Below are 72,089 nucleotides of genomic sequence, written 5' to 3' on the forward strand. Positions count from 1 at the left end.
ATGGTTTGAATCCTCTGGGGTCTTTCGAGGCACCGAGGAGACCTGAAATGAAACCTGGAATTGTTAAGAATGAAATCCAGAACAGAGCTGAAGCTGCCAAGTACCAATAAGTCATCAACAGCAAAATATCTACCAAACTCCTCACTACTCACACTTGCAATGCTGCTGACCCATTTTATCCCACCTGTGGATGACGTTTTGATAATTGTAGGCCACTGCCTGCCCATTTTGCATGTGCGACGAGCGCAAAATCACACGGGCAGCGTAAATTCGGCCTTTTTAATGGCCTTAACTGGCCTCTTAATTAATTAATTTTAATTAATGGCAGGCAAGGCTCCGGCACCCGTGTGCGCCCGCCAGCCAAAGTATCGCGCGAGTGCAGGATGTCATTGGGATGCTTGCCCGATGTCATCTCGCACAATTTCACTTCTGATTGGGTCAGGGTCACACCTGCCTGATCGGTGTAAAATGCTGCCCCAGGTCAGGAAAGGTGAGCACAGTTGCAGAGTTACCTACAGCATGTAGTGTAATCCCTGTTTTGTCTCTTCAAGTGTACTCCATCATATCAGCCTTCACAGCCACTTCAGTTTCAACAGCACCCAATCTTCACTCTTTATGCACTTACTAACGTAGCCATTTATCCACCCACCACTGTTACGCTTCCCAATCCTTACATATTTGATGCCAAGTCTGTCTGCTAATCCAATTACCAATAAATGTTCTCAAATACATGCCAATGACAATTATGATGCATCTGCCTGATAGTCAACCTCACTACATGGACTTTATCCATCGAGTTAACATATGTCTTACGTACACTCAAAGGTCTGTCATTTTCCCTTGCAGGGGAAGCGAGTATAAATCTCAAGAGAGAAGGAGAGGTCAGAGGTGGCCTGCCACAGATAATGCATCTGACCTCTGAGAGGAATAGGCAATGATGGTCAGTAGGCACATCTGCAGCTCTGGCCAGGAGATGTAGAGACTGGGATTTTAAAGCTGCCTAGTGACAGCATTAAATATCTCCCTCATCTCATAAAACACTTAGTCATGCTGACTTAATTTCAGGATTGAATTAAATATGATCATCTTAATTATATCAGTAACAACAATTTTACATTATGATTAATTCATATCCATCTCTTCTTTCCCTCACAACCAAATCACAATGAACAATAACCCACGGCCTTTCCAGATGACGATTTAATTGAGGAGCTGATTCCTTCTGAGAGGACACTGTCACAGGACATACGCCAACCAGACCCCATCGCAGATAAGTGCATTTCTTTGATGGGGCCCTCACAAGTCCTCTAGACAGCTCACAAGTGAGCTCTAGCAGAGTGGTGGGAGGAATAACTGTAGAAAATCCATGTGACAGTCTATCAAGCTTTGTTCAACTGGACATAGATGTTGAACTACAAAGGCCATGGATGAAAAGGATAATCATGGATTGAGAGAAGCAAATCATCAGATGATGAGTGATGAACATTTTGTTCTTCCTAAGCCTCGCTGTTGTGCTAGGCTGTGCAGAATGCTGGTCAGGATGATCACCCTCGAGACCGTTGCTGGCAAGTGCTGAAGACCTTCAGTTGGATTAGGTTAGGTGGCTGGTTTTGCAGCCAGTGTAGACACGCTGGGCCAAGTGGCCTCTTTAAATGTCGTAAACTTTCTATGAATCTATTCTATCTCTGCACAAGCATATTTGGCTGAAGTGCATTTTGGGAATGCCAATAACTTGCTAGAAGAAACGTGTTGCTGACATATGGCTGTTGTTGTAGAGCTCCTGGGGTTCATTGATGTAGCTCATGTGAGGCATCATTAGTCAGGTTTGAAGTGTCCTGAAGAAAGGTCATCAACCTGAAGCATTAATTCTGCTTCTCTGTCCACAGGTGGGGCCAGGACCATACAGGATCTTCTACATTTTCTACAGTTATTGGAAGGTATTATCTTTTTTTGCCTAGCAGCTACTCTTAAGGCTGTTTCCAGGTATGAAAAGGTCAGGTATGTTGGGCTGCTGCAGTATGAAAGCATCAAGTTCCAGCACAGAATTACATGAACGGACAGAACAAGGACCCTGAAGCATTAACCACCACCTAGAAGAGTTGGCAAAAAGAGAAGCAAGAGGCAGTAAGCACCACCTAGCAGAGCAGGTGAAACAAGGAGCCAAAGGCAGTTAGCAGCACCTATCCAATCCAATCAATCCAATCCATTCCAGCCCAGAGCACAATGGCCATGTTCTGAGATGAATCAAAGTGTGACATCGCAGGAAAACAGGTAAGTAATTGGTTGGTGAATATTTTTGCTCATTTATCTTCAAAACTCATGTAATTTATTCGTAATTGTAAGATTTTATCAGTTGTAGTAAGGTTTACAAGTGGTAGTAAAGGTTATTGAGAGTAGCAGTGTTTATTAATAATAAATTAATTAAGAAAAATCAATTAATTTACATATAATAAAGATGGCAGGGCAGGTGATATGTTGCGACTGCAGAATATAGGTCCTCCTGGATGCCAGGGTGATCCAGGGCAAAGCCATCTGCAGTCAGTGTCTGCGGCTTGAGGAGATTCGGCTCAGAGTCATTGGGCTGGACGAGCTGCTGGCACTGCAATGCATCAGGGAGATACCTTGACACTTTATACCAGGAAGCAGTCACGCACCTTAGGATGGAGTCTTCTAATTTGGTCAGTGGTCAGGGGCAAGCGGGTGTGACTGTGAGTGAGGCAGCTATAGAGACCCAGAAGGTAGAAGCGGAGCAGCCTGAGCCTTTGCAATTGTGCAACAGGTTTGAGGTTCTTGAGGATGAAAGCAGTGGCCGCAGGCTGGATGAGCAAACTGACCATGTTGCAGGAAACCATTCAAGCTGGACATGGGGGGTGGGTGGAGAGGCAGGGGTGTTGGGGCAAATAGGAATATAGCGCTAGTTAAGAGCAGTACAGTCAGGTGGATAGACACAGTTCTCTGCAGCCACAAGCAGGCGTCCACATAGCTGTGTTGCTTGCCTGGTGCCAAGGTTCAGGACATTTGCTTTGGGCTGGAGAGGAACTTGCAGGAGGTGGAGGATCCAGTTGTTGTGGTCCACATAGGTACTGATGCCATAGAAAGATCGAAGAAAATGCTTCTGTTGAGGGAGCAGCTATGAGCTAAATTAAATGGCAGAACCTCAAATGTAATAATCTCTGGATTGTTACCTGAGCCACAAGCAAATTGGCATAGGGTAAAACAGATTAGAGAGTTAAATACAGGGTTCAAAGATATGCATCAGATGAATGGGTTTTGGTTCATGGAGCACTGGCACCAGTACTGGGGAAAGTGGGAGCATTGGGGCAGTCTTCACCTGAACCATGCTGGGACCAGTGCTCTTGTGAATCATACAACCAGGGCAATAGAGAAGGCTTTAAACCACATAGTGGGTTGGGGGAGGGAAGGGAGGGATCAAGTTTGGCAAGATTAAGTAGAGAAGACAAGGCAAGAGAGTAAGGTAGGAATAAGGGAAATTATGATCAGAGCGTAGCAGGAAGGGACAGAGTGTACAAACTGAAGAATGCAACAGCAGATAAGGCTAGAGGTTACAAAAATAGTAAAAAAGCAGAACTAAAATATCTGCATCTGTTAGCATTCTACAGTTGTACAGGGCATTGGTGAGACCACATCTAGAGCACTGTGTACAGTTTTGGTCTGCTTATTTTAAAAAGGATATAAGTGTGTTAGAAGCAGTTCAGAGAAGGTTCACTCGACTGATAACTGAATGGGGGGGTTATCCTATGAGGAAAGGTTGGTCAGGCTAGGCCTGTATCCATTGGAGTTTAGAAGATTAAGAGGTGATCTTACTGAAACATCTAAGATACTGAGGGGACTTGCCAGGGTGGATGCTGAGAGGATGTTTCCCCTTGTGGGAGAGACTAGAAATAGGGAACATAGTTTAGAAATAAGTGATCTCCCATTTAAGATGGAGATAAGAAGAAATGTTTTTTCTCCAAGTGTCACAAATCTTTGGAATTCTCTTCCCCAGGGAGCGGTGGAGGCTGAGTCATTCAATATTTTTAAGGCAGAAGGAGATAGATTCTTGATTAACAAGGGAGTCAAAGGTTACTGAGGGTAGGCAAAATATGGAGTTGAGGCCACAATCAGATCTGCCATGATCTTATTGAAAGGTAAAGCAAGCTTAAGGGGCTGAATTTCTGCTCCTAATTCGTATGCTTGTATTTTCTTGTGGTTGCAATTTGAACGTCCGGTGATGTTCAGATTGCCACTTGCGTCTAACTGATGGAATACTGTACCTGTGGAAGGTCAGCCAGAAAGCCCTATCTGTATGTCCATTAACTCTGGTGATTGCCATTACAGAAAAGTTGACATAAACAACCCATCTGTTACTGCCCTATTCTTTTATGTGCCGTCAAACTGGGAGACTCTCGGTAGGTCAGAAGAAACCTAAAGCAAATAAGTTGAGGATGGTGGTGACTTTCACAGCTAATGGTAATGCTTGGCCACTAATTCCAACAGAAAGCAAGTCTGCTTCCAGCATTCTACGAAAGTCTTCAAATATCTGATATGAAAATCTCAATATTGGTCTTCTGGTTGATCAAAGAAGCTGGGACTCAGTCCATGCAGGTAGATATTGTCACCTGCAAAATTGACCCCTCTTTTGCCTTCCTCCTCTCCTCTCATACTTCCATCTCTGGTGTCCCCCTCTCTGATGTCCCCCTCACTGCTGTCCCTCTCACTGTTGTTCTCCTTCCTGTTGCCCCCCTCTGTCTTGTCCCCTCTTAGTTGTCTTCCCCTTTGTTGTTCTCCGCTCTGATTTCCCTCTTTGTTGTCCCACTGTCTGTCGTTCCATTCTCTGTTGTCCCAGACTCTGTTGCCCTCCTCTCTGTCACCCCATTCTTTGATGTCCCCCTCTTTGTTGTTCCCTTCTCTGCTGTCCACCTGCAGCTCCCTGCACAGCCAGTGCTTGCTGTGGCTGGTGCTGATTTTCCTTCTTCTTGGGCCAATCTAAAGCTTCCATGAAATGACCCATCCTAATGACCTGTGTGCGAAGACCAACTGTACAAATATGTCTCTCACAACAAGTACTCTCAGCAAACCATTTCCCAGAGTGAGTTAAGAAACAGTTGTGAGTTCTGAGCCTTTATTAATCTGAAGACTGACCTTGAACTAGCTCCATGAAGTACTACTCAACCTTCCCTCTGTTTTCATGCTGAGTTTCCTGAACGCACATGCTGAAGGCCCTATGTTCCAATCTTGATGAAAATCTTGTTAAGGCACATTAACTTAAATATCATAAACACTAACGTACTTCTCAAGAGGAGGCCACTCACATGCAGCCAAACTGCCCTGGTTAAATAGGAAGCAGATTCATTCACCCGAGTTGGGATTGGGTTTTAGATCTTTGCTTCCACAGCAGTAATGATGGGCGGGGGTGGGGAAGTTGGGGGGTGATAAATCCCCCATTGAATGGAACTTTTGTCATCTTACTTTTCAAAACATATCGGGGCAATTTGAAAAAAATGGAGCATAAATTAATGAGAATGAATGGTAAGTCAAGATTCAATGAATGCTCACTAGCACAGAGAAAATAGGAGAGAAATCTAATTGAATTGTGAAATGATTTTAGAAACAAAATTGTGAACAATTATTTCCAGTGGTCGAATAATTGTGACAGGGGACAAAATATCAGGATTATATTGTAATAACTTGACAGGTTTCAACAAGTAAATTTTATTACAGAGAGCTTTTCAGGTGCAACATGCTTGATCAGGACTCTCATCAGGAGGCCCAAACCCCGGATTTCCCGTGCTTATGGCTCATGGACTGGAGCCTCCCAGAACATCATATGACGCCGATAGACAGCAGGAGACGCTATACCCTCAGTTACTACATTTCCTCCTCCTTTAGTTTTTTACAATTTCTATTTACAGGAAAACATTTGAATATCCAACATGTATGCAACTTAGGGTAATTAAAGATCAAGTATTTGAGGTGCTCTCTTTATATGGCTAGAGTGGCGTGGCTCTACCACTTGAGGTTCCTCAACAGGATTGACAGGATCTGGAACAGCAACACGAGATGCATCATTAGAAAGTGGTAGTTCAGAGTTTGGTAACACTACAGAGACATCGGGCATGTCTATTCTAGTTCCATCGGTCACCTCAGGAATTATTGGTTGACATTAATCACAAGCAGAATAGCTGGTTGCATATAAGCCATCTATCCTTGGAATTGGGCACTTTTCTAGTTTTGCTGCCTTATTTAGGGTCAATTTATAGCCCCTACAAATGCATATAGTTTGGGTAGGTTTAATCACTGGAACTATGGGTGCTGCCTTTTCTGAGGATTAGACTGATTGGATGACGCCCAGCTTTTCCAATGGCACAATTCTGCATCCACCTTCTCCTTCAATGCATAAGGCACAGACCTAGCCTTAAAGAAACATGGTGTTGCCTGAGGATCCACATATATCTTGGCCTGCATGCCTTTTAACTTCTCTAGTTCATCTCGAAAATCTGTGCTATATTTTGTTAGCAGTTCAGGAACTCCTCCCGATTTCAGGTGAAATACCCCAGACCAGTCAAGCTTGATCTTTAGTAACCAGTCTCAGCCTAAAGGACTGGGTCCTTCTCCTGTCACTATTATCACTGGAAGCTGGGCTGTCTGTTGCCTGTAAGATACTGATACTGTGGCAATGCCCTTTACCTGAATAGATTCCCCTGTGTATGTCTTTAATTTAGCGGTTGTCCGCTCCAGTTTTATTGGCTGTCTACCTTCATTAAGGTATTTGAAAGTGTGCTCTCCCCCACTGTAGTTGAGGCACCCGTATCCACCCCAGTTATTAGTGGCTTCTCATTAACTTGGATTGTAACAGAGATAGGTTTGATTTTTACAGCGGCGGCATTATATGGGGAATAAATATCGATATTGGCAGCTTTATGTTCTGCTGTATTTTGTAATTCATTCATGTTGGTTTGCTGCTTTATGGGCTGTTTCTACTGTGTCCCACATTGCCTTACTACGTGACCTTTCTTACGGCAGTGATGGCAATCTGCCTCCTGGAATTTACAGGTGTCCAGATTGTGGTCATCCCAACATCCTTAACAACTTAATTGTGGAGTTGCTGCTGAAATGTTTCTACTAGGCCTTTCCATGTTTCTAACAGCCAACACTGCCTTTCGCTTCGATGCTGTGGGTCTGGTTTTTGTGCCACGCTTGGCGGTAGATTTCCGTCCCACATGAAGAAGGACGCCATCTTGTATGTGTTGCAAAGCCTGCGAGAGTCTCGCAGCATGGTGAGGGAGATTTATAGGGTGCACTTAAAGTCAATGTTGACCTCGGCGCACTAAATGGTGTCATTCTGAGCTCCACAAACTAACGGGATATCATTTAATGTGTCCCTGAAGTGTTCTGTCAACTGCTTAAGGTTTGCTACATAGGTTGTGATGGGCTCTCCCGGGGCCCTACTCTGGATTTAAATTTAAAATGTTGCATTATTACAGACGGCTTAGGCTGGAAGTGCATTTTCAGAGGTCCAGTAATTCATTAAAGATCTTAAAATTTGGTGTGTTCAGAGCCATCAGGTTGCAAATGAGGTTATATGTCTTACTACTACATACACTCAAAAGGATTGCTTTCTGCTTTTCCTCTGCAGTAATCTCGTTCACTATGAAATAAAAACCAAGGCGCTCTACATACTGGCTCCAGTTTTCCATAGTCGCATCAATTCTGGACCAATTCTGTCGAAGAGTGGCATGACTGGTGAAGATTTAATGTACTCACAGAAACAAGGCGAGGTGCAGAGTCAAAGCTATTTCACCCTTGTCACCAAATGTAATGACCTGACGGACCGGACAGATTTCAACAAGAAACAGATAAACTTTATTACAGGGAGCTTTTTGGGTGCTACATGTTCGACCAGGACTCTCGACAGGAAGCCCCACCCCTCGATTACCCGCATTTAGGGATCATTGGTCGGAGCCTCCCAGAACATCACGTAACCCCTGATAGACAGCAGGAGAGGCTATACCCTCAGTTACTACGTATATGAAAATTAAGAAGCAACAAGTAGATGAAATGTTTTCATGTGGGTCGAGCACAAAAAACAATCTAAAATTGAGCAGCTTTAGATATCAGTACAATATAAACTGAAAGAACTTGGGGATCTGAACAATGGAATTACATAGTTTCAGGAATCACAAAATTGCAGAATTGTTACAGCACATCACAGCATTTGGCCTATCATGTCTGCACAGGCTCTTTGAATGAACAATTCACTTAATGCCATTCTGCCACCTTTTCCCCATAACCCTGCACAATCTTCCTTTTCAGATAACAATCTAATTCCCTTTTGAATGCCACAGTTGAACCTGCCTCCACCACAGTCTCTGGTAGTGCATCTAAACCTTAACTACTCACCGTTTTTCTTCATGTTGCCTTTGCTTCTTTTGCTAACTATTTTAATTCCTTGAAGCATTCTTGTAAACTTCTCTGCACTCTCTCACAAAGCCTTCACACCTTTCCTAAACTGTGATACCCAGAACTGGACACAATACTCCCGTTGAGGCCAAACCAGTGTCTTATAAAAGTTCAACATATCCACTTTGCTGTTGTGCCCCTACTAATAAAGCCTAGGATACTATATGCATTATTAACCACTATCACAACCTGTCCTGCCACCTTCATTGACATATGCCAATATACACCAGAGTTCCTCTGTTCCTGCATCCCCTATAGAGTTGCACCCTATATTTTATATTTTCTCTCCATGTTCTTCCAACCAAAATGAAACACTTCACGTTTCATTGAACTTCATTGGCTACTTGCCCGTCCCTTCCACCAACTTGTCTAAGTCTTTTTGAAGTTCTACACTGTCCTGCTCACAGTTCACAATGCTTCCAAGTTTCATATTATCTGCAAACTTTGAAATAGTGCCCTATACACCAAGGCCTATATATCAGGAAAAGCAAGGATCCCAATGCCAATCCTTTACTTGCATTGGAAGCAGTTTAGAAAAGTTTCACTCAGCTGATTCCTGGGGTGAGGGAGTTGTCTTATGAGGGAAAGCTGAGTGGGTTGAGCTGATAATCATTGGAGTTCAGAAGAATGAGAGATAACCTTATTAAAACATATAAGATCCTGAGGAGACTTGACAGGTTAGATACCGGGGGCATGTTTCCACTCGTGGGGGAGATAGAACGAACGGACACAGCTTAAACATAAGAAGTCTACCTTCTAAAACTGAGGTGAAGAGATTTTATTTTCGCTCAGAGGGTCATTAGTACATGGAATTCTCTTCCCCAGAAAGCAGCGGAGACTGGATCATTGAATTTATTCAAGGCTGAGTTAGACAAATTTATGATAGACAAAGGGGTCAAAAGTTATGAGGAGCAACAGAAAAATGGAGTTGAGACCACAGCCAGATCAGCCATGATATTATTGAATGGTGGAGAAGGCTAGAAGAGTCAAATGGCCTACTCCTGCTCCTATGTTTCTACGAACAGATGGAAGGACCAGCCTTAATGGTGGAATGGAGCAAACAGAGACAAGCAGCAATCCAGAGCAAAGGAGCACCCATATTTCATTTAGCCTCGGGAACACTTTCAGAAGACATATTGAAATACGTTTTTAAACTGAAGTGAATGTTTAAATTAGAAACAATGAGAGCTGACAGGTCTAGAAAGTAATGGTCCACATGCTGTACTAATAATAGTGAGGTTGTCAGCATGAGTAAAATGGACAGCAACTTCTTACCTCCACAAATGCACAGTTAATGCAGAAATTCAAAAGTTGGTGTCAGAGTTGTCCTGCTCCTCCACAGGTATTTTGTTACAGCCTTTGCTAATGGAATCTGCACAGAAATTGACACAATGGCATGAATTTAGCAGATTGCCCACTAGTTCCCCACTAAAAACAGATTCAAAGTTAGAACTTGTGATATCTGGAGGAACTACATTTTTAACGGTGATATATACTTCTGGACAACTTTCTCCGGCCCTGAAAATTTAATTTTACAAGTGTGGAGTATCAATCATTCAGGAGAAAATTAATGTTAATTTTTTTTTTGATAAATTGGGACTTTTTTTCTATTCAAATTTCTGCCTTAATCCCATATACATGTCCCAATGGTGATTTTTCTTTCTGTGCAATACTTTAAATGTAATTGGTATTTCTTGCTATTGACTCCTGCCTTGCCATCTGTGAGATCCCTGGAGTGGGTACAGAATTCAGAAGATTTGAAATCCATGCTGACAAACCCATGCAAAGTTTGAGGGCAGTTCTACACGGGATGAACAGGGAAAGCCATTCCTTCATTGTTCGCAGAAAAATCCAGGCCATTATCTATGTTGGGAAAAACATTGACAAAGCTCCAGAAAACAGTAAAATATTATTGAATGAATCTCAGAAAGACTTACATGCATTTACAGCAGTATTAATAACATTTCAAAAAGAACTGAACAAAGACTGGTTGACTGATTTGAGATCTTTGAATCTTAAATTAAGGAGGCAGCTAGTTTGAGGAATAGAAGATGATAAAAGATATTGCTTTTGTATGCACTGGAGCCGACTGTGCAAGTATGGAAGGAGACACTATTGCATTAAATGGGACATGCAAGGATGGAAACAGAAGAGGACATGCCACTGAATGAAATGGTCAGAGTCAAGAAAAACAACAAAGCTCTACGCAGCCAAGTTCAATCTGAGTGAGCAGCTGGGGAGGGAGATGGACCGGTGCCTTGGGCCTGAAATTACTGGCAAGAGCTTTGAACAGAATGATTTCAGTTTTGAACTTTCATTATTGCTGCTGTAAATTATTGTAACTCTCATTCTGATTTATCTATTTAATAAAATGTTATTGTATTTTGGAATTCTGTCAATTTAGTCATTAATTCCTAGACCTGCTAACCCATCTGCATGGTGTTGAGTAGCAATTTTGATTTGAAGCCTTTGGGAAAGAAAGATAGAAAGAAAGATTGAGGGTAGTTTGAGAGGATAGAGAAGGTGAGTTTTCTTTTTAAGAGGGAAGTATTTTGGGATTGTCCTTGTTCTCCAAGGTAATCCTGGTGTATTAGGGTGCATTGGCTATTGAACAGGAGATGCAATACCCATTTGACTGTCCAGGCAGATTTATAATTAAGCCATTGATAAACTATGCCCATCTGCAATTTAAACCCTCATCCACGTATTTGTTACTTTCAGACTTGGCTGCTCAATGCTCTCTGGTAACACATCTTCCACACACTGTAAAATTCAAACTCAACCAAACTCCAACAAAAACAAAATGCTGGAGAAACTCAGCAGGTCTAGCAGCATCTGTGGAGAGAGATAAAGAGCTAATGTTTCGAGTCTGTATGACCTTTCTTCATATGGACTCGAAACATTAACTCTGTATCTCTCTTTGCAGATGCTGCCAGACCTGCTGATTTTTTTCCAGCATTTTCTGTTTTAGTTTCAGATTTCCAGCATCAGTAGTATTTTGCTTTCATCCAAACTCTGCAGTGCATATCCTAACTTGCTCTTTTTTCACCCATAATCCTGTGCTCGCTGACCTACATTGACTCCCAGTGTAGCAGTGCCTTGCATTTAAAATGATCAATCCCTCTACGGCTTCGCACCAACCTCCTATATCCCTATAATGTCCCGAGAACTCTGCGTTCCTTCCATTGTACGTCCCCAATTTCTATCACCCCAACATCAGCCCCTGTGCCTTCAACTGTTTAGGCTTTGGGCTTTGGAATTAAACCTCTCAACTTCTCTATTCTTTCTCCTCCTCTGAGATGTTCCTTAAAACAGCTGTTTCGGCAAGCTTTTGACCATCTGTCTTAACATTTCCTCATGTAGCTTGGTGTCAAATTCTGTCAGATTCTGCTCTTGTGAAACCCACCCTTTTACTTTAAATAATTTATGAACTGCATTAAATCAACATACAAAGGAATTTTCAGAAAACAAAACATTAACCGATACACTACCTTGGATTTACATGATCAATGTAAATTGATTTGTGATACTAAAGTGAACTCCCCTTCATTGTCACAAGTGAGCATGTTTGCTGACAATGGCACAATGCTCAGCGGCATTCGTAACTCCTCAGATACTGAATCAGTTCATGTCCATAGGCAGCGAGACCTGGCAATTGGACTAGCCATATAAATATTATGGCTACAAGAGCAGGTCAGAGGCTGGGAATCCTGCAGCAAGTAACTCACCCCTCCTGACTCCCCAAAGCCTGTACACTATCTACAAGATATCAGTATGGAGTGTAGTGGAATGCTCTCCACTTGCCTGGATGAATGCATCTCCAAAAATATTCAAGAAGCTCGACATCATCCAGGACAAAACAATCCACTTCATTGGCACCCCATCCACTATCTTCAACCTTCATTCTCTCCACCACTAACACACAGGCAGCAGTGTATACCAGCTGCAAGATGTACTGCAGAAACTTGTTAAGCCTCATTTGACAGCAGGTTTCAAACCTACGACCTCTACCACCTCAAAAGACAAAAGCAGTAGATGCATGGGAACAAAGGGTGCTACAGTAATCATGGTTGACTTTAATCTGCATATAGGCTGAGCAAACCAAATTAGCAATAATACTGTGGCAGATGAATTCCTGGAGTGCGTATGAGTTTTTTTTAGACTAGTGCATCGAGGAACCAACTAGGAACTGGCTATCCTAGATTTGGTATTGTACAATGAGAAGGGGTTAATTAATAATCTTGTTTCTCGTTGTGCAGGGTCCTATAGGGGACAGTGACCACAACATGATAGAATTCTTCTTTAGAATGGAAAGTTAAGTAGTCCACTCTGAAACTAGTGTCCTAAATTTAAACAAAGGAAACTACAAAGATATGAGGTGTAAGCTGGATAAAATAGATTGGGGAACTTCATTAAAAGGCGGAGGATACACAATGGCTAATATTTAAGGAACAAATGTATGCATTGTAACAGTTATACATTCCTTTCTGGTGCAAAACACAAAAGGAAAAGCAGCCCAATCATGGCTAACAAAAAAAAATTATGGATAGTATTAGACCCAAAGAGGAGTCCTATAAAATTGTAGAAATAGTAGCAAGCCTGAGGATTGGGAGCAGTTTAGAATTCAGCAAAGAAGGACAAAGGGATTGATTAAGAGGGGAAAAATAGAGTATGAGAGTAAACTTGCAAAGAACATAAAAGTGGACTGTAAAAGCTTCTTTAAGTATGTAAAAAGAAAAAAGATTAGTGAAGACAAATGTAGGTCCCTTACAGTCCAATTTATAATAGAGAATAAGGAAATGGCAGAGCAATTAAACAACTACTTTTGTTCTGTCTTCACAGTTGTGTATTTGGATTTTAAGAAAACTTTTGATAATTTCCTACAAAAGAGGTTAGTGTGTAAAATTGAAGCTCATGGGATTGGGGGTAATATATTGGCATGGATGGAGAATTGGTTAGCTGACAGGAAACCATGGGCGAAATCTTACTGCAGTGGGATTTTACATTCCTGCCAAAGCCAATGAAGTTTAGAATGTCTCACTGCATTTTACGGCCCCGACCCAACCGAAATGGGGCCGTAAAATTCTGCCCCGAGAGTATGAATAAATGGGTCTTTTTCAGAGTGGCAGGTGGTGACTACTGGGTTACTGCAGGGATCAGTGCTTGGACCCCAACTATTCACAATATATACCAATGATTTGGATGAGGGAACCAAATGTAATATTTCCAAGTTTGCTGATGACCTGAAACTTGGTAGGAATCTAGGTGGTGAGGAGGATGTTAAGAGGCTCCATAGCGATTTAGACAAGTTGAATGAGTGGGCAAATACATGGAAGATGCAGTATAATATGGATAAGTGTGAAGCTATCCACTTCAGTGGGAAAAACAGAATGGCAGAGTATTATTTACATTGTGATAGATTAGGAAATGTTGATGTACAAAGGAACCTAGGTGTCCTTGTATACTAAAAAGGCAAATGGTATGTTGGCCTTTATTGCAAGAGAACTTGAGTGCTGGAGCAAGGATGTCTTACTTTAAAGGGCCTTGGTGGGACCACATTTGGAGCATTGTGTGCAATTTTGGTCTCCTTACCTAAGAAAGGATATACTTGGCATAGAGTGAGTGCAGCGACGGTTCACCAGACTGATTCCTGGGATGGCAGGATTGTCATATGAGGAAAGGTTGGGTCAACTAGACTTGTATTCACTGGAGTTTAGAAGAATGAGAGGGGATCTCATTGAAACACATAAAATTCTGACAGGACTAGACAGGATGCAGGGATGATGTTTCCCCAGGCCAGGGTGTCTAGAACAAGGGGTCACAGTCTCAGGATACAGGGTAGGCCATTTAGGGCTGAGATGAGGAGAAATTTCTTCACTCAGAGGGTGGTGAATGTGTGGTATTTTTTACTACAGAAGGCCAAGGAGGCCAAATTACTGAATATATTTAAGAAGAAAATATATAGGTTTTCAGATTCTGAAAGCATTAAGGGGTATGGGGAGAGAGTGGGGGTGTGGTGTTGAGATAGAAGATCAGCCATCATCATCTTGAAAGGTGGAGCAGGCTCAAAGGGCCAAATGACCTACTCCTGCTCCTATTTTCTATGCTTCTATGTTACCATCACCTGCAAGTTCCCCTCCAAGTCACACAGCAAGATGACTTGGAACTATTATTGCTGTTCCTTCACTGTCACTGGGTCAAAATCCTGGAACTCCTTTCCTAACAGCACTGTGGGTGTACCTACACCACATGGACTGCAGCGATTCAAGAAGACAGTTTACCACCACCTTCTCAAGGGCAATTAGGGCTGGGCAACAAATGCTAGCCTAGCAAGCCATGCCCACACAAATGAAAGAATAAAAAAAGTATCAGAAAACAAAGTGAAAGAAGTAAAAACAAAAACTAAGAAGAAAATACAATGCGCACAGATCAAAAGAATGACATAAGGCTTTATTTTCTGTTGTGAGACGGAAAAAATATTAAAACTAAAGTCTCTATGAGAACAAGAAGACACCAGTGTACACGACTCCAGATGTTGCAGCCAGTTAAGAACTGTAATTGCATTTCCAACCTGTCCTATAATCCATTTTCTTTTTAGTCTGAAAAGCCATTTACTCATGTATAATTGGATGAATGAAGGATCCAGGTTGTGTAATACAGAGTACATATGGTTTGCTTTATAATGTGATATAATATTCAAAATGCACAATATTTGGTAAAATCTAATTGTACTTTCTTGGTTCAGGGCCATAAACCCTTCTCCAGTAGATTTATTTTCAAAGCTAATCTAATTTTCTAACAAATATTGACAACAGTTAGATAGGCCTGCAAACAGAAAACAAAATACTGTAGTGAGGTAGGACTAAAACAATTGAAGCATATTTGTTTCTGCTCCTTTTGAGTCTGGTCTACTGCACACAGCCCTCACATCACTCAGTTTTCAGTGACAGAACATTCAGCCATTTTGCACTTGCACCATGCATCTAAAATCTCCATTTTACATCAATTTCCCTTAAATAAATCTCTCCCCCTTCATAACCTTATTCAAAAACTAAAATAAAAAGCTAGCATTGGTAGACCATTTCTAAAAATGCTAAATTAATTCAATGTATTCAATTTAATTCCAACCTGCTGCCCTGAGGACCAGTATAATGGAGTGCCCCAATTGTAATGATTACATTCCTAAATAATTAACCATTGCACAGTAACTAAACTGGATAACTTAATCTCCTGGAAATTTAGTCAGAGCTTTGCAAACCACTCCAAGAATTGAGGTTCGACTAAGAAAGGCTGTTCCTTCACATAAAGAATGATTGCCATTTGAATCACTTTTCATCCAACATTTGAATATGAAAAAACAGTCCAAGAGATTGAATGAGAGACTTAAACAGTTGAAATTAAAGGATTGATGAATATGATCTATGATTGTGATAAAAGAAATCAAGAATAACAACAACATTTTATGTAGAAAAGTGCCACGCTTGCTTCACAAAGTTGCAAAGAAAAAAATGAATGCCAAGCTATAGAAGAGGAAATATGGAATTGAACTAAAATATTGGTGGATTTTAAAGATGGGCTTAAAATAAGAGAAAAAGATGGATGTACAGAGAGGTTTGGAGACAAAGTTCCATGGATTGTGAGGTAGGCAGCCAAAAACATAGCTGCCAATGATGAGATAAAGGCATAAGCCAAAGTCAAGAGAAATAGTATCCAAATAGTCATTTGGTAGTGCAGAACTTGAGTATTGCTGGAAAGAAGACATTTCGTTAGAGCTTTTCATCTTGCATCCATCAGAACAATTGCAAGAATACAATGTCAGGAGAAGCTTCCCTTGACATTGGTATTCTTGCGAATGTACTGATGATTGCCAGACGAAAAGCTTTTACAAAATATCTTTTTTCAGCAATACTCAAGAAATGATATCCTAGGGTTGGAGAAAGTTAGAGATAGGGAAACAGGATTAAAGCACAATGTCCATTTTAGATTTTCTCACTATGGTAACACAGGTGAACTTTGGTGTACCATATTTTAAAGCTAGGCTTTTGGTTGCACATCTCCGAATTGCTTTGGGATATTTTTCTACTTTCAAAGCACTCGGGTGACATTTTTGTCATTATTGTTCCATTTGTGTCATTGATAACTGGACCAAAATTCTGAGCAGAATTAACATGCCAACTTGCCACTTGCTCTAGTCCTATCCTAATTTTCGGGTGGACCTCAACTTAGATGGAAATAGCCTCATTACTAAATGAAAATAGAGGTCAAATTATAATGCCATCTTTGTTTCTGCCCACATTGTTCCCACAGCTAACACAGCAGGTTCTTGGTGACCTTCATGAAACTGGCCAGATCCGTTATTTAGTCAGCTGTAGGGTGGGGGCGGATAGGGGTGCTGTCAGGAATTTTGGCACTGGAGCTGACAGCCAAGGCTCAGGTGTATTGTGAGGATTAGACATGGGGGAGAGGCATGTGGCAAGGGAGTCCCAATGCTTCCTTGTGATGGTTGGAGGACAGTCCTGTATATCTGTAGCCCCAATGCTGAAAAATCTGGCATTATCAGGCTTTGTACAAAGTTTCTTTCTTATCCTCCCTAATAAAACACTTCTGCATCACTGGGGCCCATGGCTCTTAGGCTCTGCTTCCAATGAAGTAAAAATTGTTGATGTTAAAAATCATTGCATTTTGAAATCGAGTAGTTCTCTCGAAAACACAATTAATAGTTCTGACAAGGAATAATTGTAGCTGGTATGTTAAAGAAGGACCAAAGAAATACAGTTTCTCTGATACCTCAAGGATGTAAGCACAAGGCAGTTAGCCAGAATCAAAATTATTTTCCAAAACTAAACTGACAGGCAACAGCTACAGAATGATCTACCCATCTGATAAATGCTTGTTCATTGTTAATAAATCAGCTCTATCTCACCCACAGTCTATGCCTACAGAATGACATACAACAGTTTCCTCACATTATCCTGTCTAAGCTTATGTTTAATCATTGTTGATCAACTCCCATCAGAGAAAGGAGTCTTCCTTCTAATCAGCAACTGCGCATCTTAGAAATGATGTTATAGCTGCATTCATGAATGAATTATGTCAGCAACTGCTGCAATCAAAAAAGTCTTAACGAAATGTAGAACAAAGATCAAAACAAGGTCCACAGCCTCAGCATGTTTCCCTATCTTCCTGCCCCATTTCAAACAAGCAAAGCTGTGCATGGCTTATAAAACCAGATACAAAGGTGTCTGTGACAGATCCCTTGGAAAGTGACAGAACTTAGATCAGTCTCTAAACTTCTAACTCGCTCAAAGTTTTTCAAGCCATTCTTGATTTGTTTTGCCTTGTCATAGAATAGTTGTCATTTGTAATGATCTCACTTATCACTTCAAAGTTCTGTTTACCTTTGGAGCAGTGCAGCTAAACTGATTAGATATAAACATAAAGTCTACTGTGATGGTTCTACTGTTGGCAAGAAGCAATGTTATCATATCCTTGGTGCCTGAACTTGACAATTGAAAAGCTGGTTTCCCCATTGCATTCCCCATTGAGAAGGGAGAAGATAAATCATTGTAGCACTTTATTGTGAAGTAAAAGGGGTCAGGAGTAGTGACAGTAAAAGAAAACGTAAATTGTTATGTGCTGGTTCTTCTGGATTTGGTAATATCATTGATTGATCTGACTGATGTATCATGCATCCAGCCCATATTTGATGGGCAGAGAAAGGTGGGGCTGTATGCAACTGGTTCATGCCCCAAATGTCAACTTCTTCTGTTCAGATAGCAGAGTTTTTATGAAGAAATGTTTGTCAGTTCAAGTAAACACTAAGCTTGATGCTCTTTGAAATATGGCATGAAAACAACTATTTCTAGAAATGTTCTTGGTAACCTGTCCATGCCACCAGACCAGGGAGTACTCCCTCAACCAACACTGCCAACACATATTAACTGCTTAATCACTTTATTTGTTGCATACGTGACATTCCGTGTACAGGTTGATTGTTTGACCTTCATTACTTTTATTACAATTGCATTGGATATGAAACATTTTGGGGCATCTTGAGGATGTGAGAAAGTGCTTTGTAAATACAAATTCCTTCTTCTTTCTAAAATAAAAACAGTAAATGCTAGAAATGCTCAGCATGTCTGGCAGATTCCTAGTCAGATAAACAGAATTAACATTTTAGATCAGTGAACTTTCAAACTGGCCTTTTTGTTTTTATTCTAGTCTTTATTGTGATATGAGGTACATGTTTCTCTACGTCGATTAGAGAAAAATGTAACATGGTGGCAGCCTGACTTTTGAAGATGTCACATGGAACAGAAGAAAAGACCTGGAGTGAAAGTGAAAATCTATCAAGCCTCATTGTGTGTAAATGATTCTGCAACCCTATAGGGATCCTACACTCTATACTTTCATTCTGGGACATTGTTTCATCTTGCAGCCAGCAGGCATCGTGTCCTGGTAAGATTGTTCAAATTTTGGGAGGGCTTAATCAATATAAGTCTACCTTCTGCCATGTTTACAAAGGAGCAGAAATTAAATAGCTGTCTCTGGAAAGTTTAAGTAAGCAGAATTCATGGAAAGGAGAGACGTCAGTATTGCTGCTGACTGTCCTTTCAGGAGGTCAGGAAGAAGCTAAATACTGCAGATTAGGCTGGAAAAAACAATATCCATCAAGTAACAGCTCCTAACAGCCAGGATCCTGTAAAAAAAAGCTTTTTTCATTGTTTTATTTTACTTTGCAGCTCCTAGTTGCACCTAAAATCATTGTTTTGGGGCAGGATCTTTAGGTCAGCGAGCGGCGGTGGGGCCTGCTCGCTGACGCATAAAATGAGGCGGGAGGACATCAGGTGGAACTCCCGACGTCACCCAGCGTCATTTCAATTTTTAGGCCAGCGGGGGCGCAGCCAAATCAGCTGTGCGCCCGCCGACCTGTCAACAGCCCATTGAGGCCATTGACAAAGTCATTAACCTCATTAATGGACCTGCCTGTCTAACCTTAGGATTGTCAGGCAGGCTGGGAGCCCTGACGGGCTTCAGAAAAAACATGAAACCACATCCATGGGCGGGATGAGGTATGCTAAGGGTTTTTAAAAATGTAATAAATTCATGATTTAAAGTAATGGACTTGTCCCAACTCATGTGACAGTGTTACGTGAGGGGGCATGTCAGGGAAATTTTGTTTCTGCACCTTTACCATTTTTAAATTTGGACGCTGATCTCCCTGTGCAACACTTAGCTTCAGGGAAATGACTGTGCTCTTTTGCATGCATGCACGGAAGAGTGCACTCTCGGCTGAGGGAGACCCCTTCACCCCCACCTACACAGGGAGCGTATTGTGCTTCCTGGCAGATGTCACACTGGGCAGGCCTTAATTGGCTTGCCCCCGTAAAATGGCAGTGCGCCCCTGTTTGGGGGTGCCAATCGGAGACACTCCTGCCCGCGGCCGCTCCTGCTCTTCCCCCCCGACAGGGAGAATTCTTCCCCTAAGACAAATCAGAAAGCGCGCAACAGTACCACCATTGTAGTCAAGCAATGATCTAAGACCAGCTGAGGCAGTGGCCACTGAAGGTACTGCAACTCAGAGCTAAATTAACTTCAGAAGAGCTGGTACAAGTTTCAGATAGCATTAAAAATCCTGCAAAAAAAAAAATACGAATAAAAAATTTCTGGTACTAAATTGGAAGGCAGCAAACCTCCTATCTGAGTTTACCTTGTTCCAACGTTTATGAGAGCTATGTTTTCTAGACCTCAACCTTTCTGAGCCAAAAAAACAAGCTTTGTTATTGGCAATGATGGCCTCCACAGACTGAGCATAACAGATCTGTCCCATGATAATCTTAAAAATCCAGAAAGAATATGGTCAACTTCAGAATACACCATCTGGAATTCATGTCCTTTAGGCAACAACTGACAGGGACCATTGATAAATTCATCAGTAGATGCAGAAACAAGGACATGATTGCGACTTACAGCAGCAGAGCTAGCTGATAGAATAACTGAGCTTATGATAGCATCTACCACAAAAGCAGCATTCAAAAAAAAACTCTTGGACCAACCCAAATGTTACACTGTGGAAGCACTACAACAAAGTGGACTCAAGTACAAAGCTATTCTGCAGGGTAGACAGAGTATATGCAATGCAGAATTCATCCAGCATTATCAGAATGGCCAATGCAGGAAAGCCTAGTAAGCAATGTGCGCAGTGCACCCAGAGGTTGCCCAGCTTTTAACGCTGTAGGCGAGGCATGTGGCATTTGAAGTGCCAATGCAGTAAGCATTGCCAGAGCAAGTGGTTCGACATCATGAGAAGCCACAAGCAAAAGTAAAGTACAGCATTCTAATTGATCAAGAGTGCATATCAAACAGCGTTAAGACAAGAACTACAAAATATCTAGCCAAGTTATATGGTCAGATGATGAGGGTGACCTGAACATCAACACTCAAAAGTGAGCAGACATTCAGCATGGTGAACAACAAAGAACATACTGGCACAGTGGTACCAACAGAAGCCTTTGCCACTGCCCAGATTATATGCCCACAGATGCAGGGTCATCATGACCTATATGCAAAACAGGATACTGGTGCAGGTGCAAATATTCAAGTTCCAAATGGCCTGGCAGTGTGACAAAACAGATGCAAAATCAGAGCAACACCGCAACCCAAAAGGGTGAGCAGTCCTATTGCGAATAGAACATACTCAAAGATGCAACATAAACAAAGTACCCCGAACCAGAATGTTGAAAATGTAAAATAGCCTCCAACAAAGATCATCATAACTAAATGTGGATGGATAAACAAACCGCAAATAAGCTTCAGACTTGTAATTTTATTGCTTTTTATTACTATTCATTCAGACATGATATAATTTTCCTTTGCTGTCACGTAAATAGGTTGATTCTTTAAGGGTAAAGTTAGAAAAGGAGGGGAGTGGAATGAGGTATATTACCATTAAGGTTGGTATCTTAAACGGCTGTCAATCATTACCACCTCAGCAGGGTGTGATGTATTAGTCCCATGTCTTGTATTCAGTCTACAAGCAGCACTGGTTGAGGTCAGATGCATATACTTGGTCCTCCAGTTAACTCTATCTGTATATAGCCCTATCTTTAAGTAAAGAGCTAACATTATTGTTTCATCAATCCTTGTCATGTGATTAGTATGTTTACATTGAATAGAGAAGAAAGTAACAGTCTACCACAATTGGGAGTGTTTCTACTCGTCTTCCCATTTACACATATGAGCATGGTCAGAAATTAATATATTATAATATGCATATAGAATCGGTAGGTCCAGAGCTTTGGTTCGTGAGGTTCGAATAATATGGAACTGATATTGTGAAGAGCTGCATAAAACCAGAATATAAAAGGTTGTTCACTACTCAGAATAGCAAATGCTTGGAATATCTGACCAAACAATATAACAAAGGCAAAAATATTCAAGTTATTAAAAGTACAATTCAACATTAATTTAGGAGAGTTAATAATATTTGTTGGCTATCATTAATGTAACTACACTCTGACTGTTCTTATGTTAATGTCTGAATTCCTGGTCTAGATGCAATGTCAATTCCCCAACTCAAATGGAATTGTCTGTGCTCCATCCAACGTTTGATCTTGGGCTGCCCTACAGTCTTAATCAAAAACAATGGGCACCTTTCCTTCTTCAGTTTAAGAGCAAAGCTTGTGCATATTAATGGAATATTCATAGCCCATCAATATATCCTGACCTTTAAGGTGAATATAAATTGCCAATAATTTAACCTCAGACCATGAATGCAATGGTTTCCTGTATTTTACTTTGTGCAAATCTAGTTATTGCTGTGTCATTGAGATGCACCTTGCATTCTAAAGGTAAAAGATCTGAATATCTGTGGGGTAAATTCATCTGAGTGAAAATGCTGCGATAAAATTAGCTGCTGAGCCAGAGGCAATCTGGGATCAAGGTGAAGTTTCCTATTTTGACTACCCTGTGCCACGAGCGGTGCATCTTGGCTGCCTGTTAGACCCCAGAGGTTGCAAAATGCAAAGATAAGTCTGGGATCAGAGGTATCAGTACTCCCCCCAAACCCTCCCAGAAAATACATAGTTGTGTTGCTTTACTATTCCAAAAAAAAAATCTATGTTTGGACCTGCTCCCTCAGATAAGACTCACTTTTGCCATTTGGCCACCTAGTACAGCTGGTCTTGTGTGATGTGTCAGACCAGACAAGGCATTGCAAGTCCTTTGCAGATTCAGAGATGTTGGAACTTCTGGCATGGGAATCCCTGATGCTGCTCATAATGCCTCCTACGTCACTAACCTTATAGTGGGCAGCTGGAGATCTCACGAAAATCCCAATATTGGCCAAGACTCAGCATTTATAGCTTTTAATCAACTTCTGTCATTTCCCCACATTACAATGTTGCCCAGCTTCTTTTAATATGGGTAATAATGAGTCTTTAATTTAATGTGTGGAATTGTTCCAGGAAAACATTCTGAAGTTTAAATAAAAATCAAACCTTGACTCAGCGGTGGTGCTCTTGGCTCAGAGTCAGAAGCTTGTGGAGAGTCTTGAGCACATAATCTAGAACAACATTTTGGTGCAATTATGAGGCGGTGCTGCATTGCTGGCCTGGATTTTCATCCTCGAGACAGGTAGCAGGAGTCAGGAAAATGCCCAGCTCAGCCCGCCTGCCTTGGGAGAAAGTGCCCGACAAAGTGGTATCTTCATTGCTGGGGGTGGCGGCTGCAGGCTGGAGTCAGGCCTGCTGACACAGGAAGAAGTGCGGAGGCAGCTGCAGGGACTGCTGGAAGCAAAGGTGGGCTATTTAAAAGGCTCACCTATGGCTGTGGGACTTGCTCCCAGTTATAATAAAAACACAAAGCCCTCCAGCCCTCACTCCTCACACCCCATGACTCTCCAAACACTCTCCATGCCCCATCCATGCAACCTCATGCCCCCACCATGCCATGGCCACTCATGCCCCCAATGCCATGCTCTAACCTTCCAACTAACCCCCATGGCACCTCATGTCCCCTATGCCAAGCTCTGCCTTTCCACCTATTCCCTATGACCCATCATGCCCCCTATGCCAAACTATGGCACTTTCATGCCCATTTACCCACTATAGACTGTCTAGAACCAATGAATCCTGTAGTGACATTAGTATGTGTAAATAAATGCTTTAAACAAAAATTATTCATTCATAATTTCTTCCTTTGTTGAAAAAAGTCACTTCACTGCAAACTAATAAATGTTTCAATCATCTAGACTCTTTAAAGTATCAATAACAAAAACTGCAAACACTTGAAACAACTTAAGGTTATATAAACAAACTTTGTGAAATTGAAGCAGAGACCAGAGAGTCTGAGCTGTCAATAAAACATTTTTTTCTATGGGGCTCAGATGTTTTGTCCTCTAATGGCTGACGGCTCTCAACCAAGCATACATAATGGGCAGAATTTTGCCGTTGGCGAGCAGGGGTTGGGGCCTGCTTGTCGGCGCATAAAATGACACGGGACGATGTCAGGTGGAACCTCCGATGTTATCCCGCCCCATTTAAATTTTCAGGAAGGTGGGGGAACAGTAAAATCAGCTGTAGGCCCGCCAACCTGTCAATGGCCAATTGAGGCCATTGACAGGATCAATTATACAATTAAAGGACTTGCCCGTCCAACCTTAAGGTCGGTGGGCAGCCAGGAGCCCCGGCTGCAAATAGAGAAAACATGAAACCTCATTCAGCGGCAGGATGAGGTTTCATGCAGGGTTTTATAAAATTTTAATAAACTTATTGTGTAAATTATGAACATGTCCCATCTCATGTGACATTGTCACATGAGGGCGACATGTTAGGGATTTTTTTTTTCATTTTTAATATTTTTCAAATAAGGAAGTGATCTCCCTGTGGCTGCACTTAGTCTCAGGGAGATGTGCACTTTTTCGTGCGCGAAAGAGCGCACTCTCACTTTTAGAGAATCTTCCCCCACCTATACAGGAAGCGCATAGCACTTCCTGCAGGACATCACGCTGGACGGGCCTTAATTGGCTCACCCACGCAAAATGGAGGTGCGGCCCGCTTCGCTGGCGAGGATTGGCTCCCCGCCCACCAGAGATTGGGTCAGGCCCGCCTGCCCGACAGGCAGAAAATTCTGCCCAATGAGGCTAGGCTGAGAGCCCAGACATCCACTACTCTTGTTGAAACAACTGCACCTCAGTGGGTGGTGGGAGGGCACAAGGAGGACCTCACCCTTCATGCAGGCTAGAGTTCCTGGCTCCTCTGAGGGGTTATGAACCACAACTCTTTAAAAACCTGGCCCAAACAGATGAAAATTGCAGAGTAGGACATGACTATCTCCCCAGTGGAGCTGGCCAGGTCAGGAGTGCAGGATGCGGGCTTTCTATAGGAACTAGTCTACACCCTTAAAAGGCACTCTTGTAAAGCAGACAGCCTGGGAATGGGGTTGGAAATCCTGGAATTGGGATTCACACACCATTTTTAAATGGCTCCCAAGTCTTTACATCTTGGTGAAAATCCAGGTGGCAGTCTTTTGGATGAGAAATTGAACCAAGGTTCTAACTGCCCTCTCAGGTGCTATTATTCAAAGAAGGGGAATTCTCTGGCTGTACTGAACAATGTTTATCCCTCAACCAACTTCATTACAAAAACAGGTCTGCCGTTCATCTTTGTTACTGCTTGTGGGATCATGTTGTGTTCAAATTGGCTGCCATATTTTTTATATTACAACAGTGACGACACTCTAAAATTATTTAATTGGCTGTATAGCACTTTGAGATATCCTGCAGACATAAAGGTGTTATATAAGTGCAAGGTCTTTCTTTGCAATTCACAATAATGCTTTCGACTAGAACTAGTTGCCTTCCGCACACTCTACCCAGGTCCCACGATACAGTAGAGCATTTGAGACAACATTTTGTCCACTTTATACAATAGGTATTAATTTTAAACTTCTGTATTTCTCATCAAACCCTTCAGGGATGTACAGAGGAAAAGGGAAAACGGGAATTATAAAAAGGATAGAGAAAGTAACTTTGTGATTAAATGCAAAAATGAAAATAAAGTAGGAAAAAAACAGGAAAAATATTTAATGGAAGTGCCAAGAAAGCAAAATGAAATCAAACATCTCTCTCTTCACCTGCTGTTACCATAGTTAATGTTGCATTTGAGGCCAGTGACGTGGAGGATCCACATTGGTCTCTTCTTCTTCTGGAATTAACAATTTGGACAGAAAGGAAAGGTGAGGTGAGAGTGACTGCCCTTGACATCAAGGCTGCATTTGACCGAGTATGGCATCAATCAGCCCTAGCAAAACTGGAATCATTGGGAATCATGGGGAAAACACTCCACTGGTTGGAGTCACATTGAGCACAAAGGAAGATATGGAGGCTGTGGGAGGCCAGTCATCTCAGTCCGGGGACATCGCTGCAGGAGTTCCTCAAGGTTGTGTCCTCGGCCTAAGCATCTTCAGCTGCTTTCTCAATGATCTTCCTTCCATCTTAAGATCAGAAGTGGGGATGTTCGCTGATGATTGCACAATGTTCAGCACCATTTGCGACTGGATACTCACTCAGTCCATATCCAAATGCAGCAAGACCTGGACAATATTCAGGCTTAGGTTGACAAGTGGCAAGTAATATTCACACCACACAAGTGCCAGGCATTGACCATCTCCAAAAAGAGAGAACCTAACCATCACCCCTTAACATTCAATGGCATTACCATCACTGAATCCCCCACTATCAACATCTTGGGAGTTATCATTAACCAGAAACTGAACTGGACTAGCCATATAAATACTGTGGCTACAAGAGCAGGTCCAGTGCTGGGAATTTTGTGGAGAATAACTCATCTCCTGACTCTCCAAAACCTGTCCACCATCTGCAAGGCACAAGTCAGAAGTTTAATGGCATACTCACCACTTGCCTGGATGATTGCAGCTCCAACAACACTCAAGAAGAGGGACACCATTCAGGGCAAAGCAGCCTGCTTGACTGGCACCCCCATGTTCAACATTCGCTCCCTCCACCACTTAGGCACAGTGGCAGTGACCTCTAATAACTAGAAGGAGAAGGGCAGCAGATGCATTGGAACACCACCAGCTGGAAGTTCCTGCCCAAGCCACACATCATGCTGACTTGGAAATATATTGCCGTTCCTTCACTGTCACTGGATCAAAATCCTGGAACTCCCTCCCTAACAGCACTGTGGGTGTACCTACACCACATGGACTGCAGCGGTTCAAGAAGGCAGCTCACCACCACCTTCTCAAAGGCAATTGGGGATGGGCAATAAATGCTGGTTTAGCCAGTGATGCCCACATCCCATGAAAGAATTTTTAAAAAATGAGGTAAGGTATGAATATGATTAATCAAAAGCTTAAAAACTGGAAGTCAAGGAACATGGGGGCTGCAGTTCAACTGACAGCAGTTTCAAAAAAAATGGAGCAAATTAAGCAAAAATATTGGTTTGGGGGATCATTTAAAAAGCAATAATTTACATCTTATTAGTATTTATTAGAAGGTATTTTTCACATTCTTTTTCACATATTCCATTTCCTAAACTATTAGATCATGCAGCAGAACAAAAAGATCTGAGTTCAGAAAAAGTACATAGAAATGGCCAGGTGTTTTGCAGCAGTCAAGAAAAAAACTGAACTTTAGTTTTACATTGCAGCAGTTTTCAGAATAGTTTTCCTTCCAGAAAAGTGGAAAATGGGAGTTACATTATAAAAGTTGTCATAATATTTTGGGGTGCCAAGGGAATTAAGAGGTATGAGGATAGTGCAGGAAGGTGGAGTTGAGGTAGGAAGTAATCTTATTGAATGACGGAACAGGCTCAAAGGGCCAAATGGCTTACTCCTGTTCATATTTCTTCTCTTCTCCTGTTCTTAAATAGTGCTCACATAAAGCCCAGGCAAACAGGAGCTGTCTATATTGCAACCTCCATTCATCTTCCTCCACCTTCCAAGTACTCCTCTGCCTCCTCCTCATGCTCCTGCTTCTCAGATGTTTGCCTTATATGGGCTGGCAAGGGCTGTACAATTATGCTGGGAATGTGCAGCATACATCATTCCCACAGTAAGTTTTGATAGCTGCACAGCCAAGTACTACAGTTCTTCTCCATGACAGTCTGGCAGAGGAATCGTCGCTTCAGGATGTCAGTGATCTTTTCTATCATATTTCTTGTAGCAGCATGGCTCTTGTTGTATGCCTGCTGCACACGAGTTTGTGAATTCTGAACTGGAATAATCAGCCATGTTGTCAGCGGATAGCTTTGTCAGTCAGTGTACATTGTTTGGTTTGTGGTGGTGTTTAGAAGGCAGCAGAAACAATGGATTGCTGCACATGAATGCATCATGGCTTTCAGGATGCTGGGCATTGACCTGCATGATATGCAATCTTGCTCACACATCAGCTGCATATTGAGGGAGTGGAATCCCTTTTAGTTCAGGGAAATGGCAGAGTTGACATGAGAAGCATACTAGTCCCAGCCTGATTTAAATGGAACCTGCTCCAGAGGAACACTGTCTTTTTCCCAATAGTGGTAGCAGTGCCCCATGGAGCAAAACCCCTGTCTTCCTGTTGGACAGAGCATTAAACAATAAGTTATTGGAGTGTGTAACAAAAGCAATGGAAAAGTTATGGGGGACTTTAATCTTCATATAGTCTGGGACAATCAAATGTTCAAGGGTGGTCTAGAAGGTGAGTTTGTGGAATGTTTTTGTGACAGTTTCCTGGAAAATTATGTTGTGGAACCAACTAGGAATAACGGTATTTTAGATATAGCTTTGTGTAATGAGACAGGGTTAAATAGTAATTTCATAGTAACAGATCCACTCGAAACTAGTGGTGATAATATAATTGAATTCCATGTTAAGTTTGAAAGCGAGATTCTCCAATCATAAACAAGAACCTTAAACTTAAACAAAGCCAATAGGTATGATGGAAGAACTGGCTATGGTTGATTGGATAAATAGACAAAAAAATATGGCAATCTAATAAACAGTGGGAAATATTTAAAGAAATAATTCAAAATGTCTAACAAAGCCAAATTTTATTGAAGAAGAAAGCCTCAGCATAAAAGATCAATTCATGGCATACTAAGGAAGTTAAGGACAGTATTAGATTAAAAAAGAGACTTATAATGTTGCAAAGAATAGGAATAAGTCTGAATATTGGGAATGTTTCAGAAACCAAAAAAAGGCCAGCAAAAAATGTTATTAAAAAGGGGAAAAAAATTTGAGAGTAAACTGGCCAGGAACATAAAAATAGATTGTAAGAACTTCTACAAGTAAATAAAAATAGAAGAGTAGCTAAAGTAAATGTTGGTGCCCTTAGAAACAGAGAGCAGAATCATCCCAGATTTGCACCAAGTGTAGTAATGGGTGGGTAAAAAACAATGTTTTACCTGCCAGTCGCAATGGTGGGTTTTCACGCCATTTTGTCCAAAATATGCAGCATTACTTATGCATTCCCAGGAAACATGCTGTTTCCATGGCAGGCTGGCTCTCATTCGCCCACCATGCCATCATCTCGCTGCTTCATCACGCCAGGCACCACATTTAAAGTATAGCCACGCTCAGTGCTTCCAGCCCAGGACTGCAGCAAAGAAGATATGGCCCTGAAAGGCAAGAAGACTGCAACTCTTGAGCAACTTTTGGATGCTGTGGAGGACCACTGTGATGTCCTGCATCCCGGTTCTGGCCACAGGAGGGGCAACTACATTACCACTCCAGCTTGGTAAGTGATGGCAGTGGTGATCAGTGTCAATGTTGCATAGAAGAGGTTGGCCATCCAGTGCAAAAAAAGGATGAATGATCACATCCATGCAGCTAGGGTATGGCAATGATCTCATCACTCTAACCGTGCACACTCAAGCCCATCACTCATTCACTGGCATCTCACTCACTGCCAGTTCAAGGACATCACCACTCACTCTCTCACACACATCTTCACATATCCATCTGGCTTCATTTCCTCTGGAGACTGCCTCCGCAGCCCTCACCATCTTGAGGCCACTTGCACAGATCAACATGTGCTCCCTCACACACCCTGGGATACCCTCCTTCCCCAGTACAGCACTTGTCCTGCAGCCTCTTGCTTTGCCTGAGGCAACTTCTCCCCTTCTCCAAGCAAAACATTGCCCTGCAGCCATTGAAAAGCCACCTACATATGGCAAATCTGGTGGGTAGAGACCTACCCATGAGCCCTCCTAAAATTGATGTGGCATTGCTTGTGAAGCTTGGCGCTGATGGCTACGAGTGCTGACCAAAGCAAGGCAGGCAAACAAACCTTGAAATCCTGAGCGAAGTGCAGCCTACCAAATGCACGCCTTATATATGCTGTTGTGAAACACATTGCTGTGTTTTCCCGCCGACGTACATGGCCAATCCAGCCGGTGGGGGGGTGGGGGAGAATGAGTCCAACGGGCTGGCCTTATAATGATATGCTGATGTGTTACAATGAGGTTCCTGATGTCCAATGGCGGGGAACACCGCCCACCATCAGTGGGCGGAGTGGGAAATCGCAAACTGGTTTCACGATGTTGTGAAAACAATTTTTGGCCTTCTCACCATATTGTCCGCTCACGCCACCAAACACGCCCAATGCCAACAGGAAGGGAAAATCCCGGCCAGAGACAGGAGAAATTATCATGGGGAATGTGGAAATGGAAGTGAGATTGAACAGATATTTTGCTCCTGTCCTCACAGTAGAAGACAAAGGGTGGAATCGCCCAATCCCATTGGCAGCGGGCATCTTGGCAGGCGGGTCAGGGACAATTAAGCGTGAGAGGCAGAAATCAGTTTCACATTGGCGGGATCATCCGATGGTGTCTGCCATGGCCGAATGGGAATCCCGCAGGAGGCCGGCGTGAACATGATTTGCATCCCGCTAATGGGATGCAAAACAAGGCCTGACCAGAATCTTCAGCCCATGCCTGATTTACCATTACACCGGCGGGAAAACACGCCAACCCAGAACACATCTGGACAAGCATGGCGTGCAGAAGTCAGCACTTAATGTTAGGGCCTTGCTCAGTTCACAGACATACAAGAAGAAGATAATGCTGGAGCCCTATAGCTACCAGACCCTGGAAGAACATGTACATCACATGGTGGCTGGATTCTCATGGACGTGGCTGCCCTGAAACAGCTCTCATAAGGTGGGAGGTCTCCGTTGATGCTTCGGGTCTGCTTCAGAACAGCATAGTCTTGGCCATGGGCTGCTATAGATGATCGGTAAATTGGGGGAGAGGAAAATCCAGTTGTGAACGGGAGAGGAAGTATAGTTTGGGGGGACAAATGTGTCAGGCAGGTGAGGTTGGGAGAAGGGTCAAAGGTGTCAGGGAGGAGGAGCGAGTGTGGGGGTAGAAGGGTGTAATGGGGAGAATGCTGCAAGTGGGAACGTAGCTGTATGGGGGAGGAAGGTGTAAGGGAGGGAGTTCAGAGAGGGGAAGGTGTCCATGGGGGAGGACGGAGTTTTGAGAAGGAAGGTGCTTGGGGGAGGACGGAGTCCAGGGAGGGGAAGGTGTCCACGGGCAGGCGGGTGTTTGGAGGGGGGAGGGTGTCCAGGGGATGAGGGAGTGTGGAAAGTGGAAGGTGTCCGGGGGGGAGAGGGGAGCTCGGACAGGGGAAGGTGTCCAAGGGGAAGGGGGAATTTGGAGAAGGGAATGCGTTCTGGGGGAGGATGAAGTCCAGAGTGGGGAAGGTGTCCGGGGATAGGAGGGAGTAGGGATAGAGGAGGGAGTAAGGAGGGGGGATGTCCAGGTGAACATGCAGGGAATGGGTCTGTGGAGTCAATGACTGCCTCCTGGGGAGTGAAACGAGAGTGGACATGATCGGAGGAAATGGTGAGTGTGAGAGGGGGCAGAGGGAGCCGGTAGAGTTTGAGGGTGATGGTGCGTCAGTAACAGTAGAAGAGGTGGCAAGGGTGGTTGGTGGGGTCACGGAGACAAACAGGGACCCTGGAGGGTTGGAAGGATAAGGTTGGAGAGGTCAATGTGGATGAGTGTGGGGTTCACCAGAAGGTAGGAATGTGCACCTGGACATCCTGGAATGACAAGGGTTCGGGTGGGGGTGTGGAAGTTGATGCCAGGGGGTCCACAGTGATGGGGAAAAAGACATGGGTGACTAGGGAGGGAGAAAGATGGGAAGAGCTTAGCAATAACTTCAACATAAACATGATGAGCAAAACAAAAGCGGGTGGAGCCTCGTGTTGGGCGGGCACAGGTGCAGCATGGGAGTGTGATCAGTGGGCGGGTGGAGATGCAGCTCAGCTCAGATGGACAGCTGAAAGCGAACCCCAGCAGGCATCATTGAAAATGTTCGGAACAGGAAGGTAAGTGTGGTGAAGAAAGGCTCTGCATGCATGGGAGAGTGCTTGCACAAGACACACACGTCTCCCTCTATAATAACTCGTGGTGTTATTATAGAGTGCAGCTGAACTGCTAGTGGTGGGGGGGTGGGGGGGGGGGGGTGGTTGGTGCAGGGGGAGGACTCGTGAACCCTGTCAATGAAGCTGAAGGACACCATTACACATTGTTCAGTGAAACTGAATATATTTACACATTATAAAGTGGCAAAGTGTGTTCACCCATGCAACCACTTGTAATCAGAATTTCTTAATTTTTACGAAATAGGAGCAGCAATAGGCCATTCGGCCCTCAAGCCTGCTCCACCATTCAATAAGATCATTGCTGATCTGTTCACGTTTTGAATTCCACATTCTTATCTACCCCAGATAACCTTTGATTCCCTTGCCCAATAAGAACCTATCTACCTTTGCCTTAAAAATATCCAATGACCCCACCTCCACTACCTTCTGTGGCAGAGAGTTTCAATGTGGCACAGCCCTCTGAGAGAAATTTTGTTTTCCTCATCTCTGTCCTAAAAGGGTGACCCCTAATTTTAAAACAGTTTCTGCTAGTTCTGGACTCACATACCAGAGGAAACATCCTTTCCACGTACACCTTGTCAATACCATTCAAGATCATTGATACTTCAATTAAGTCACCCCTCACTCTTCCAAACTCCAATAGAAAAAAGTCCAGCCTGTCTAACCTTTCTTCATAAGGCAACTCACTCATGCAAGTTATCAATCTAGTAAACCTCCTCAGAACTGCCTCCAATGTATTTTCATCCTTCCTTAAATGAGACCAAAACTGCATACAATAATCAAGATGTGATCTCACCAATGCCCTGTATAATTGAAACATAACATCCTTACCACCACATCTTCTAGCCTTGACATCCACAGCAGGGGTGGAGACAGCCTGTGCAATGTTTGGCCCTGTTGCTTCTGATGACTTCAATATGTATCCTGTGGAGAGCAGAGGTCTTGGGCGCCCTGGCTTGCTTTGACTGTCCTCCTGTGGGCCAACTGCTCCCTCTTCAGTAAGGTAGGATGATGTTGAGGGGGTCACAGGCAGTGGAGACTTGGAGGGAGAGGACCCAGGGATGTCCTGCTGTTGCTCCTCCTCCCTTTGGGTGCCTGAGGGGCCCGGCCCGACTCCTTGAAGGGAAGGAACACCTGGAGCGATGTTGAGGTGCCGCGTTTCCCACTCACATTGCCACTGCAGGAACTCGCCCATGGCTACTGCGATGGAGTGCAGGCCTGCACGTATCTCTGTGTTCTGCTGGACCATGGTCTCCATGACGTCCTATAGGCTTCCCATGGAGACTTCCATGAGCACATGCGAACACCGCTTTACCCGAGAGCAGGCTCCCCTGACTTACGTGCAACTCTGTTGAGGGCTTTCAACAGCTCTGCGTCATGTTCCCCCTGCCTTCTGCTGACTCTCCACACTAAGTTGGAAGGCCGAATAAAGAGGCTCGTCACCTGACTCGGGCCTCACAGGTGCCTCTTCCCCAGCAGTCCTCCGTGCTAGGCAGCTCAGCTAAATCTGCCCCCTCCTGCTGCGGACATGTATCCGTGCGGTGACCACCAGATTGTAAACCCAAGCCTGTTCTAGACCTAAGTCCCACCGAGATGTGTGTCTCTGCACTGGTGGAGGGTGTGGCTAAGCACTGTGACGGGTCTTCCAGGCTTCTTATTTCCAGCTCTTCAATGGAGGAGGTGTCCTCTTGGCTGAAGATGAGGACCTGGATGGAGCTGATGCATTGGCTGGCTGAGGATGTCAGTTGCTTGGCAGAGCTCCCGGTGGACCAAAGTAAAGATAATTAGTCCATTTTAGCAGAGTCAAAAGCAGGAGAGAGAGCACTCACTGTTGCATTGTGAGAGGGATGGTGTGGTGCAGGATCCTCATGTGGGTGTTCACCGCCAACCTCACGGTTGCTGCAGGCAGGATCCATGTCCTCACCAGTCAGTGCAATGGTACATTCCTCAAAGTGAGTTAGGGGCCTAATGTGGGCCACTCAAACCCTGGTCTGGAATATACAAACATGCATACATATGATAAAGGAGCAGGAATAGGCCAGTCAGCCCCTCGAGCTTGCTCCACCATTTAATAAGATCATGGCTGATCTGATAGTAACCTGAAATCTGCATCCTAACTACCTCTGATAATGTATCACCCCCTTGCTTACCAAGAATCTATCCACCTCTGCCTTAAAAATATTCAAAGGCTCCCCTTCCACCACCTTTTCATGAAGAGAGTTCCAAAGACTCACAACCCTTTGAGCGAAAAAAAATTCATCTCATCTCTGTTTTAAATGGGCGACACCTTATTTTAAAATGGTGACCCCTAGTTCTAGATTCTCCCACAAGAGGAAACGTCCTTTCCATATTCACCCTGTCAAGACCCCTAAGGATCTTATATGTTTCAATCAAGTTGCCTCTTACTCTTCTAAACTCCAGCAGATACAAGTCTAGCCTGTCCGACCTTTCCTCATATGACAACCCACCAATTCCAGTTATTAAACAAAAACAAAAATACCTGGAAAAACTCAGCAGGTCTGACAGCATCTGCGGAGAGGAATACAGTTGACGTTTCAAATCCAAATGACTCTTCATCAGAGTTCTGATGAAGAGTCATATGGACTCAAAACGTCAACTAATACATCCCTTCATCCAAGTCATTTATATAAATTGTAAACAGTTGAGGTCCCAGCACACCACTCATTACATCTTGCCAACTTGAAAAAGACCCATTTATGCCCACGCCCTGCTTCCTGTTAGCCAGCCAATCTTCTATACATGCCAATATGTTACTCCCTATACCAAGAGCTTTTATTTTCCACAATAACCTTTGATGTGGCACTTTATCAAATGCCTTCTGGAAATCTAAGTATAGTACATTCGCCGGTTCTCCTTTATCCATAGCACATGTTACTTCCTCAAAAAAACTCTAATAAGTTGCTTAAACACAATTTCCCTTTCACAAAACCATGTTGCCTCTGCTTGAAGATCTTGAGCTTATCCAAGCGCCCTGCTATAATTTCTTTAATAATAATTTCTAAACTTTTCCCTAAGACAGATGTTAAGCTAACTCACGTGTAGTCCCCTGCTTTCTGTCTTTCTCCATTTTTGAATAATGGAGTTACATTTGCTATCTTCCAATCTAAAGGGACCTTCTTTGAATCTAGGGAGTTTTAGAAAATTAAAACTAATGCATCAACTATCTTATCACATAACACTTTTAAGACTGTAAGATGAAGTCCATCAGGAACCGGACTCTTGTCAACCCACAGCTCCAGTAATTTATTCAGTACCGCTTCACTGTTGACTGCAATTTTTTGACTTCCTCCCCCACTTCCAATTCCTGGTTTATAGCTGCTTCTGGGACATTACTTGTATCCTCTAAAGTGAAAACTGTTGCAAAATACTTGTTCAATTCATCTGCCATCTCCTTGTTTTCCATTATCAATTCTCCAGACTCACTTTCTTTGGGACAAATGCTCACTTTGTTAACTCATTTCTCTTTTAAATATTTATAAGAACTCTTACTGTCTGTTTTTATATTTCTGGCTAGCTTTCTCTCATACACTAATTTTTCCCTCCTTATTAGTCTTTTAGTCATTATTTGCTGTTCCTTATATTCTGTACAATCTTCTGACCTGCCACCTATCTTTGCACAACTATATACTTTTTCTTTAAGTTTTATACTAGCTCTAAACTTTCTAGTTAACCACTGATGTTGTGTCTGTCACTTTGATTTTTTTTTACTAATTTGAACATATATATTCTGTGCATTCTGAAATAACCCACTAAATATTAGCCAGTGCATCTCTATTGACCTATCCCTTAGCCTAATTTGCCAGTTCACTTTATTCATACATTCATGCCCTCATAATTGCCCTTATTTAAGTTTAAAAACATTGTCTTGGACGCACTCCTTTTCCCCTCAAACTGAATGTAAAATTCAATCATATTGTGGTCTCTGATACCTAGAGTTACCTTCACTATGAGATTTCTCCCTGCTGTTGTGAGCCAGCAAAAACCCACCATTGAGGCTGGTGTGTAAAACATCTTTTTTCATGCCCACTACCACACTTAGTGCAAACCTGGGATGATTCCGCCCACAAATTACACACCAGAAATAGAAGGTAAGCTATCTGCTAAAAAGATTGAGGAAAATAAGGTAATTAATATCAGCAGATAAAAAGTACTTAAGAAATTTAAGGGACTAAAATTCCCAGGACCTGATGGCCTACATCCTACGGTTCTCAAAGAGATAGCTGCAGTGAAAGTGGGTGTTCTGGCTATGATTTTCCAAAGTTCCCTAGATTCTAGAACAGTCCCAGTAGATCTGAAGTTAACCTATGTGAGATCACAATTCAAAAAAGAATGCAGAGAGAACACAGGGAATTACAGGCCAATTAGCCTTATATCAGTCATTGGGAAAGGGTTGGAGTCTATTGTTAAGGAAGTCTGAACAATGTACTTAGAAAATCAGAATATGATCATATGAAGTTAACATAGCTTTACAAATATGAAATTGTGCTTGACAAATGTATTAGATTTTTTGAGGATGTAACTAGATAAAGGGGAACCAGTATACCTGTTTTTTTCCAAAAGGCATTCAATAAGGTGCCACACAAAAAGGTTAATAGGCTCATGGAGTGGGGAGTAATGTTTTAGCATGGATTGAGCAGACATAAATGGGGCATTCTCAAGTCAGCAGGCTGTGACTAGTGGTGTCACAAGGATCAATGGTCGGGCCCAGCTATTTACAATCTAGATTATTGACTTATACAAAGAGCAATATATCTAAGTTTGCTGGCAATACAGAGTTAAGTGAAAGTTAAGTTGTGAGGAGGACATAGAAAAGCCACAAAGAAATATGTACGGGTTAAGCAACAAGATGGCAGATGGAGTATAATGTGTGGAAGTGTGAGGTTATTCACTTTGGTCATAAGAATAAAAAAGCAGAATATTTTTTAAAAGGTGTGAAACTTGTAAATGTTGATGTTCAGAGATATTTGGGTGTATACATAGAAGGGAGCCAGAAAGTTAGCATGCAGGTATAGCAAGCAATTAGGAAGGTAGATAACATGTTGGCCTTTATTGAAAGGGGATTGGAGTACAGGAATACAGAAGTTTTGTTACAATTGTATGGAGCGCTCAGACATCAGATGCTGCAATGTGGTTGGTTCCGCAAGTATGTTAATGGAGCTGGCCACCAATTCCACGCTGAAAAGGATTGACGAAGTGTTCTGTACAAAGCCTTGTAACACGTTGGCACTGGGTTCCTTCATGCTCCTTGACACTGACAGCAAACTTTCTGGCAGGCTCCCCAGTATACAAATCAGCCTTGTTCTGTAGCTTTTTTTTTTATTCATTGGATGTGGGCATCGCTGGCTAGGTCAACATTTATTTCCCATCCCCAATTGCCCTTGTTCAGATGGCATTTTTTTTAAGAGTCAACCACATTGCTGTGGGTCTGGAGTCACATGTAGGCCAGACCAGGTAAGGACAGTAGATTTCCTTCCCTAAAGGACATTGGTGAACTGGATGGGTTTTTACAACAATCGGCAATGGTTTAATTAGGCTTCTAATTCCAAATTTTTTATTAAATTCAAATTCCACCATCTGCTGTGATGGGATTCAAGCCCAGGTCCCCAGAGCATTACCCTGGGTCTTTGCATTACTAGTCCAGGGACAATACCACTACATCACCACCTCCATCACCATGGCCTATTAAAATTCCCACTTGAGTCCTCTGCAGCCTAATTGTGTGTGAGTTTGCCCTCTGATGAGCTGACACCTACGCTCATCCTTTGTAGAATGATTCACAGCATCTGCTTCAGCCACAACACACCTCCCTTTAAAAAGTGCAGACTAGCTTTAAATACTGTAAATTACTAATGGCATTGAACCCTCTGCTGATGCACCCAGCCAATGAACAGCACAGGGAGTATTGGCTGCACATAGTAATCATTATAATTAGCAGGCAGCACAAAGTTGGAATGCTGCCTGCTTTTCACTCAATGGGAGCAGGTTAATTGTGCATCAAGATCCCTTGAACATTTTCAGGAGCTAACCAATTTATGGCCCAAACTCCTTCCTTCACAATGATGATGTTTGATAGCCCAAAGTGGACAGAAAGGTATTTATGTTGTTCCTCCTTGTAAGTGATCACAACGGCTTAAATGGTTCCAATTGCTTTCCATTGCCTCATTACTTCCTCAGGAGTGAAAGTAGCCTTCAGTCAAGCAAACAGAGCAATAAGCAAACAATGTGACTGGAAAAGGCGTTATAGCTGAACCCAATCTTGTTGTCATTCACTATTCAGAAACATCCCTTTCCAATGGGGCTTACTAGATAAAAATCAGGTCAGCATTCACAACCAACTATCATCCCATTCTGCCACCTGAGCTAAGGTTGGCTAGTACAAAACAGGCTGGGAGCAATGCAGCCACCTTCTCTGAAGGGTCATTGATCTGAAAAGTCAGACCTGGTCATCTCAACAAGTGCCGTGTGAGTTGCTAAGTATTTCCAGCATTTTCTATTCTTGTTTCAGATTTCCAGCATCTGCAGCGTTTTGCTTTTCCTTCCAGTATATTGTTCAGTTCCTCACTCAATAATCTTACTAAGACATCAATTGATCCATGAAACGTGGGGTTAGGTTTTCAGTCTGGGGTGGGTCTCCAACATCGGGGTAACTTCCAGGTACAGACCTGCACTGCATTTGACAGAGTCAAGGGAAGTAAGTTTCGTCATTGGCCAGAGATTGTGTTTGCCATCCAATTAGGGGAAAGGGGCATGAGGAGGAGATGGTAGTCTTATTGTGCAGGCTGAATGTAAAATGCTGATGGCAGTCATTGCTGTGATCGCTGGCAGAAAGAGGACAGGAGCAAACAGGCTATAGGTCAGCCACCCGTATCAGGCCAGCCCCAATTTTTACTGATGTCTCCCTTGAGGTGCTTTTGGAGGTGGTTGGGGGTCAGAGAAGTGTGCTGTTCTATGAGAGTGGCAAGAATAAGCAGCCAACCAAGCAGGCCTGACTGCAAGTGGCAAACCAAGTCAGCAGCTACAGCATTCTGAGAAGAACATGAGTTCAGTGCCATAAGCCACTCAGTGACCTTCTTTGTTCTGGCATGGTGAGTACAATGTGACATCCTGAAGAGAAGTCTATAGACACCAGCAGACACACAGGCTCAGCAGCCTGAGGGTACATTGTGATCCAGAAACATTACTAACCAATTAGCAAGGCTTGCAACCAAAGTGCTCTTGAGCAGCAGCCAGCACTGAGGAATGCAACAAATGAGCCGTTGGATTTGCTGATGGGCCCAGCACTGCCTTATCTCTCTTGTGTTTGCAGGAGAAAAGGGTGCACAATGCCAGAGTGAGGACTCAGACAGGTGGTGGAGAGCCCCATGCTCATTAACCTGACAAGTACAGAGGATTCGACCCTTGAAATGGCAACACTGACATTCCATGAGGAAGTGGGCAATGGAGAAATCGGAATCCATTAGGACAGGGCAAAAGGATCCAGAAGTCTCCAGACAAAGGGGATTGTGTGCATTCCTCACCAAGTGATAGCATGCCAAACCTTCAGCTGTAATGTTAAGCATCCTGGTTGCATTATGATTTTCTAAATATTCCAGAATAACATCCTTAATAATGGATTCTAGTATTTTCCTTAGGCCGGATGTTAGGCTAATTGGCCAATAGTTTCCTGCTTTCTGTCTCTCTTTCTTGAATAGAGGTGTTACATCTACTGGGACCTTTCCAGTATCTGGGGATTTTTGAAAGATTACAACCAACGCATCCGTTATCTCTACATCCACTTATTTTAAGACCCTAGGATGCAGGTGATCAGGTCCAGGGGACTTGTCAGCCTTTAGCTCTAATAAATTTCCCAGTATCTTTTCTCTCATGATTGGGTTTGTTTTAAGATCCTCTCTCCCTTTTACCTTTTTTTATTTTTAAGTATTCAAGAAGAATAGCTTCTTCTTTGGTTGTACACTCAATGCCAAGGGGATCACCTTCATTGCCTCCCTGTCTCTTATTCCTCTCCTCTGCTCTCATTCCCAGGACTCTGCATCTACTTCTGAGGATTTTGATCCTCATTGTTACTCGTCCCTATCTCTGAGTACCTTAATCCCTTGTCAGACCTTACCTTGCTTGCAGCCAGCTGCAGTAGCAATGCTTCCTGGACCCCTCTCTTATTGCTCTGTGATCACATCACTAGAGCAGGCTCATAGCTCCCCTGCTGTAACTTTCTCAGACAATTCATGGCACGTGATAGCAAATGTCTGCCAATAGTTCAGTGCCTCTCTAGGCCTTCCACCCTTTTATGAGCCATTATAATTGAATGGCGCGGCCATCACTGGCTCCCTGCTGTGTTGCCGACTACCCCTCATAAATGTGCCTGATGTCCAGCGTGGTTCCTGATCTTGCTTCAAAAAGTTGCAAGCTGGCCCTTAATGAGCAGGAAACTAACTGATCAGCCTTCGCATTCCAGTAGTTTTCCAGGTCCTGCATTCCCGGACCTCAGCTCTAAATATTCATAGCATCAGGACCTTGTCTGGAGGCCATCGCCATGCTAGGTGATGCAGAACTACCGCCCTGTCTGCCTCCATTCCCACCCCCATTCCACAATGAAAATCCAGCCCCTGAACTGGAAATGCTCAAAGGACCCAAATTTTGGACTCTCCAACCTAAAAGCTGAATTGATGAAATACTCAGCTTACGTCACATAGTTACTTTAAATACTGTACTAAAGTAAACATTGTGATTAAAATCTGAATTATGAATTTTCAAATGACAAATACATAAATCCACATTAATTAATTCCAAAATTATTTTCAGTTTTTCCTATTCACAAATGACAAATAAACTTTTATTTTTTTCATTATTAAATCAACAAATAATAAATAAATAAATAATCTTAGCTGTTGTCAAAATTGGAGCTTGCAATGGGATTCTGCATGCAGCTAACATAATTCACAATATCCCCATTTGATGTTTCATTTCTTTCTTCTTTTCATGGAAAACCAAATATGGAAAACATGTTAAAGACCATTCATACATTGAAGCATGCAAGGCCATCAAGGACTCTGTGACAAGGCACTTAAGACTTTTTCCCTGATGAGACTAATATGAATGTGTTTTCTTCTCTCAGTGATTCAGCAGGGCATTGCCTGCCAAATGAAATGCATCAAGGTCTGTGTACCCACAGTAAGATGAGATGGTTGGATTGATGAAGTGTCTGAATGAAGCATGGTGGAGAATGCTGCTAAAACAGGGAAAAAAAAGAGAAGCAGCAGATACTAAAATATCCTATTTTTGGTCAAAAATGCAATCTTGAATGCAATTATAAAACCTAAGTATTTACAGGGAAAATTAAACTGCTGCGATATAACTGACAGTTTACAGCAACGACTGAACTGAGTAATGGATTAAAAATAAATGTACTTTTGCCTGTGGGATTCAAGTTAGAGTGCAAACAGAAGGAAAAATTATCTCTCACTGATGCCTGTTAAGGAGTCTAATGAGGTCAGGCAGTCTCGATGCAGTTTCCAGAGGATGTAATCCCATACTACAAAATATGTTAATTTATAATAGTTCAAAAGTCTTGTTTATATCAGGTTATTGTAGCATGAATCCTCTTTAGATGACAATAGAGAGAGATTATAAAGGCAGGAAGAAAGAAAGACTTACGGGGTGCATTTACATGGTACCTTTCAAGACCTCAGCATCATCCCAAAGTGCTTTACAGCCAAAGAAGTACTTTTGATGTGTGTTCAGCTTTAATGTAGAAAACACAGCAGCCAATTAGTGCACAGCAAGCTACCATAAATATAATAATGACCAAATAATCTAGTTTTGTGATGTTGATTGAGGGATAACTATTGGCCAGAACACCAGAGATAACTTTCCTGCTCTTCTTCAAAATCATGCCAATACCTTGAATCTAACCACTGGCATGATGGTTCATTTTGCTGCTGGCTTCATCATGTAAACACATTTGATAATTCAGCCCTGACACCTCTTACCTTGTCTTGCGCTCTTTGAGTTTAACCCCAAATAAAACTAAATATGCTTTTGTCACAAACTGGTGTTCAGCCACCATCTGAAAGACGTGACCTCACAGGAGCAAATCAAAACAATTAGACAAAAAAATCCCCATTCAACTATTTTAATGTATTTGTAACTGGGTTTTGTGTGGTTTATAGTTTAACTCTATTTCACTTGATATAGACATAAACCTAATAGATCCTTTAGATATATGTGTGATGAGCAAACTGTGGTCAGCTAACTTATAACTTTGTGCTGAAAAGTTTGCTTATAAAGCACTTTTTAAAATGACTACTATCACAGCAAAAAAAAACCCTTACAAAGATCTATGTGCTGTGCTTGCTAATGGAACACATTGAACAAATTGGTTATTCAGTTTTACTGAGACAGAAGGACAAATGTGCACTTTCATGTTCCTATAACATGCACTGAATACTAAAGAAGTGTATTGTGAAATCAAAAACCTCATATAATTTTAGCTATCTGCAAACCTTAAAACCTTTCCATGAAATCAATCCAGATGGCACTATAAATTCAAACACATTGATTATCCAGCTGCTGGTACTGAAAAGAGAACTCATGTTGTACACCATCCCACACAAACCACAATATGAAAATGTGCACCTTGTACCATCAGAATGAATCATGGCATTGCCTAGCTCATTTAATGCTAGTTACTACAGGAGTTTAAAAACTGCGGAATCTGGTTTATGTTCCTCCATTATCTCTTTACAAAAATGTCAGTTCTTAAATAATAATGTTTTAAAAAGCATTTTGAAGCCATGTTAAATAACAATTAATGCATTGTCAAACCAGAAAGTTCTTGAAAAATAACTGCAGGTTCATTCAGGTGTAGGCTTTAAAATAAAGTAGACTTAGTAACTTAAAATTTAGCCTGGCTTCCAAAGTCACATCAGATCCTACAGGATCTTATATTAGATTATGGATAAGAATAATGAAAACGCAATACGTAACAACTCCAAAACAGGCAATCAATCCACTGCAGTTTCATTAATTCTGGCAGGCATTACTTGGTACAGAAGGAACAGAACCATCAATGCATAGAACAAAATGCAATGTAATAAAGGAAAAATATAGCTTTGCCACATTACAAAAAGAGACTAACATAGGAACACTTTAATCTTCTAAAATCTGAGAGCCCTAATAGAATTTTAAGTAGAAAGAGAGTCAGTGCAGTCACATAAATGCATTAATGTTAAGTAGGTATCCCAAAGAGTTTGCAAACCAGCTGTCTTAGTATGTTAATGATAGATAAAATATCAGAAAGATTGAATAAAATATCTTTCTTCAGCTTATGAAATAATATTTTGTTACTAAAGAATTCTTGTGGTTGGAATTTTGAACAAATTACTTACTTATAACTGGCATTAGGCAATCATTTTATATAGCAACCCCTCAAGTTTCTGAAAACATGTCTGAGTGCTTTTTCTCTTTCAATTATCATAGCTTCCCACAGAGCTGGAAATTTAAATTTCATGATTGTTCCATGCACTCAGAGCCTGAGCACAGCAACAATGGTCTGGAGAAAGCACAGGGAAACTGAGACCCTGACAGGAGGCGGATGACAAGGAGCCAGAATAAGTGGAGGGGATGACAGAAAGCCTGAGAAATGAAATTTAGATTAGGACACTCAATGTGACAAGCAATGCTAGGAAATCATACTAAACAAACGAGTGGGACTGGACCAGGAACAATTGACTGAATCCTTCACAATGAAGATCAAGGGGTGTCTTCCTGACTTTCCCTTTCTTTCACTCCAAATCAAGGAAATCATTCTAATATGCATAAAATATAATTGTTGATTTTAAATCAACATTTTCAAATAAATATTAGAAAGGGAATAGGTTATATTTTTGATATAAAGAAATGTAGAATTTATAATAGCACTGTTCCTTCTTTAATGAGGGAAGAGTTGAACAAGAGGGATGAAAGAAAAGTGAGGCAGCATCAAAAGGGGATTAGACCACCCCATTATTACCTTCCCCAGAACTGCTATGTAGGCCCTGCAGATTTTTTGAGGGACTAAGTGAGGAGCTCTGCTTTGAATTCACTAAGGAAGCCATGAAGTATGCTGCCTCTCCATGCTGATCTACAGTCCTGATAAGGAAATTAAACGGTTTTCCCATGGCTGCCACAGTTGTAAGCTCTTAAGTCACGGGACCCTACCAAGCTGCAACCAGAGATTTATGTAACACTAGCCAGGCAGCTGAGTCCACATGTGCTAGGTCACCTGTACCATCCTCAACAGAGCTGGAGAATTTAACCATTTTGGATTCATTTCTGGGCAGCACAATGAGAAATCTCTTTAGTCTATGGGATTGCTGGATTCTCCAAGGTTTAGGGAACAATAGATGGTACCCACATTGAACTCCCAAGATCCACTCCATTGTAGAACCCCAAGGCTGGGGATCTAAATTCAGGATTAGCTTTTCTCATGAATGCTTTGGCTTGGTCTACAGAAATCTTGAACTCTAATGTACAGCTATCTGGGCCCTTTGGATTATGGGCCCTTTGGATTCACTGCATCAGATTTTCAAAGTTGGGGCAAGAACCTGACAACTGGTTGAACATTGTGTCCTGATCCTGTGCCTAATAAGCATTTTTCTTGTAATGCAATTTGTAAATCCAAATGACTGGGCCATGTTGGGGTCGGCATCTGCCATTCCACAGAGAGCCCCTCTTTGGAGGTCCAAGAGCATCCATGAGGCTGGAAGGGGCCTTGGAGAAAAAATGAAGGCCCAGTGTTTGCACTGTTTCAAGTAGATCCCGGGAGAAAAAAAAAACAGGTAAAAAGCATCGGTCTGGATCTTTGCTCCTGGGTCAGGAGTCCAGATTCAGGACAATTCCTGGCTCCACCAATCAGACCCAGGAAAAATTGCCCCAGAAGATTGGATTTTCATTCTAAGGAGGTGCAGATAAAAATGGAAGTCATGACCACAGGCCCCAGAGAGAGTTCAGAAGTTGCCAGGTGTGAGGTGGGCTAGGCAATAGGCTGGTCTCAGTTCTCCAACACTTTGTCAAAGCTATGAAAAAAGGAATAAAGCAAAACAGCCCTCTCGCCTCACACCCCACAAACAATCCCATGCCCCATGCATGTCAACCCATGCCACCTCATGCCCTCCACTCAACCCCACGGCCACTCATCTTACATGCCAACCCATGACACTCTATCCAACCCCTATGGCCCCTCATACTTCCATGCCAACCTGTGCCCCCACTCATCCCTTTGGCCCCTTTTAGCCCCTATGCCAACTTAGTGTCAACCTCATGCTAACCCATGCCCCTCCAACCACCACCCTTTTCCTTTATACCTTCTATGCCTCCTCACCCAGTATCCACTATGGGCAGACCTTAGGATCAATGTTGAGATTAAATACAGTTCTTAAGTGTCCATTAATGAATTCTCTAGATCTAAAAAGAACTCATTGATAAAAATGCATGTAACCTCCTATAATCCCTTATAAAAACAAGCATCTGTATTCATAGTCAAACCTCAAAGACTTTATAAGTACTTGGAGCTGTCAATCAAACTATGAGCTGCCAAGTACCACACTGTGGTAAGATCAGGTTATGAAATCAGTCATATAGCAATAAACCTGTAATAGTAACTCTTCGGCTTATGGCAACAAACAGAGTTGCTACGGTAGGAGAAAAGGCAAACTGAACTTCTTTCAAGCAGAAGGTGTTATGAATTATTTTTAAAGTATGCTATGGAATGTTTTCCCAGACCCTCAGTTTGAGTGATCAAATTTACTGATAACTCGGAGCAAACTCATGTTATGATTAACTCACAAGGTTAGTTTATTCACATTAAAACCATGGGGAGGTGTGTTCACATCATCCCACTGCTCTACACACACGTACAGTAAGGAGAAATAGAAAAAAAACGTTTTACCACTGTGGATCGTAACAGTAAAACAAAACACAGAAATGAATATTAGTTCACTTGATTATTAGAGTCCAGAGTTAGAGTCCAATGAGGAGTTCCGTCACGTAAGAGCTCCAGTTCAAGACCAGTGCTGTTGTGTTCTCATTACAGTTGATGCTGATACCACAAGATGAAATTGGTATACAGAGATTAGGTCAGTTCTGCAAGTGATGGTCGGAAATTTTCCAGCAGAGACAGGCTTCAAGAAGCAGTCTGTTGTTCAGCCAGGATTTCTGCTTTTTGGCGTATACAGGTTGAATGTAAAGCCCGCAGGTTTTGTAATTAGAATGTCCTTAAACTGGGTAAGGTTCCACGATAATGGGAGCAGGATTCTTTTGTTCTTATAACTCCTGTTGGAAGCTTCCAGACCAAAAGGCCAATCCTATGGTCATGTGACTTGTAGCAACCATCTTTTTTGGTTTAACAGAAAGTCCATTTTGAAAATAGCAAAAGGAATAAAGTTTTGATGCATACAGTTTTGGGTTTGTTTTCATGTCATATTGACACAACAGAGTGAAAGAACAAGCACTATTTTTTTTTTAACACAGCAGACAGTTTTTTTAAAATAAATATTTAAAAGGTAGAAGATTTAAATTCCTTGAGTGCTTGATAATTCTCTTTGGCAGCTCCATTTGACAGTTCTCTTGGCAGATCTCTTGACAGACCTATCATGTGCTTAAAATACATAAAATAAAGTCCCCAAATCCAGCACAAATCCGGTCCTGAGCTTCCAAGATATGGGATCCGGTACTTGTAATGGATTTTTGGAGTAATCCAGCCATCCATTCTGGAAAATTTATTTTATTTGGCTGCACTCGTCATCCTGCTGTTGTGCTTGTTTAATTTATTGCAATCTCTTCTCAGTAGCTGGTAAGTTTTTGGCAATGAGCGAAGTATATGTTTCCACGTCCTCAACAAAAATTAAATCTTCCAGCTTGACTCCTTGCTGCTTCAGATGTTTGCCTTGCCGATTGTGATCTGTACTCACTGCTGTCTGGACTCTGAGTCTGTGTGTCTACTTGCAACTGCAGCACCCACGATGCTCCATTCTCAGGTGAATTTTTCTTCTTGTCCCTTCTGCAAGGTCTTTTAGGTCTGCAGTCTCCCCTTGGAGTTTTTCTGGATCTTTATGTTCTGTCCGTTGCCACCATGCTTCGGATGGTGCACATTGACAGCTTTCACCTTGTTTTGTCTTGGGTCTGTGGTCTAGATGGGGTTTCTTTAGGGTTTGTCTGTTGCCTTAAGAATGCTCCCATAGACTGTTATTCATAAAAAATCATTCTTATTTACTTACAGATCCATATACATCTCAGTGACTCACACATATCTCTGGTTGTACTGGAGGATTATTCAGCAGCAGGATAGCAGCATGAGTTGGTAGAGATAATGAAGTAGCTTATTAGGAAAATGTCACATTTCAACTTCCCTGCTACCCACTTCTGATCACAGTTGAGTTATCAATCATTAGGAAAATCATTTTGTCATTCGATGTGGTGCCTTCATTTGGGAAAATGAATATCTTTGGTTGCAGAAAGAGAGACTGGGCTACCTCCTTTCCTGCAGTGAAATGCTGACACAGCAGCTGTCTACCTCACTTATTCCTCCCACCGAGACAATTCCTGGAATAGAATACATATACCAAACACATTAACTGAAAAAAAACACGTGGAGACAACACAGTCAATTACAAGGGAACGTGTAGACCTTTGAAGCCCCCACACACATATCATACTTGTATCGTAGATTGTTGTTATACAAACAGTTCCCTTTTTTTATAATGAATGATCATTCTATCTCTAGCAGACAACTCAGATAGAAATTTCTGTCCAATGTCCAAATTTTCAACAATGTACTTCAGCCGCTGTTAAATGTTTTAAAGGAGGATCCCTTACAAAGGAAGTCACTGAGTTAGGGGGTGGGGGTAGGAGGAGGGTTGTAAGAGTTAAGGGATGGTACTTCTTTCTGCAACATCTCCTCTGAGCCAGCTACTGTTTTACTACAACTTGTATCCTGTTTAATGGGAAGGCTCTCGAGATGCACCCTATAGGTGCTGGCATCTACTTTTGGCATAGAGCTCAAAGGACTTCAGCCCGATTCAACCACGTAGGCAGGGTCAGTGCTGGAAGTTCCAGGCAGGTGCATCCTACCACCTGTAGCAGCATTTGCTCCTTCCCTCATAGGTGCTCGTACATGATGACAAAAGGTGAATGGTGAGATTACTGGTGATAAATACATGTACTTTGTTGGCCTTCTTAATATTAGTGAAACTTTTTGTGGCCTCTTTTGCTGCCAACTTGGCCTGCAACACTTGCACTGACTACTAAGTGCATCACCTCCTCCTATGTTCACAGTCAATGGGCCTTCGTGGTTCTGTAACCTGCCAATCTGAAGATAAACTGCTGTGACACAATTCTTCATCCATAAACATTTCTCCAAAAGATTCACTGAAACAGGCTGTTCCCCTCAGAGATTCAGCAATGGTGCTACTAACTCAAAGTTTTCACTTCCCACAGCTGTTGTGGAAGTAATAAATACTTTAATTCCAATTAGGAGAGCTATTAACACAGTTAACAGGTGCTTTATAGCAGTACACCTTGTTGTTTGCTTATCACCAACTTAATGATTTAATAGATCGTGAGTTCTGCTTAGAAAAGAAGGGAATATCATAATCATCATGATAAAATGATTAATAGAAGTTATAGCAATGTTGTTGCTTTTAATATATCACAACAGCAATAGTGCATTTCAAAGAACTTAACAATGCTCTAAGCGCTTCTTCGAATTTATTTTGGACATTACAAACATACAATAATGACTGACAGGAGAGGACGAGCTGTTCCAGTGAGTCTTTACTATACAGTCATGGTGCAGTTGAGCTTCATGATGACCCCTTCATCAACTAGCAACCATTCTCACTAAAGTCAATCAAAATGAGTACATGCCCATGAGGTAATGCCCCACCTATCTTTCGTACACAGCGCTTTCAGACACAACTAGGAACACATGCAGTTCCCTTTTAAAAATTTACAGCGGGTCCATGTTGTAATATGTCATATGTAATATATCATATAATATAATAACATGACAACTGTATGAGCCAGCAGCTTGTTCTAAAAGTTGATGACCCTCTGTAAACAAAACCCTCCTGACATTTAACCTTTTATGTTTATATCCATATTCCCAGGTTCTTCCTCAATTAAATAATTCAAACCATATACCTAAATTTACCTGAAATCTCTCAATTTATTGAGTGTAAACTTGGCTTCAAATTTGGGCAAGATCTTGTGGCCTCTAAAATATAATCGCGGTGCAGAGCCATTCCCAGCTTCGGACCCTGCACTTGCTGTCAGTGTGCCCACCTGCAAAATTTTCCTGGAGGCAGCCAATTAAGAGTTCCCTCTGGGTCCACCAGCCAACTAGAGGTGGGTCCTGCCACGACAGGAGGGTTACTGGGAGGACAACTCCATCTTGAGGCACCTTCTGAAGAGATAATTACTTTTATAAAATAAACTGTGGGCACAGTTTACCATCTTGGATTTACAGGCACAAGTTCAATTTCTAGCCCTAAGTGCTCAGATCCCAGAACTAGAACCATATTAATGTGGGCACAGTTGCCAGATCAACCCCCTGGAGGGGAAACCTGCACAGGATGTTCTGCACAACTGTGGCTGACTGGTGGCTGCGGCACTGATCAGGGCGGCAGGGATGGGGTACTAAACGAAGCCTCATAAGGCCCCTGCCAGCCACCAGTATGCCATCTGCAGGCACCTCCTGAGCCTGGCCCTAAGTTGGGGAGGGGTGGTGGTGGAGGGGAGGGGCCTTTTGCCGCTAGGAAGATCCTGGAGATGTCCTGAATAAGCCCACTAATGGGCAGTTCACGAGGCAGATGGCTAGCCACAGTTGCAGGGCTGGTCAGCCTTTCCATCCAGCTGATTACCCACTTCTGGCAAGATCACCCGGAAACGGGAATGCTCTGGACAGCTGACCCTATGCCAGAATGTCTGAGTTTTCTGACCATTATTTTTAAGATTTCAATTAAATATCTCCCAAATCTATTATTTCTTATGGTTTTCAGGAAGCTTTCTGTAGGTTTAATCATTTCTTTTCATTTTGCTTGAAAGTGCTGCAAACACGCTTTAAGATTGCAAACTAGTATAGATTTTTGCTGAAGCTTTTGTAGATGTGTAATCATGCTGAAAGTGAATAATAATTGGTCAATATAAAATCAGAGGCACATATTGAGATGTGGAGCCTTTGCCTTTCTGAAATGTGCAACTGAAATTACTGTGCTGAGGGCAGTGAGTGGAAGGTCGGACTACAATAAGGAGCCTGATCTTTTCACTTCTGAGGTCTCCAGCTACCAGAATCAGCTCCTTAGCATCAGATTATTTTACAGATTATCCCACAACAATGTATCCCAAATTCCAGTCAGGTCAGGGAACAGAGCCGTACTCAAAATGAAGTCACCCCGATAATAAATGCTTACATCTGTTTTTTGCAAACCAATATTTCACACATAGTGGATGAGCCTCATCACTCACTGAGGTGAATTAGAGGAACATTTCCCTTTGTTCATTAACTTTAATGAAAAGTAGATATGAGCATGGAAGTGGTGTTCTCTACCTTGTGCTCATGTTCACCATCTTGAATTTACAGGCACAAGTTCAATTTCTAGCCCTAAGTGCTCAGATCCCAGAACTAGAACCATATTAATGTCAAAAGACAAAGGGAAACCTTGCCACTTAATTACAGTGGATTTGCTTAAGAACAAACAGCCACAAAACGTGTGGTAATGGGCCAGTTGAGATGAGAAATGTTGGGGGGAAGGGGGAGCTTACTTCCGACCACTTGTAGTGCAATCCATACAAATTGACATGTTATTGGGGCCAATAGCACAAGCGTTATATTTGTATGCCAGAAGTATGCAGAGTAGACTGAACATCAGTCAGTGCTAAAGATAATTTAACGCACAACCTTCCATTCTTGAACTGCCACTCTAGTTAATGCCCTCTCTCTTAAAATGCAAAGCTGAACAGGTATGAGGGGCTGCCACACCCACCCACCGGCCGCACCGGCACTATTTAAAGGATCTATTAACCTTGCAGGTTAGTTGTTCGTTGCAGAAGTTATATGAGTGCTGATTTGTTGGAAAACTTCTGAAAAGTTGGTAAGGTCTGCAGGGAGTAACGCTGGATGTTGGGAAGATGCTGGCTGCTACTGGAAGACCTCTGAGTACACCTACTGGTCCCATCCATGGGGACCATATCTACAATCTCCCTTGGGCTGTAGTATCAAAGGAAGATGGAGCATAGGCAACAAAGGAGACAAGTTGCTTGGAGAGGGAAGATGAGGAGGGCTCACAGCAGAAAATCTCCACCTAGGGTCTTCAGGGAGCACTTCCCCTATCTGCACCTAAGTCACAAGTACTATGTTTGTCTTTTGTGATTCACTAAGGAGGTGGTCACACAACTGTGTCATCTCTTGGAACCAGCCCTTCATCCTCAAAGCAGGGTGTGATTAGTACTGTCAGTAGCCTTAAGGTGACTGTTGCCCTGAATATTTTCGCCAGCGGATCTTTCCAGGGTAGAGCAAGTGACACAATAAACATCTCAAATTGCACCATCCACCATTACATCCAGGATGTCACAAAGGCTCTGCGCCATGAAAAATAATTTCAGATTACTAGGATTGTTGAGGTGCCTCCCTCAATCGTTAAGGGAGTGGCAATAATTCTGTAGCACTCAGACATTTCATGGCTTTGGCTTTTCTACAATGGAAACCAACACATCCACCATCAGACATGGCACCTGGAAGTGTTCGGATGGAGCTGGCCATCACCTCCATGCTGGAAAGGACGGTGTCCATGTCCTGTGCAAAACCTATGCTGATTGGTGCCAGATTCTTCCAGATCCCTTGTTGAGAGTGATGACATGCTTTCAGGCAGGTCTGCCAATGAATCTAGCATTTCTGTGTGCATACCCATCAGCGTTTTTCTGTCCCCGTCAAATTCCTCAACTGAGCCTTCTACAGTTGAATTCATATGAAACTTCACCCTCTGGGGGGCTGTCACAAATGCTATCCATTACCCCTGGCCTAGCTGCAGCTCATTCTTGCTGGGCAACTCACCACAGGCAAATCCCACCACGACACTGCCCTCTAAATTACGCACAGTGCAGGTGTTTAAGCTGGTGCTTGTGAGTGTGAGATGAAGTGACGGTGCTTCTTCCTCCTCAGTCTGTCCTCCCCCTATACCTTCAGCCTCCTGTACCATTGGCTGGTCAGGCAGCTGTTTCTGGTTGCCTGAAAGCATAAATTCACAAGAGCATAACACAAGAGGTGAGGGAAATGGGGGGGGGATAGCAAGATCCAAATGTTTACACAATTTGCAGCTTGTACATCATAATATAGGAACAACGGAACATAGGAAATAGGAGCAGGAATAGGCCATTCAGCCTGTTGGGCCTGCTCTCCCGTTCAAAAAGATCATGGCTGATCATCTACCTTTACGCCATTTTCCCCTGTTATGATCCTAGTTGATGGCACTACTGGACAAACCAGATCCCAGGTGGAACCTGGCTTGATAGATCATAACTCTTTTTTGTTTAGAAACATGGAGAGTGGCTACTGAACAGAGCTATCGGAGTCAACTGATGAACTTCCAACAAAAGAATAAAACATTTATTAAACAAGAAAAGGTGAACTATATTACAATAGCCCTTCACCCACAACGATGGGCAGGATCTTCTGGTCAGCAAGCAGGGGTGGGGCCTGCTTGCCAACGCGTAAAATGACGCGGGATGAAGTTGGGTGGAATTCCCAACGTCACCCACAGCATTTACATTTTCAGGTCAGCGGCGACACAGTCATGTCAGTTGCGCGCCCGCTGACCTATCAACGGTCTATTGAGACACTAATTAAAATCGTTAACAGACCTACCCGTCCAGCCTTAAGGTTGACAGGCAGGCTGGGAGCCCTGGCGGGCTTCAGAAAGAGCATGAAACCTCATCCATGGGCGGGATGAGGTTTCATGGGGGCATTTAAAATTTTAATGAAGGTTTCAGTTAAAGTTATGGACATGTTCCAACTCACGTGACAGTGTCACATGAGGGGACATGTCAGGGAAATTTTCATATCATTTTTATTGCATATTTTAATTTGGTGCTGATCTTCCTGAGGCTAAGTGCTGCCTCAGGGAGATCAGTGCACTCTTTCACACGCACACTCCTGGCTGAATCCCCCATCTCGCCCATACAGGGCGTGCATAGTGCTTCCTTGTGGAGGTCACGCTGGGTGGGCCTTAATTGGCCCGCCTACGTAAAATGGCGGCGCGCCCCCAAATTTTTCCCCATAACTTTACTGATATATATATATATATATATATTAGATTTGTAGTGATAACACAAGTTACAAAAGCTATCTTATACACTAATGTTCACAGTAAGCACATAGTCCATGTAAACCAATAGGTGACCTGTGGTCAGGTACACCACACTTTGAAACCAAATGACAGGATGCCACCCCAAATAGATGCTATTGATCTCTCATCAACTCCCGCCAGATGCTTGTCTCACCATGAGCCAACTGGTCTCATTGAACTCCATATTTTATATGAGAGTTTCTAGTCTCCATTTGCGAAGAAGCTGCTTTGGAATCTTCTCTCAAATTATGCTTTTTCTCAGATGTCTTCCGCAAGAGTCTACCTCCATGATTTTGCGCTTTCCTCGATCACCACGTGCATTCAATCTTCCTTCCATGCCTGCCCTCAGCCGTGCCCATAGTAAAGAGCTATAGACCTTCAGCTGTCTCCTTGGGTCTTCTGGATTCTCGCAATCCTTTTTGCTTTAAGTCTGCTTCTTTCAGATTTCTCCGTTTAATTTGGAGCCTTTCCCTCTGCTTCTCACACTTAACAGGACCTTTTCCAGGTTCCTGGCCTTGTCATATGTCATGACTGTCCTCTTGGCACCTTTCCTGTTCAACTTTCCTGGATTTTGAGACTTTCTTCTTTGGTTTCTGGAACCTACTCTTTGCAGTTCCCTCTCCTGTGTCCTACTTCTCCTGGCAGTTGGCTTCAACTTTAGTTTGGGACTTGTTATCTGGGCCTCTCCTATGCTGCTTCTGCTGGCAACTGCTTCCAACTTTAGAGCACACAAACCAACTGAACTCAAAATGCTTTTGGTTTCTGTGTTTGTGTGTGTGTGTGTGTGTGTGTGGGGTGGGGAGGGGGGAGGGGGAGGGGTGGGGATTGGGGGGGTTGGTGGGGGCGGGTGGGAGGGCCCTTTCTCTCTCTGGGCCCCTATTGCTAAGCAACAGCATAGTTTTTTTTCTACCTTGTTTGTTTCAACTCCCCTTCAAGGGTCATAAAATCTCATTAAAATGCAGGCATCTTTTAAAGTGAAACTAAAACTCTGGTTTCATTCTTTTAATCCGCAAATACAGAAATACAAATTAAACTTAAACTTAGTGCTGAGCTTTACATCCTGCACTTACCCGATCAGGCATAAAATTGCATGAGAAGACTTCTGGCGAGCATCCCAATGTCATCGCGCACTCAAAGGTATTTCGTTCGGCTGGCGATGCAAAAGTTGGAAGCACGCCCGGTGGCAGTTAAGAGGGCAATTAAGCCCATTAATGGCACAATTGTCTCTGATTTTTCATGGCCCATCATGGATAGGCAAATCGGGCCGGTGGATTTTGCATTTTTCATGAAGCCTCCAAGAGTGGGATGAAATTTCCATTATGAAATAAAATAAAAATAAATGTCTCTGGGCAGAATTTCTATCAGCTATATTTTCATGTGATTGGTGCAATACATTTTTTCAGCTTTTGAAACCTTTATCTGGGCCTCAGTTTTGCCTTTGGAGGGCAGGCCCGGGAATGTACGAGAAATAAACTGCCGACTGCGTTTGGCCCCTTATTCTCAGAACAGCTAAATAACAGATTGCTAGTTGAGGGCGAAGTGGGATTTGAGAAGGTGCATTATATAGGAACATATACTGTCATCCTTGATTGCTTGAGTCATCAGTGACAGCCACTCCAATTAACCTCAGCATTGTATACTTCATGAGATTCAGCAATGCAACCTGACCTGCATTCATTGTCAGTTTGCTGTTTCTGTCATCAATTATGGGCCACCCAAAAGAGAGGGAAGTGAGTCAGTAAATTTATTTTAATGTGTGTCTAGCCTCCTCGAAAGAAGAGATCCTCTCTCCTCCTATCCACTTCCTGTCCCGACTCCAGCGCAGCATCCAAAACCTTGGGGAACGGGTACGCTTTCTTGCCGGTTGCACCATTTTGAATTCTTCCTGGCAGTCTTCAAATGTTACCCAAGCAGCTTTAGCTGTCACTGCAGCTGCAATATACCTTGCCTTTAAGAAGTGGCCTGAAGTGGCACAATTTAGCTTTAAGTGACAACAGGCTTTAATACACTTGGGCCCTTGCTGAGGCATTCGGCTGCTCAACAGCGTGTTCAACATTGACCTGTACATTATGGTCATGGAAATCAGCAGATAGCACAAAGTTTATGCGCTGCCTGCATTGGTTTGACTGAGTGTGGGGTGATTTCACATCGTAATCCCTGCGTCAGCTTTCGGAGGCTGTCCAATTTCCCCAGAAAAATATAAAAAATAAAATACATTATGGCATGATAGCTATAAACAGATGACTTCCAGGCTTGATTTGTTTTCACCATTTTAGTTGTGGGTACATCACGTTCATCCCATTCACTTTGACTTGAAATAATCCCAGTAGAAAAAGAACAACAGTGAACGACACCACCTTTACGCCTTGCAGGCTCCACTTATTTTTTGCTTTCGGTTTCTTTTGTTTGTTCAAATAGTTTCTGTCTCTCCTGCTTAGATTATTCTAAAATTTTCTTTGCCACATTATTTTAGTCCTCTATTGGTATTCACATTTAAATAACTGTTTGGTAAGCAAGGTTCAAATACTTTCCATTGAGAGTTGTGAATGAATATTTTGATTGACAAATGGAGGTGTTAAATTATCTGTTAAGGGCTTGTCAAGAGAGTTTGTAGTTACGTATTCTGAATGTTTATTATTCCTTTTCTCATTTTTCTCTCCTTGTTTGCTTTCATTCTGGTGTTAACCTGTCTCTTTACTCCCATTGCTCATAACCTGAATTTCTTTATCAGGAAATGTTCTTGCTGTGGTATATAAGGTCACATATTGTCACATATTTGTTGTTAATGTAGCTTGTTGTTCTTCTCCTATTTGAAGTCAATTGTCACGTCGTTTATCTGTCTTTTCAATTTTCTAGTTCGCAGGCTTTACATATATCGTACTAAACTATTGGTATGATTTTAAAAAGAGCACGGAGAATGGCGGCAACTTCATTTTAAAAAAGAGCATGGAGAGTGAAAAGCCTTCATTTTAAAAAGAGTGCGGAAAGCAGTGGAGAATTCATTTTTAAAAAGTGTGTGGAGAGTGGCGGAGACTTCATTTTAAAAACGAGCATGAAGAGTGAAGAGACTTCATTTTAAAAAATGTGGAGAGAGTGAGGAGACTTCATTTAAAAAAACTGTGGAGAGCAAAGGGCTTTCATTTTAAAAAGCGCGGAGAGCGAGGAGACTTCATTTTAAAAAGAGCGCAGAGAGTGAGGAGCCTTCATTTTAAAAAGTGTGAAGAGAAAGAGCCTTCATTTTAAAAAGAGCATGGAGATCAAGGAGACTTCATTTAAAAAACGAGCACAGAGAGCAGGGAGACATTGTTTTAAAAACAAGCACGAAGAGCGAGGAGGCTTCATTTTAAAAAGAGCACAGAGAGCAAGTAGACTTCATTATAAAAAGAGGGTGTAGAGCAAGGAGACTTAATTTTAAATAGAACGAGACTTTATAAAGAGGCATGCAAGGGAGAGAGCAGTGAGACTTCATAAAGAGAGTGAGAGGGAGAGAAAGAGATGATTGATGAGTGACAGGTGCATATGCACTTTATATAAAGTTATAGGTACGTCAGTGCAGCTCGGCCAAGTGGAATGTGCAGCCTGTGGGATATGGGAAGTCATGCAGGCGCACAGTGCCCTCAATGTCTAAGCTGCACGAAGTGTCACCAGCTGTGGAAACTTGAGCTTTGAGTTGTGGAACTTGAGCGGCAACTGAAGCCACTGTGATGTGTCTGAAAGGCTGAGGATTACATGGATAGCATTTTAGAGAGGTGATCACACTGCTGCTAAAAAGTACACAGGCATAGAGGGAATTGGTGACTGCCAGAGTATCTAAGAAAAACAGGAACTGCAGGAACCTTCTGTGATTATTTCACTCTCTAACCGCTTTTCCATTTTGGATATTGGTGAGCGAGATGGTGCCTCAGAGGACTGTAGCATAAGCCAAATTCATGGCTCAGCTGTACAGGAGGGGAGGTGGAAGAGTGTAAGTGTTATAGTGGTACAGGATTCCATAGTTAGAGGAGCAGGCAAGTATTTCTGTGGCCATAGGCGTGACTCCAGGATGGCATGTTGCCTCCCTGGTGCCAGGGTCAAGGATGCCACAGAGTGACTGCAGGTCATTCTGTTGGGGTAGAATGAGCAGGCAGAGGTTGTGGTCCACATTGGGACCAATGACATGGGCAGGAAAAGGACGAGGTCCTGAAATCAGATTTTACCGAATTAGGAAAAGAAGGACATTAACAGCAGTAATCTCAAGACTACTCCCAGTGCCACATGCTAGTGACCATAAGAATAGGAAGATTTAATAGTTCAATACATGGCTGGAGGAATGGAGTCGGAGGGAGAGCTTTAGGTTTCTGAAGCATTGGGACCGGTTCTGGGGCAGGTGGGACCTGTACAAGAAGGGTGGGTTACACCTTAACAGGAGTGGGTCTAATGTCCTCGTGGGGAGATTTGCACCTATTGCATCATTGTTCAGCTTCTGTTCTTTGCACCATGAGCCACCTTCTGAGGGGATAGCCCTTGTCACCCAGCAGCCACCCATCCAGCCGGGCTGGAGCACTGAAGAGCCCCGGCACCTGGGAGTGTCTGAGGATGTAGGCATCGTGGGAGCTGCCTGGGTGCCATGCACACACTTGTAGAATCAGCATCCTGTGATCACACACTATCTGCACATTCATGGAGTGGAAGCCATTGCTGTTGACGAAGGCACCGGGCTCACCTGCTGGTGCCTTGATGGCCACATTTGTGCAGTCTATAGCACCCTGGACACGGGGGAAGCCAGCAATAGCCGCGAAGCCTCTGGCTCGCTGTGTCTGGTTTGGCTGGTCACAACGGTAGTGGATGAAGGTCAATGCACATTTGAACAGAGTGTCTGTAACCTGCTTGACACAAGTGTGGACAGCTGATTGGGAGACACAGCAAAGATCACCCACCGAGCCCTGGAAGGAGCCAGATGCATAGACGTTGAGGGCAGCTGTGAACTTTAGAGCCACTGGCATGGGGTGCCCACCCACACAGTTAGGGGAGATCTCAGGGCTAATCATCTGACAGATATAGTTGACTGTGTCCCTTGAAAAACTGGGCCTCCTTTGGCACTGCACCTCAGTCATATTGAGGTAGCTGCTTCGCCACCTGTATACCCTGGCAGCAAGATAGTGGTGACATCTGCAGCCCCTCCAGTCATGGACAACCTCTTGGTCCTGCACCCCTTGTGCCTGTGCCTGACCTCCCAAAAGTGGTTTTCCTGGATGCTGAATATGCACACCTGGCCTCCTCTCCCTTCTATCCCTCCCTTCCTCCTCAGAGGAGGTGCCTCTAGTGGACACTTCAGCTCCCATTTTCAGGCTAATGGAAGGCTTCCTGAAACACACAGGCCCAAAAAAGATTCCTCACTGCAGAGTGCTGATCTGAAGGTTGTGTTTCTAGACCACCAGCTGGTATGCGTTTTGAAGTATTGCAGATCACACAGGCAAGTATCAGTAACTTTGAAAAATCAATATTTGACAGAGCACATTCGCGACCCCACTGAGCCTCTTGTCCCACCCGTGGATGAGGCTAATACAAATTTCTCCTACCCACCTGCCCATTGCGTCCATGCGCCGACCCAAAGATTGCTCAGATGCTGAAAAATTGCAGTCGATTGGTGCCTCTAGGGCCTTAAGTGGCCCATTAGTTAATGGCAGGTGCGCATCAGAGGGCATCACGTGCCTGCCCAACAAAATATCATGATGGTGCGCGGCGACATCATGACGCTCGCCCGACGTCACCACACATAATTTTATGCGCGTGTGCGCGAGGCCTGCCCCTGCATGCCAATGTGAAAATTCTGCCCTATAGCTCGGGACAAAATCAGTAGTCACTTGGACAGGTGAAGGATAATTAAGGAAAGCCAACATGGATTCATTGAGAGAAAATCATGTTTAACTAAATTGCTGGAGGTGTTTGAGGAGGTAACAGAGATGGCTGATAAGGACAATGCTGTTGATCTGGTGCATATGGATTTCCAGAAGGTATTTGATACAGTGCCACACAATAGGTTTTTGAGCAAAAGTCTAGCTCATGAAATTGGCTGAGTGACAGGAAACAGAGAGTAGTGATAAATGGTTGTTTATCAGATTAGAGGAATGTCTGTAGTTTTGGGACGCCTGCTCTTCTTGATATATATTAATGACATAGACTGTGGTGTGCAGGGCATGATTTCAAAATTTGCAGATGATCTGAACTTTGGAAGTATTGCCAACTCTGATGAGGATAGTCTTGAAATTCAAAAGGAAGTAGACACATTGGTGGATTGGGTAGAGAAATGGCAGATGACATTCAATGCAGAGAAGTGTGAGGTGATTCGTTTTCACAGTAAGAATGTGGAGAGATAGTATAAAATAAAGGGAGAAACTCTAAAGGAGGTGCAGGAACAAAGAGACCTCAGTGTAAACATAGAAACATATAGAAGCATAGAAAATAGGAACAGGAGTAGGTTATTCAGCCCTTCGAGCCTACTGCGCCATTCAATATGATCATGGCTGATCCTTTAACACGATGCCATACTTCTGCACTCTCCCTATACCCCTTGACACCGACAGAATGTACATAAGCCATTGAAGGTGGCAGGGCATGTCGAGAGAGCAGTTAATAAAGTATATGGTATTCTAGATTTTATTAATAGGGGCATTGCATACTAGAGTAAAGAGGTCATGTTAAACTTATAGAAGGCACTAGTTGGGTCTCATCTGGAGTACTGCGTCCAGTTCTGGTGCCATACTCCATACTTAAGGAAGGATGTGAAGGCATTGGAGAGTACAGAGGAGATTCATAAGAATGATTCCAGGGATGAAGAACTGTAGCCATGAGGATAGATTGGAGAGGTTAGATTTGTTTTCCTTGGAGAAAAGAAGGCTGAGAGGAGACTTGATCAAGGTATTCAAGATCCTGAGGGGTATGGATAGGGTAAATAGTGAGAAACTGTTCCCATTCAAGAGTACATCAAGAACTAGAGGGCACAGATTCAAAATAATGGGCAAAATGTACAGAAATGATGTGAGGAAAAATCTTTTCACCCAGAGGCTGGTTGGAGTCTGGAATGAACTTCCTGAAAGGGTGGTAGAGGTAGGTTTGATCGAGGTATTCAAAAGGAAATTGGATTGCTACATGAAAAGAAAGAATGTGCAAGGTTACGAGGGTAAGGCAATTAAGTAGAATGCTCTTTTGGAGAGCCAATGCAGACTCGATGGGCTGGATGGCGTCCTTCTGCACTGTAAAGATTCTGTGATTCTGTGAAGATTTTATGCTCAGTAATTAAAGAGATTAGGTGGAAATTTTATCTTTTACCAATAGCATAACAGAAGCAATGTAGTTTCAGTCTCCTATTATATGCCAAAACCAATTTTTATTTCCATTGAGATTGAAGGTAAAATACCCAATTTGAGAGAAAAAAAATTCTGGAAGTACACAGCAAATCAATTAGCGTCAATAAAGAGAAAAGGCAGAAGGACCCTATTTTGGATGTGTTCCATTCTTCAGACCAGATGTTAAGAGATAAACAGGCATTTTGTATAGTTTGTAAAGATAGAAACAAAAGAAGGGAGTCGAGGTATGGAAAACCAGCAGATTCAAGAGAGAAGGAGTTAAAGTGTTAAATGACTTGGAAACTGTAAAATAGAAAACAGGTGATAATAAAAGATCCTCAGTGAGATAATGCATAACTGATTGGCACTGCTTCTTGTTTATGATCTGATTGGAAACATTTCATGAACTGTGCTTCCAACTTTCACATGGTCCACCTCTAGCTCTTTCTTTCTCATCATAGACTTCTCCTTCTGTTTCTGAGAATGGGTTTTCCACCAAATTCTATTGCAAGCCCGTTGACTCTTACGAGTTTCCCTGCAGCGGTGGTAGCAGAAATGTTATATTGTAAACTGGACACAACAATGGAACATCTCACATCCAATCTTTCATCACCGAAGTCCAGCCATTCTTCCCTTGTTCCTTTCCGCGAAACTGCAAGAAATGAAGTGTGTCTCAATTTACTTTCATCTACACCACTATCCAGAACGCTGAGCACTCTTGCATGTGGCACAGCAATTCATGTGATTTATAGTCTACATGTATTTTATTGTTTCTAAGGAATATTTTATAGCCAAGGTGAATGAGATAACTTGAAGTACATATAAACAAATGACAATGTACCAATAGGAGCAGAATAAGCACATTAAACTTTATTTAAATCATGGACAGAATAGCACACTGCCCTGGCTGAAGTAAATTTGGAAGTATTTAACTTAAGGTGTAATATCTTATTGGGTTCAAAAACAATGATTTAAACCACTATTTGCCCCAATGTCCAGCATCAGACTCTCAGAGCAAGTTATGAAATTCTTTCTGCACTTCTGAGCAACCACATGATTCAGAATCCAAGCCTTCATGATCTTTCCTATTTCCCCTATATATCCCCCTGCTGTCACAGGCTTGAACTTTTTAAGCAGACTTCCTGCCCTAATGGCTTTCACCTTCTCTCAGTGGTGAAAAATGAACCTAAATAAATAAATATCAGCTCTTTAAACATTGTTTAATAATATTAATCATTCACCTAATGACAAGGGGAGGCAGTGGCATAGTGATATTGTTACTGACTAGTATTCCAGAGAGCCAGGATAATTCTCTGGTGGGACCCAGGTTTGAATCCCAACACAGCAGATGATGAAATTTTAATTCAATAAAAATCTGAAATTCAAAGTCTGATGACAACCATGAAACCATTGCTGATTGTTGTAAAAACCCATCTGGTTCATTAATGTCCTTTAGGGAAGGAAATCTGCTGCCCTTACCTGGCCTAGCCTACAGATGACACCAGGCCCAGAGCAAAGTGGTTGACTCTTAAATGCCCTCTGAACAAGGGTAATTAGTGATGGGCAATAAATGCTGGCCTAGCCAGTGATGCCCACATCCCATGAAAGAATAAAAGGAAGTGTCACAGGCCAAATCCATACATATGTTCTCTTACTTTGTGTAGTCAGTATATTTTGTATGGAAAGAGGTGTGTCTTTTCTTACTCTTGCCGTGTGTATTCCAATTAAATAATTCAGCAGCAAGCCTTTGCAAGTTTATAATAAAAAAGGTTATTTATTCTCACGACACTTATCCAAATTAGTGCAAGGACATACACTCAGTCACAAGCATGCATACACGTACATGCATGCACACACATACACACACAAGGATTGGATACAGATAAAGATAGTGCACTTTTACAGATTACAGTTAATTCAGTCTCTGATTTACAATTTCTGGTCTCCTGTGCGGCAGGCCTGTGATTTCTTGAATGGATTTGATGATTTAAAGTTGAAGTGAGGGTCTTGTAAAGCGAAGAGTTCACATTGGGTTATGAGAGTTCCTGTAGTCAACATCTAGGAGGTTGATTCTCAGATGAACTTTGAAGCTGGAACAGGTTAAGTACTTTGGCTGCTTGATGACTTGCAGCTAGTTTCAGAGGCTGGTTCTCAGACTGACTGATGACTAATGGTTCAGATGGATCTGCTGGGTCCTGAGGTAATAAAGGTACAGTCCCTGAAACCAGTTTCAATTACATGACTGCAGGGTTAACACTTCTGAGGCCCACCCTGTCTGGTTTGGATGGGGGCGGGCATTGTGATGCAATAGGTAGGCATTGAGTTTCAATAAAAAAGATAAAAACAAAAAACTGCGGATGCTGGAAATCCAAAACAAAAACAGAATTACCTGGAAAAACTCAGCAGGTCTGGCAGCATCGGCGGAGAAGAAAAGAGTTGACATTTCGAGTCCTCATGACCCTTCGACAGAACTAGGTGAATCCCAGGAAGGGGTGAAAATATAAGCTGGTTTAAGGTGGTGTGGGGGGGTGGTTGGGTGCAGGGAGAGAAGTGGAGGGGGGTAGTGTGGTTGTAGGCAAAAGCAGTGATAGAAGCAAAACATCAAATATGTCACAGACAGCAGAACAAAAGAAATATTTTTAAATATTTTTAAATCTTTTATGCTCCCCCCACCCCCACTGGAGCTATACCTTGAGTGCCCTACCATCCATTCTTAATTAGCACATTCGTTTAGATAATATCACCAACTTTAACACCTATGTGTTCTTTTGTTCTGCTGTCTGTGACATCTTTTGATGATCTGCTTCTATCACTGCTTTTGCCTACAACCACACCAACCCCCCTCCACTTCTCTCCCCCCACCCAACCCCTCCCCCCCGGCCCCACCACCACCTTAAACCAGCTTATATTTTCACCCCTTCCTGGGATTCACCTAGTTCTGTCGAAGAGTCATGAGGACTCGAAACGTCAACTCTTTTCTTCTCCGCCGATGCTGCCAGACTTGCTGAGTTTTTCCAGGTAATTCTGTTTTTGTATTGAGTTTCAATGTTCTCTTTTGTCCAGTGTGAAACATGGAGACAGGTAGCCTGGAAATCCATAGTCTTTAGCGGTTGACCCATTCTAAGGCAACGAGATGTGTGAATTCCACACATGGCTATGAGGTACCCTCAAGTATGTCCATATTCACCAGATTCTTGGTAATGTTTGTCAGCTAAATGCCAAAAGTCTTTTGACTTGCAGTCCACTTATTAAAAGTATTGACTGAAAGTTCATAATATAATTTGCTTTTACTGGGCATGACGCAAAAAGCCAGCTGAATAATGATTAAGAATAAGCCATAGGTTGCCCAGATATCATGGTAGTAACAAAACCAACTTCAACCAAGCATTACGCCCAATAATGCCAGCAATATCAACTGAATAGAATATCATGGCTTTTGTTCTGATAAATTGTTCTCATTTTTCCAAGACCAGCAAAATGGAAAAGCTCTGACTTGCAGATTTTTGACATAAGGACCTAGAAATTTGAATGTGCTTGAAAATGGGAGTGCTGGAGAATGTTGCCAGACTGATGTTAGGGGAATGCAAGGCTATGTGAGTCCACTTTAAGGCACCTTGTACCCTGGAAACTATGGTAATGCATGCATAACCATGAACTCATTTAGTGGCAAAATAGGCTTGGGAGGTTAAATGCCTTATATCAGTGCCTATAGCCTAAATTTTAACCTGGAGGCAAGTTCTGTGCAGTTACGGGGTTGTTGGGTTTTGGGCATGTGAGAGGGAGGCAGGGGGAATAGTTATTGTGAGGTTAAGAAAGCCAAAAACAGATTTCGCAAATGCCTTACAGAATTTAACTGCAGGGCACATTTTACTTTTCTTTTTTATGGGGCTCCTGCTACAGGCTGGCTGGCTGGAAGCCATTAGGGTGGAAAGCCTGTTTAACAGGCTCCAAGCCTCTGCCAGTGGGGAGCTATATAGTGGAAATAAGAAAAATCACAAAGGCTTGGAGTCTGAATCATGCAAGTTGGTCAGAAGTGCAGAAGAAATTTCATAACTTGCCCTGAAATCTGATGGAGGCCATTGGGGCAAATAGTAGTTGGTAGGTGACACAACAATGGTAGAGGGAGCAGATGGTGGTCAAGAAGGAGCAGATTGTGGAGGGGGCTCTGATGGAGGTCAGTGAGGCACAGATCGTGATGCGGGTCTGGTTGAGGTTGGTTGGAGCAGATCATGGTTGGGAGGATGGGTGGGCCCAATGGGGGTTGTGGGGTTAGCCAGACAGATCACAGTGTCTACTGGATAGATTTCCGGGGCTGGAGGAAACACTCCTACTTCTATTGGTCCACAAGTAGTGCTATTAAGGCATTTCCCTCATAATTCAGCGCTTCATGCCTATTTTCAGCTGCCTAGTTTCCTGAGTTCTGTGAAGTCCAGCTGCCTGTGGTTAAAAATAGGATAACTGTTCAGCTGAAGGGGCACAGCGTCTTTAATATATTTAAATGTCAAACCTATTTCTAATGGACAAATTGGTTGCCTGCCCCTTATCTTGCCTCCACTAAAACCAGAGATGAATAATTTTAAGGCTAGCTTAGTTCCAGTTCCAGATTTTTGAATTTTAACCTCTGACATGTCACCAAACCACCCCGTTATGGAGTTAAAATTCCAATTATGTTCCTATGAAACTAAATTTTTTTATTAACTACTTCATGGGATGTGGACATTTCTGACAATGTAAGTGTTTGTTGACCATCCCTAAATACACTTGAGAAGATGGTGGTGATCTGCCTTCTTGAACTGCTGCCATCATTCTGGTGGAGGCACACCCAATGCTGTTAAGGGGAGGGATTGAGGATTTTGATCCAGAAACAGTGAAGAAACAGCGATATATTTCCAAATTAGGATCGAGTGTAACTCGTAGCTGACTTGCAGGTGATGGTGTTTTTATGCACCTGTTGCCATTGTTAGTCAAGGTGGTAGATACTGCAAACTTGGAAGGAGCCTTTATAAGTTATTGCAGATGGTTGATACTGCTGCCACTGTGTGTCGGTGGTGGAGGGATTGAACGTTTAAGGTGGTGGATGGGCTGCTTTGTCTTGGATGGTGTTGAGCTTCTTGATTGCTATTAGAACTACCCTCATCCAGGCAAGTGGAGATTATTCTATCACATTCCTGACTTCATTGTAAATGATGGATAGGCTTTGGGTAGTCAGGAGGTAGGTTACTCACCCTGGAATACCTAGCCTCTGACCCTCCCAGTATCTAGATGGATGTTCCAGTTCAGTTTCTTATCAATAATAATCCTCAGGATTTTGATAGTGGGGGTTTTAGTGGGCAATGCCATTGAATATGAAGGGGAAATGGTTAGATTCTCGGTTGCCAGGGAATGTCATTGCCTGCCTCTTGTGTTCATGAATGTTAGTTGCCACTTATCAACCCAAGCCTGAATATTGTCCAGATATTGCTGTAAGTGGGCACAAACTGCTTCAATATCTGAGGAGTTGTGAATGGTGCTGAACATTGTGCCATCAACAGTGAACATCCCCATTCCTGACCTTATGATGGAGGGAAGTTCATTGTTGAAGCAGCTCAAGACAGTTGGGCCTAGGACACTACCTTGAGGAATACCTGTAATGAAGTTCTGAGTCTGAGATGAATGACCTCCAACAACCACAACCATCTTCATTTGTGCTAGGTATGAATTCAACCAGTGGAGATTTTTTCCTCTTATTCCCACTGGCTTTAGTTTTGCTAGGGCTCCTGGATGCCACACTCTGTCAAATGCTGCCTTGATATCAAGGGCAGTCACTCTCACTTCACCCCTTGCATTCAGCTATTTTGTTCATGTTTGGTCAGGAGCTGAGTGGCTCTAGTGGAACCCAAACTAATCATCAGTGAGCAGGTTATTACTGAGTAAAGTGTCGCTTGATAGCACTGTTGATGGCACTTTCCATCATTTTGCTGATGTTCAAGAGTTAACTGATGGAGCAGTAATTGGCCTAGTTGTGTTCTCCCCTTGTGCTTCAATTGGTCCATTGGGGAGAAGATTTAGGTATTCCTCCTGGAGTAGATAGCCTTAGTCACCTCCATGATGCAGCAGTGTACAGCGAACTGGGAGGTGTCTTGATCACTTATTGAATTCCATAATGACTCGGTAAATTAAAAGGCAAAGACCATGGGGACAGTAGCCAAAAAAATAGGCATTGCACTTGACCATAAATCTATTAGAACAAACCAGCACTAAACCTGAATGGAGAGGATGAGCCCTCTAAATAGTGCTCCTGCAGGGTCCTTGCTGATGTAGCTCCATAATTTGCTGGTTAAGCTTATCAAGCAGTGAGGCAGAGGGATGTGGGGCACTGATTATTACATAGCAAGGTTTTTGACTATTTCTGGTGCATACTGTGGATGGCTATAATGGCACCTGATCTAATCTTGTGTGTGTTGCATTTTCAGCACGGGACATGTATCTGTATGCCACTTACTGTTTGTAACTCTCAGGTGCCTGCTTCATTCCTGAAAACTGAGAAATCAAATTTCTTGCTCAAAATTTGGCAGTGGAAGATATTATGGGGTGTCAAATCACACTAATGAATAGAGGAAAATAACTGGTTCTGTCTATGGAGAAAATAAAATACTTCTGAGAATCACAATGCAACAGTCAGGGACAGGGTGTGCAACATAGGGATTTGTTTGAAAAAAATCACAGTAGTTGCCAGATATTTGCCAGTGGCACATCTTTACTGCCATCATCAGGTGGAAGATTATGGGACAATGGTACCATCACTTCTAATTATTGTTCAAATCGGTATTGCGATCAGTGCAACATATATTTCGAAATAAACAATAAACTGCTGGCCACACTCAGGAGGGCAGGCAGCATTTGTGAAGAAAGACACCAAGATAATGAGCTGAATTTTAGCTCCCAAAAATTGGTGCATTGATGTTAGAATACAACATTTAGAATCAGGATAACGCTGCCTCGAACTAGCCCACTTCCGGTTTTAATGGAGACGAAGCAAAGGGGCAGGCAACCAATTCACGTACAGCAGCTGGGTTGGTAGGTTAAATGTTTTAATAAGTCACCCTGCCTTCATTTAACAACAACAATTTGTATTTATATAGTGCCTCTAACATAATCTGAAGGTGCTTCACAGGAGCATTATAAAACAAAAAACGTTACCAAGCCATAAAAGAGACACTAGAGCAGATGGCCAAAATCTTCATCAAAGAGGTAGGTATTAAGGAGCATCTTAAAGGAGGAAAGCTAATTAGAGAGGTAGAGAGGTGTAGGGAGACTATTGAAGAGCTTAGGATCCAAACAGCTGAAGGCCAATAGTGAAACAATTAAGATCAGGTCCCTCAAGAGGCCAGAATTAGAGAAGTGCAGGTATCTCGCAGGGTTGTGGGACTAGAGGAGATTACAGTTATTGTATTTTCAACTCATGTAGGCTGGATTTCTCAGGCCTCAGGAAACCCTACAGGTTAAAAGAGCTGAAAAGGGCTGAATCCCTAACGTACATGCCTTTATAGCATGCCTTGTAGGTCAGGAGGAGCAGAAGTGTTTGTCCAGGTCCAATAAGCCACCCAGTAAACACTGCCTCTTCACAATTTGTCTGATCCACCCCCATTCCCACTGATTCCCCACCACCATCTGCTAACCCTTGACCATCATCGGATCAGCCCTCTCTGACCACGAGAGGACCCCATTTGAACACCATCAGGCCATTTCCCAAAACCAGTGAAGCTCCTTAACCACTGTTGGACCCCTGTTTGTCACCATCAAAAACCGGTCACCTTCAGAAACCGCCAAACCACAATTGAGGTTCCCCCTCCATGATTAAAACACCCACAGGCATTCGAGACCTCACATGTAACCAAGATGCCAAGATGCCCTCTAAGTGATCGGGAATACCCCTGCGATCAGGACCACACCCCCGCAATGGATGTCTTCCCCCAGTTGGGATCTGCTCCCCACCTGCTCTCCTCACATGCAGTCTTGAGTTGCGGGCTGACCCTGGGTGGGCAACTAATAGAAACCATTTTAAGGAACATTTAAGAAATCAGATCTCAAAATAGCCCCCTACATGGAACTTGCTTACAGGTTAAAACCCTTACCAAAGTTTCAGGCTGTGTCCTTTCATCACAACTGAAAAAGTTAAAGCTGTAACAATTTTTAAATAATTGCAAGTTCAGGGAAAGCAGGGAGTGGAGGAAAGAACTAAAGGTAAGGCCCGTAATGGAGTAGAAGACAGGAGAAATTAAATGGCAAAAGGGATAATGATGCAAGGCAAAAGGAGAAGGTAATGAGACAAGTAACAAAATAAAAGATGATTCTGGGAGAGCTGTAATTTAGAATTGCAGAATCATCACTAACAGCTGCTGTCTGAAAAATGGAGGCAATGGTTATGAGCTGAATTTCTTGAACTCCATGTTGAGTACAGAAGCCTTTGAAGCTTATTGAAAGATGGGGTGCTATTCCTTGAGCTTACATTGAGTAAAATATATTTTTAAACTGATTTAGCATACGCTATAATTTGTAAAAGTAGTTCAATGCAAAATGACAATGTTAATACTGCCTTCTAAATATGTGAAGCTTGAGCCACTTCATTCTAATATACATTTTCTATTTTTTACATAAGAATCAACAACATTTTCTGTGGTTTTAACAATATGAAAAAAGCTGAGCACTGGAAATGTGGATCCTGCAACTAAGGGTAAAATTCCTGAAATGGCTCCATTAAATTAAAAGTGCAATTTTGTCCATCCTACATTAATGACCATTTCGAAGGCAAATTCAAACTCAGCAATACTTAAAAGAAATAAAAGTCAATACTATTAATCTGGTGAACACATTATTTAATATGCTAGAGGAAGCATTCAAAGCTTGGCAGCAGCAGAGATGACACAACAGGTCAATGTTCTAGAGCAGCTGAACTTATCAGGTTATATTATCAAACTGGCCCAATAAAGTTTCTTCAGAAATTTAGATAAACATCAAATAGAGTGAAGATCTGCTGATAAAAAGTAGTGTATAACAACTATTCAGAGCCAAGTCCCATCATTCTAATCTCATTCTAATTGTTATGATGAGGTTTTCTGCTTGCTGTTCCTTTTTACAGCCTTCCAGACTTAATATTGAGTTCAACAACTTCAGATCATGAACTCTCTCCTCCATCCCCACCCCTTTCCGATCCCCCTTTTTCCAATAATTTATAATTTTTATATATATTTTTTATATATATTTTTCTTTTCCTACGTATTTCTATTATTTTTAAATGTATTTCAATCAATTGTTTTATCTCTACCTTTTAGCCTATTTCTTAGTTCTGATGAAGAGTTATTCAGACTTGTAATGTTAACTGAATTCCTCGCCACAGTTGCTGTCAGAATTGCTGAGCTTTTCCAGGTATTTTTGTTTTTGTTTCAGATTTCCAGCATCCGCAGTATTTTGCTTTTGTCAAAATGAAATTTGGCTTTTTGCTGTTCCACCTTGACTTTTTCACTCACACCTGTTACTATTTCTGATTTCAGAAGCTTTTTTACTAATGGAAGAGTAATTTTGGCATGACATTAGTCTTTGGACTGAACTACTTTCCCTGCCTTCAGTCACTGTGCTTCTACACTCGAGGATTGCTTTGTATAAATCCATGTTAGATTCGCTTGATTTCTTGACGATTTCTTTAATGGTTCTCACTGCTGCCTCAGCCTTCCCATTCGATTGGGTATAAGCCAATCATTTAAATTCAGCAGGTCTGGCAGCATCTGCGGAGAGGAGCACAGTTAACGTTTCAAGTCCAAATGACCCTAAGTAAAAATGGAAGAGAAGTGAAATATAAGCTGGTTTAAAGAGTGGGGGGGGGGGGGGTGGGGGGGGGGGGAACAAGTAGAGCTGGATAGAGGGCCAGTGATAGGTGGAGATAGCCAAAAGATGTCACAGACAAAAGGACAAAGAGGTGTTGAAGGTGGTGATATTATCTAAGGAATGTGCTAATTAAGGGTAGAAAGCAGGACAAGCAAGGTACAGATCGTCCTAGTGGGGGTGGGCTGAAGGAATCAAAAAAGGCTAAAAGGTAGAGATAAAACAATGGATAGAAATACATTTAAAAGTAATGGAAGTAGGTGGGAAAAGAAAAATCTATATAAATTATTGGAAAAAAAGGGGGGGGGCGGAATCGGAAAGGGGCTGGGGATGGAGGAGAGAGTTCATGATCTAAAATTGCTGAACTAAATATTCAGTCCGGAAGGCTGTAAAGTGCCTAGTCAGAAGATGAGGTGTTGTTCCTCCAGTTTGCGTTGAGCTTCACAGGAACAATGCAGCAGGCCAAGGACGAACATGTGGGCATGAGAGCAGGGTGGTGTGTTGAAATGGCAAGTGATAGGGAGGTCTGGGTAATGCTTGCGGACGAACCGAAGGTGTTCTGCAAAGTGGTCACCCAGTCTGTGTTTGGTCTCTCCAATTAGAGGAAACTGCATTGGGAGCAACGAATGCAGTAGACTAAATTGAGGGAAGTGCAAGTGAAATGCTGCTTCACTGGAAAGGAGTGTTTGGGCCCTTGGACGGTCAGGAGAGGGGAAGTAAAGGGGCAGCTGATGCACCTTCTGCGGTTGCATGGGAAGGTGCCGCGGGAGGGGGTTGAGGTGTAGGGGTTGATGGAGGAGTGGACCAGGGTGTCCCGGAGGGAACAATCCCTGCGGAATGCTGCCAGGGGGGTGAAGGGAAGATGTGTTTGGTGGTGGCATCATGCTGGAGTTGGCGGAAATGGCGGAGGATGATCCTTTGAATGCGGAGGCTGGTAGGGTGATAAGTGAGGACAAGGGGGACCCAACATGTTTCTTGGAGGGAGAAGGTGTGAGGGCGGATGCACGGGAGATGGGTCGGACATGGTTGAGGGCCCTGTCAATGACCGTGGTTGTTTTGTTTTGGATTTCCAGCATCCGCAGTTTTTTGCTTTCATCACTTAAATTGTTTTGTGTTCGTCACTTTTAACCATGTAACATGCTTTTATTCTTTTCACATTAATGAATTAAAGCTGGTTGTGGTGGAGACCTGTGGGCAGAATTTGTCTCATGGTAGAAAGAAAACGGAGCTATGGAGAAGAGTTTTTGACTGAAGACATCGCTGAGACTTTTATTGAACTTTGTAAAAATAAATCCAGTTTCAACTAAACAGACACACATACACCTTTGAGGACAGGTCCCTGAGGTTTTGGCTTGCCACAGACACTTCGTCTACAGAAGTTGAACTGGACAATGGCCAATCAGGAATGACCTTCTTCCTGCCCCAAGATACACCAATTACAGCCACTAGACAGAAATTTTCATTGAGTAGGCGGGTGCAAGCCCAACCCACTTGAGTGTAAAATGACGCGCAATGACGTCGAGCAAGTGTCCCGATGTCATCACACATTCGTGTGATATTTCGGTTGGCGGTCACGAGCAAGAGTCAGCAGCACACCTGCTGACAATAAATGCAAATTTTCGCTGCCCATCCAACATTATAGTTGGCGGGCAGGCGAAT

Source organism: Carcharodon carcharias, chromosome 1 (assembly GCF_017639515.1).
Source record: "Carcharodon carcharias isolate sCarCar2 chromosome 1, sCarCar2.pri, whole genome shotgun sequence".
NCBI classification, from domain to species: Eukaryota; Metazoa; Chordata; class Chondrichthyes; order Lamniformes; family Lamnidae; genus Carcharodon; species Carcharodon carcharias.